The sequence below is a fragment of the Gavia stellata genome, chromosome 21, assembly GCF_030936135.1.
Source record: "Gavia stellata isolate bGavSte3 chromosome 21, bGavSte3.hap2, whole genome shotgun sequence".
Classification (NCBI taxonomy): Eukaryota; Metazoa; Chordata; class Aves; order Gaviiformes; family Gaviidae; genus Gavia; species Gavia stellata.
Genome location: NC_082614.1, coordinates 4,811,088 through 4,881,279, shown reverse-complemented (window position 1 = coordinate 4,881,279; position 70,192 = coordinate 4,811,088). Strand labels below are relative to the sequence as shown.

The 70,192-nt window shown below is 44.2% G+C and overlaps 3 protein-coding genes across 5 annotated transcripts; 2 read left to right on the top strand and 1 right to left on the bottom strand.

Annotated features, from left to right (window-relative positions):
• The first annotated feature begins 5,939 nt into the window (after positions 1–5,939).
• On the top strand, positions 5,940–23,904 carry PATZ1 (POZ/BTB and AT hook containing zinc finger 1). Of its 3 annotated transcripts, XM_059827819.1 has the most exons (6): positions 5,940–7,231; positions 9,648–9,711; positions 13,025–13,096; positions 15,475–15,646; positions 21,442–21,579; positions 23,472–23,904. In XM_059827819.1, the coding sequence occupies exons 1-6, from the start codon at positions 5,940–5,942 to the stop codon at positions 23,888–23,890; spliced, it is 2,157 nt and encodes a 718-aa protein (XP_059683802.1). In that variant the 3' UTR covers positions 23,891–23,904. The 3 variants fall into 3 exon arrangements, with proteins under 3 accessions (XP_059683802.1, XP_009819514.2, XP_059683803.1); XM_009821212.2 differs by lacking the exon at positions 13,025–13,096; XM_059827820.1 differs by lacking the exons at positions 13,025–13,096; positions 21,442–21,579.
• A 13,256-nt stretch (positions 23,905–37,160) lies between these two features.
• PIK3IP1 (phosphoinositide-3-kinase interacting protein 1) lies at positions 37,161–43,922 on the top strand. Its single transcript, XM_059827743.1, has 6 exons — positions 37,161–37,248; positions 37,454–37,570; positions 37,700–37,819; positions 39,845–40,030; positions 40,165–40,243; positions 42,299–43,922. Exons 1-6 carry the CDS (start codon positions 37,161–37,163, stop codon positions 42,504–42,506), a joined length of 798 nt encoding a protein of 265 aa, XP_059683726.1. The 3' UTR covers positions 42,507–43,922.
• Positions 43,923–44,782: 860 nt separating this feature from the next.
• On the bottom strand, positions 44,783–65,524 carry LIMK2 (LIM domain kinase 2). The gene is made up of 15 exons (XM_009822165.2): positions 65,472–65,524; positions 60,261–60,396; positions 58,858–58,967; positions 58,419–58,607; positions 57,854–57,959; positions 56,760–56,956; positions 55,856–56,042; positions 53,313–53,399; positions 52,438–52,569; positions 52,110–52,166; positions 51,856–51,921; positions 50,865–51,039; positions 49,433–49,488; positions 47,329–47,486; positions 44,783–46,771 (listed from the first exon to the last, which is right to left on the bottom strand). Exons 1-15 carry the CDS (start codon positions 65,522–65,524, stop codon positions 46,615–46,617), a joined length of 1,866 nt encoding a protein of 621 aa, XP_009820467.2. The 3' UTR covers positions 44,783–46,614.
• Positions 65,525–70,192: the final 4,668 nt, after the last annotated feature.

Genomic DNA, 70,192 nt, shown 5'->3' with positions numbered 1-70,192 from the left:
CACATAAAGACCCTTCTTAAAAATAAGCAGTGCATGCTTGCTTAGTTAAGTATTTTTTTATTCTTTTTTTATTTTCCTCCTTTTTATTCTACCAAATAACTTCAAGGGCAAAATACTTGTGGATATCAAGTCTATTCACAGCACACTGAGAAGGTCATTTTAGCTTAAGAGCCACTCTGGTAGTACACCACTTGTGGTTTTGGTAATTCACCTTATGACAGAAGCTGTACCATATACTGGCAAACAGCTACATGTAGCTAATGCTACATGTGTGTTTGTGGACTTGCTAGGGACTACGTTTCTAGCTTAGTGGTGGGGATTTCTGCAGGATTTGAAAACATGGGACGGAGGTGACAGGGAGGAAATTACATCATTATTGCAGGTGAAACAAGGCTCTTGAAATTTCATATCCTCTTAGAAATTATCACCAGCCCAGTGAAAAATAATCTGTATCAAATTATAACCTCGACCTGAGTACTTATGATTTGAAGAATTATGGGTATGGGACTGTAACCAACCTGCCAGAGTTCCCTCATGAAAAAAGAGTAACTGCAAGTGAAGGCATATAGAGAATCTGTTCATTTTAAGGTGATTTTTCTGGGGTTTTTTTCTTTTGCAATTTTTACAGTTTTGCAAATTTACCTTTTTTTTTCCCATGAATTGTACTTTGATTTAAGAACTGCCTGCTAATTAATCCTTTTGTTGTACTTCAGGGAAGAACTGGTCATGCTGAAGAGGAGACAAACCTTTTTAAGGCAGTTATAATGAGCTGACTAAGGGCCAGCCTGATACCCGTTTGGAGTAAAGAGATTTTGAGAACCCGCTATCAAAAGGTAAGATTTTTGAGGTATGTAGTACTGAGTCTTCAATGGAACCATAATACTGATCTCCTGAGGTGAAACGACTCTGGAAGTTGATGCAATTCACATCTTAATTGACTTTTGAGGCAATAGACAGAAAGTTGTGTGTCTTTTGAATGTTGTAAGAAATACAGATGTATCCATTCTTGGTTGTCTGCCTGGATTAACTTTTTTATGCTAGTTCACTTGGTATTTATGGAGAAGTTGTCCTTCTCAGGACAGCACAGTAGTTTAGCTATTAATCTGTAAATACCAAACATTCACTACTTGCATTGCATATTTAGGATTGTATTGTAATGTATGTTTTACATGAGAAAGTTGTCTGTCAGGTTTGCTTAGCTAGGCATGGATGCCTAATTCATGGGGAGTCGATTAGATGGAATCCTAGGTTGTATTTCCATTTTGACCAGATCTTTAATGTGGCAATCTTGTTTTGAATGGCTCAGGTTGCTTTGGTTCCAGGCAGTCTAGAATAAGTTAAACTGGGCAGAGCGAAGAAATGAGGGGAACAAAAGGGAGATTAAGTATTGAAGGTTGGCTTCCAAGGCTGTGTTAAATTAGTTTAAAAACAAAAAGTTCTGTAGTTCAGCATCAGCTCCCCAGACTTTGTTGTGGACTGCCACGCAACAGATGGACTACACAGCATGTGAGTGCAGTGAGGAGAGTGATCAAAAAGAATAAAAGCAAACAGTGCGGTTTTCCCTTTTTAAAATAACTCTTTCTGCATACTTTTCATAGCATGACATACCTCCCTATTAGCAGTTGCCATTGTTTTTGTGAGAATGTTAGGTGTTTTTAAACAAGAGAGTTGTTTGTCTGTTTCTAGAGGAGAAAGCTGACAAATCACTAACCCACGTCTGGATTACAGAGGAAACTGCTATCTCCAAGTCTGAGAATCCTTGCTGCTAGGGTTAGCATTCTCAGGGGATGATTCCCAATAAAAAATGGAGCAAGCTTTGAAAACTAAATTTAAGTAATAATCAACCTAACAAGTAATGAATGCTGAATTAATTGCTTGTTAGATTGGTTGCAGTTAATTAAAATTCCAGTGAAAGCTCAGAAAAACTGACAGCTACTCACTGAAATGGCAAGTGTGCCATGAAATGCGCAATGTTATATATTTCTGTGGAACATACATAAAAAGGAAATGGTTCATATGACTGAATTAGCTTGCACAAGTGCTATGCAGAAATGTCTCTGCTAATATTATAATCCATGTGAAATAGTGACTAACTAACCTTCTTAAAGAGCATAATAATGGAGACTATGCTGAAAAATTTTGGTAGCCTGAAGACCTACACAGATGAATGTTCAACAAATAGGTATGACTCAAGTCTAATTAACATATACCCAAATGTATTTGAATAGATGCGACTGTAACACAGTCTTTTGTTACCTCCTATCATTTGCAGACCAATTTAAGGTCAGCATTTCTGAGTAAGGCCAGTAGCAATTGATCTGCAGCGAAGTGAACAATGTACAGTGCACAGTCCCAAATGGTACACACATGTTCAGAGCAAAAGAGGATTTTTGATACTATTGAAATACCAATCAAAGTGCTTCAGCAGGGACCAGACAGCTGCAAAACATTTAGGGACAGCTCAGGAATTCCCATGAGCAGAAGTGAGACAGGAAATCATGAGAAGCTGAATAAAGTAGCTGAGGAAAATGCCTTTATTTAACAGAGAGGTGGATTCAAAAGAAGTTCAGCAGATCCCAGAGCAGAAGATGTCAGAGAAGATAGATTAGGAATCATCTGAAAAGGGGAGGAAATTCTGTATACTGAAATGTAAATTTTTAAATTCAGATTTAAAACTCTCTCACATCATCTTGAACTTTGTTTTAAAGACAGTAACTAGCTAGTTGTGATGATAAATAAGTTCAAAGGTAGTCATACCTGTAGACTTACATAGTTAAGTATGATGAGGCAATGGCATTTAGTCATCAAGTTAAATTTAGGGAACTTCATCTTCCAAGTCTGGTTATACTGATGAGCCAAATTTTGTCTCAGTATGGCACAAACTGCTTGTTTACCAATAGAAGAAATTTAGCTACACTGTAACAAATGCTAGTTGAATGACTACTTTGATAGTCTCATATTCTGAGACAGGGTAAGTTTGGGACCAGAAAAAGTTGTAAGAAGTGGTATTTTAGGTGTGTTGGTGAAGCCATAAGGTGGGGGAGGCCAGTATAGTAAGAGTGGAAGTACTAAAAGGAGAGATCCAGCCTTTACCATGTCGGAGTGCTGAGGAGCTAAGGCAAATGGCTATATTGGTCTCCTTGTGGTTTCCTTGGGAATGCAACGTGCTGGTGGTCATCTTTAACAAGCATCCAGCAACGTACTTGGAATACGAGCTCCCAGCATGCTGCTCTGGCGTCCTCACGGCAAGTGTGAATGGGTCACTTGCCAAGGAACAGCCATGCTTTAGGGTAAATACTTAGCTTTTGCCTAAAGAAGCAGGCAGGGTGTGTTGGATGGTGCCTTTTAAACGGGAGGGCTGGAAGCTGAAACCAGAACATTCCATGGCAACTGGAGAAAGTTCTGAGGAAAGTGCAGTGAGAGCAGCGGGACCCCCCTCCCCCTGCCTAGAGGGGAGACAAAGAACAGGCAAGGAGGGAACTGAAATAGGAAGCAGGAACCATGTCAGGAGGCTGGGGACTAAAAGAAAGCAAATTAATAAACCACTGGGGGGAAAGGCGCACAACTGACCAAAGCCACTAGGAAAGATAAGCAAATTCCAGATTCTTTAACTGCTCTGTGTGTGTGTGCATGCAGCCTGGCTAGTATGTTTAAATATAATCATTTTCCTCACTGTAGCAAGTACAACTCTTTTGCCTGTGGCACACAGGCAGACTTGCAGAATGTGAGCACTGTGTTATCTATATAATACGGTGTATTTTGAGCTGGGTTTGTCAGCATTGCTACCACTCAAACAACCTCAAATTTCTAAAAATATATGTTCATATCGGGGTGTGTGCATACGTAATGCAGTAATAAAAAGCTACTGGTAATATCCTGCCTGCAGTATAGACAAACAGTTCCTATCAAAAGCAGGAGAAATCTGGCGTACAGGCTGAAGGCACTGTGTGGCCTTAAGTGTTAATGTAATACTGCATTTTGGAAGTTGGAAGCTTGGTGTGCTCATTTGCACATCAGTACCCAGAATGCTTTTTCAGTTCCACCACTGTTTAATTCAAGTGCTGGGTTCGAGCTCTTGGAAGGCTCTGTAGTTTGCGATGCCCTCGCATGTGCTAAGTTCAGTTATTTTCCACAGAATAGTTTAAGTGATGATACTGGATCGTGAATAGGTCATCCAAGGATCCTTAATTAGGCTTGATGTTACAAATGCAAAAAAGTGCCCTTGAACACATTTAAAAAATGTTGTCTTTAACAAAACAAAGAATTCTGTTTTGGGAGTGTTGTGTGTGGTGGTGGTGGGGGGTATTTCTTCGAAAGTAGAGAAAAATTCTTCCCTGAGACAGAAAGTAAATTTCAGCTGAAAATGAGTAATGATGATGATGTTGAAATAGAAGCTCTTCACAGAGAGACCTTGAGCACACGGGGAAGATTCAGCACTAGGACAGTCCGAGCACCACCCGCCAGGCAATTGCAGCAGTGCGTTTGGGAGCGTTTAACCTGGGCCTGGGGAAGGCGAACTTCAGGGCGCGGGAGCCTGGCAGCGTTGGGTCCTGGGGTGTGCTGGGTGCCGAGGGAAGCCCCGGGCAGCACGAGGCTCAGCGGGGCGGCAGAGTTTCCCCAACATGGAGGCAGGCACTCGGGGTTGTGGAATTGCCCGTGCCTCCCGCAGCCCCCCGCCCGCGGGTACCGTTTCTGCCAACTGCTCCCGAAGGGAGGGCATTTTTGCACTGTACGAATTCCCGCCGTACCCCTTCCCTCCCCCACAATGCCGGCGCCTCGCTCTTGTAGTCAGGCTGAGAGTTGATCCTAGTACGGGGGGTGGGGGTGCGAAATGCAATGAAAGAGCGGGGGGGGGCCGGTCTGCTCTGCAGCCCCTGGCCCCTCCGGGATCGGCTCTCCTCAGCCGAGGCGAGGAGGTGGGGGCCGCTCTGCGCCTCTGCAGCTCCGGGAAGGTTTGCATTGGACGCTTTGCGCCTGGGGAGGGGGGGGAAGGTTGCCTGCAGCCCCCCCACCCGCCGGCCCCTCCTCCTCTCTCCGACGGGAGGGGGGCCTGGGGGGCGCGCGGCAGCCCGGATATCTGGGGGAGGGGGCGAGCACAGCCCCGCCGCCCCCGTGTGCCGCGGGCGGGGGCCTCGCTGCCGGCTCGGCATTGGAGGATCGGTGCTGGGGAAGGGGGAGACTGCAGCCCCCAGCCCCCGCGGGCGGGCGGGGTGGGGGCCGGCCTGCTGGCTCTGGCTGCTCTTGCATTGGCGGATGCGGGGAGGGAGGGGGGCAGGAAGCGGGGGGGCAGGGGGGAGCCCGAGTGGCTGGAGGGGGGGTCTTTATGAATAGGGTGGGGGTCTTCTCGGCCAAAGAAGAGAGGAAAGTTTGCGGTGCCGGTGGTGCGGGTGCGGCGAAGCGGGCGGGGCCCGGACCGGAGCCGGCGGCGGCGGCGCTTGGTCGGGGAGCAGCAGCCGGGGGGCCCCCGCTGGATTTTTGTAGGGGGGGTGGTATCGCCCCCTCCTTCTCCTCCCCCCAGGGGTGAAAGTGCAAGAGGAAGTGCAGCCGCTGCCATCTTTCCTCCGCTCCAAACACACAGGGACGGACGGAGCCGGCAGCCCGGAGCCGCAGCCGCCGGAGCCCCCTCCCTCCCGGCTCGCTGCAGCCGCGCCGCGCACGCCCCTTCCCGCGGCGGCCTCCGCGGCCGCAGCGCCTCGTGGCGGCCGGGCCCGGGCGGAGCTCGCGCGCCGGCGGCCGCGGCGGCCCCGCGCGGCGCGCGCCCCTCCGCCGCCCGAGCCTTTTGTCTCGCCCCCCCTGCAATCCCCTCGCGCTGTGCAGGGAGCGCAGCGCGCGCCGCCGCCGTCGGCCCGGACAGGGGCGGGGAGGAGGAGGCGGCGCGCGCCGCCGGGCGGCCTGAGAGCGCGCGCCCCCTGCGGGCGCCAGCGGGGCGGCGCAGCCCCATGGAGCGGGTGAGCGAGGCCGCCGCCTGCGGCCCCTCGTCGGGCTGCTACACGTACCAGGTGAGCCGGCACAGCGCCGACATGCTGCACAGCCTCAACCAGCAGCGCAAGAACGGCGGCCGCTTCTGCGACGTGCTCCTGCGCGTGGGCGACGAGAGCTTCCCGGCGCACCGGGCGGTGCTGGCCGCTTGCAGCGAGTACTTCGAGTCGGTGTTCAGCGCGCAGCTGGGCGACGGGGCAGGTGGCGGCGGTGGCGGCGGCGCAGAAGGCGGTGCAACGGAGGCGGCAGCGGCCGGCGGGGCTGCAGCGGCGGCCAGCGGGGCCCCCGGGGGTGGGCGGGAGCTGGAGATGCACACCATCAGCTCCAAAGTGTTTGGAGACATCCTGGACTTTGCCTACACGTCGCGCATCGTGGTGCGGCTGGAGAGCTTCCCGGAGCTCATGACGGCCGCCAAGTTCCTGCTGATGCGCTCTGTGATTGACATCTGCCAGGAGGTCATCAAGCAGTCCAATGTGCAGATCCTCGTGCCCCCTGCACGCCCCGACATTATGCTCTTCCGTCCGGGGGCTGCTGACCTCGGCTTCCCTCTTGACATGACCAACGGTGCCACTTTGGCACCCAATGGCAACGGCATTGCTGGTATGCCTGAAGACGAGGCCACGCGGGCTGCGCTTACTGCTGCCCAGTCCTCCCTGCCTGTTTTGCAGGGTGTGGACCGCCTGCCCATGGTGGCAGGACCTCTGTCCCCACCACTGCTGGCCTCACCCTTCCAGAATGTTGCTGCTAGTGCCCCCACTTTAAGCACCAAGAGGGGCAGAGGGCGTCCCCGTAAAGCCAATCTCTTGGACTCCATGATGTTTGGTACCCCAGGGGGCCTGCGAGAGGCTGGTATCCTGCCTTGTGGCCTCTGTGGGAAAGTATTTACGGATGCTAATCGTCTTCGTCAGCATGAGGCTCAACATGGGGTGACAAGCTTACAGCTGGGCTACATAGACATCCCACCCCCAAGACTGGGTGAAAATGGTGTCCCTGGTCAGGATGACCCTGATGCACCCCGAAAAAGAAGCAGGACGAGGAAACAGGTGGCCTGTGAGATCTGTGGCAAGATTTTTCGGGACGTGTACCACCTGAATCGGCACAAGCTGTCACACTCTGGCGAGAAGCCTTACTCTTGTCCAGTGTGTGGCTTACGGTTCAAGCGGAAAGACAGGATGTCCTATCACGTTCGATCTCACGATGGCTCTGTGGGAAAGCCCTACATCTGCCAGAGCTGTGGAAAAGGCTTTTCCAGGTAAGAGAGTACTGATAAGGACCATAGACACAAATGGAGACCTAGGAAGTTGTCTTTCCTATCCCTTGGGAAACAAGAACAATTTGTACTTAGGATAGTTTGACTGTTCCATTTTAAAATGTCTCGAGAAATGAGACTTCGATCATTTCCGCTGGGACGCTATTCTACAGTCTCTGGAAAGGGTTTAAAAGTAATTAAGACATAGAACTGGGAGTCAGCTGGCTTCGGGGTAACATTCCCAGCTTTGTCCCAGGCTTGGTGTATGCGTGTCCTTGGGCAAATCAGTTAGTCTCTCCCTCAAATGACTCTTCCGTGAAAGGGTATTGAAATAATTACCTACCTCACAGAAGTGTCTTGAGACTGCTGGTTTGCAGGTAGTTTGAAGGTGCTGTTGAAGTGCAAAATATTAATACATCTCAAGATTATTATTTTTCTCGTATCCATTTTAAATTTTCTTTTTCTTAACTTCCCTTCATTTCTCTTAGTTCGTAATGTTTTTTATCACCCAAATGTGAAGGAAGAGGTGAGATTTCAAAGGCTGCAGCATCAAGTATCTTTTAATACATGATCTTTGTGTCCTTTGGGTTTACATCCTTCTGAAGGGGATCCTGTTTCTGCCCTGCAACATACGTAAGATCTGTGCATTTAATGTTGCTGATTTTTTGTTGTCGCTGTTTGTGGGAGTTAATTTAATAAGTAGTTCGATACACGTAGTCGTGTTAGCGGTATCTTATAGTCTGAGTTAATGAATTTGAAACTTTTTTGGAAGTTTGATGCTCACTTTGAGTCTAGAAGTAGTGGGGGGAGGGGGATGCGTACGCTCTGTGTCACTTCTGTAGCAGCAGTTGGTTTTCTACAGCAGTCGATTTGCTCTAACAGGAGGGAAGGAATCGAGATACGAAAACAAATCAAAAGGCTACTAGGGCTAGAATTGCCCCACCTATTTAAATGTAGGAATTGTGCCCCTGCTAGCTCTCTTTTTGATAGAGGCACTTTTTGTTACTGAAATGAATTAAGAAAATGTAGCCTTTTTTTGTTGTTGTTAAATCAGCAATAATTGGAGTGCATCTTTATAAGGACTGCAAATTTAGTGATGGAAAGTCATAAAATGAAGATTTCATCTGTAGCTAGAAGTGGAAGTATTTTTCTTATTATAGTGCCACCTGGGATCATCTACCAATTTTTATTATTTTTATTCACACTTCGAGATTTCTGCTGTTGCTGTATGAAAGGTTTTTGTCAACAAAGGAAAGTGAAAGATACATGCTGAGTTCTCATTTTTCCCAGTAAGTTAATGTGAACAGGCAGGAATGCTGTTATAAAAGTAAACAACAACAATGTCTACACATCTTTGTAAAATCAAAATAGGAATGAAAAGTAGAGACTCTTTCTTTAAATTTCAGTATTCAGGCGTAGGAGCAGCCAAAGGAAGTTGGAAGCATGATGTCTAATTTGAGTATCCTTTCCTTCATTCAGTAGTGCAGCACGGGAGGTTGCTAGGCTTGAGGTACCTAGAAGGATCCCCAACCAGTCTTTCCGGTTACACCACTCCAGCCCACTTGCTGGAGCATCAGGTTTAAAAGCCTGACTGCAAAGTTCAGTCTATTTTCTGTCTGCAGTGCGTGAAGTGAATTCCATCCCGAGCCCTCTCATTGGCGCAGCTGGAAAGTTGGGGGAGGAGAGGGTGGAGAACTTGTTTCCAAGCAGTTTTGACCTCGTACAATGAAAAGCTTTCTTCCCACTAGGAGAAACTCCCACCAGGAAAATCTGCAGCTATTCAGTCCTCTCTTCTTCAAAGTAGGCTTTCCTGATTGTGAAGAATGGTCTAACTTTTTTTCGGTAATAATTTGCTCTTCCATTGCACCTTCTAGTTGGGACCTTCAGAGCACTTTATTTGAATTAATGCAGTCTCCCCACCAAGTTGTGAGTTAGGATGGTATTTTTTCATCTTGCTGGTGGAAAACATGTCACAGCAACAGAGTTTAGAGTCAGTCTTTTTGCACAGAGGTGCTTAAAGTTGGCTTCTTACATCCGTATTTGGGACATTAACCAAAAGGGTCTGATTTTCAAATATCCAGCAACTGTAAATCAAAGTGCCCTGATTGTCAAGATCTAAATAGGATTTTGGAAGGGAATATGCAGGCTTGAAAATTGTAGCTTATATTTCCTGTTTTCTCTGATCATTCAGTCATAATTTCTTCCTGAGAAAATGCTGCCTTTTTAGCAAGTTGGAGAGGGTACTTATCAAGGTAGAGTCCCAGTTGTTGGTGATCTGGTTCTTGGAAGGTTAAATATCACTTCATTTGTAATAGATCCACCACTGGGATCTTACACCTTTTTTTTTTTTTATTAGTTAAAATTGTAAGTTTATTTTTAGTGTTTGTTTTAAGTGTGCTTATGTGTATTTTCTTTTAAGGCCAGACCACTTGAATGGACACATCAAACAGGTGCATACCTCAGAGAGACCTCACAAGTGTCAGGTAGGAGCCCGGGGGTTTAGACTGATGTATGGGTAATCTTTGGCATTGCGCTTATGTGTGCAGACAATTATAAAGTATCAGTAAAAATACCATGTATGAGTCAATTGGGATAAATGTTTGTAAATAACAGTGTTCAACAGTGACAGCTGCTTTATATCCCTCCCGTCCCCCAGCCCCTTGTGTCATCTACGGCTTTGGTCCTCCTGCCTCCCCTTCTACCAGATGTTCTTCCCTACTGCTCTATCCCATCTCACCCTGGATCTTTTACCGAGCCTCCTTGTCCCTGGGCTTAGAGTCAATGTCACAGATGATTCCCTCTGTGCCCCCCTGCCTTTTTTTTTTATTGCAGTTGTTGCCAACAGGAGGCTCCAATGCCGACTTCTTTTTTTTTTAGAAAAAATTAAAATAAAATTGGTAAATTATCATAACTTGCCAAGATACTCTTTTTTTTTTTTATCACATAGCCTTCAGAACATTGCACTGAGCAAAATTGGAAGCTTTTTTTTATCCCAGGGAGAATATAAATAACAGCATCACAGTATCCTTTGTAATACAATGTCATAATGTTGTATATAGTTTTTTACAGTTAATAAATCATTCATTAGGGTTTGAAAGATCAAATCAAGAAAGATATTTTGTAATTCATTTGTAGAGAGATTTAAAAGGTGCCTGGAAGTATTAATGAAAACCGAAGTTGGGAATCAGCTTCCACTATCACCCTCTGCCTTCACATAGTTGTTGGGCAAACTTCTAAAACATTTGTTGGGCTAACGGTCTCCATGCTTAGTCTCTGAAGAAAGATTTAATTAATTATTTATTTAAAGAAAGTTGCAGCAAAATAATTTTCATTTTCTTTGAAGACAGTGGAGGTTAGAGGATTTTTTTTCTTCTAAAAATTTTAACCACATTTTCTGAACCTAGTCAGTCCTACATGACTGCTGCCTCCTGATCTGCGTTTTTTTTTCCCATCTCTTGACACACCTCTCCTACGTTTCCTCCAAAGTGTGAGAGTTTTGAAACATTTTGCAACTTTAATAATCCAGTGAAGATTTTTTTCAGACATATAGAGCTATCTAAAGGTTTCTGTTGACCTCCATCTGATCTGTGGAAACCCTGCATCTTTGTAAAATCAGGCCATAGAGTCTTCACGTTTATTTAACTGCATATCCTATATAAAGCCCTAGACTGGTTTAAGCTTCTTAAGATGATTTAGGGGTTATAGATTTAAATAAATTGGAAAATTCCACTCATAAAAAGCCTTCACAATTTGGGGGTAGCAAGGGGTCTGGGTGGATGAACTGAAGAGGACTACAAATTTTTTCCATAAGCATGTATTTGAGTGCAAGTACAAAAATTAATGTTTAGATCCCAACGTAAACAGAAACTGATCAGTCTTTTGCCAGTTGATATCAAGGTTACTGAATGAACACAGATTATGAATAATGTTGACAGACATGAATTGTCCTTTGCCAGCTGATACCTGATTTTTTTTTATAGTTTTCTGATTCATTTAAGAATATTAAATATAAACTCTGTAAGTGTGACTCAGAGGATACACTAAAAGTTAGAAAGTAAAGAAATATGGAAGCTAAGATTGTACAGCCGAGCTCAACTCTGTCTCCTTGAACACAGGTATTTTGTGATAGCAATTTCTAAGAACAGTCTTTCTCATTGTGTGTTGTTTAAAGTGTCATAATACTGTATGCACTGTTCATTTCAGTTAAAAAGTATAGGCTATAGGTTACAAACATCAGGACAAAGTTGAAGTTGTCATTCAGGCTTTGTTTGTTCTTGATTTTTGACTGCTTAACCTTGCAGAGTTAATTTTTCATGAATCTTAAGGTGTAGAAAATTTGTTAAAAAGCTGTTGTGTGTCTTTGCAAAAAATACTTCATAATATCCTGTCAGATTTAGAAAGTCTTCTTAAATATGCACAGATCTGACATACATGGTACAAACCACAGAAGGGATGCTGTCACACTGAAAACTTGTTTCAAATCTGAAAGCTGACGTATAAATCGATAAAGTTCTCCTTGTGATTATCTCATAACCAGTAACACTTCTGTTCCATGACGTGTACCTAAACACAGAATCTGAATCAGAAGGGAAATAGCTTAATATTGGCATGTTGTTTCCCCATTTTCCCTTCTCATTTTCCATCGATTTTGTTTGGCAAATTAACTCCCCATGAGAGTAGCCTGAACAGCATTGAGCATCCTTTTTGAATCTGTTGAAAATTCCTGTTATTGGCATGCTGTGTTTATGTTTACTGCAAAAAAGAAGTACTCTGTCAGTAAACAGAAAAGCTTTCCAGAATCCTGGTCATAATGGCATTCTTGGAAGTGGTGCTCTGTTATGATTTAAACAAAATCCACTGACCATTTACCTGAGCCCTCATGTATCTTTGCAAACCAGTGGATATCTAACGTTTTGTTGATGTGGCATCATGGTACGTTTTGGACTATCAAAACAAAAGTGTGAAGGTGTCAACCCAACTTCAGAATAAATAAAATAAAACTATGAGAGGCAGGACAATTGTAAGCTGAACATCACTGCAACAGCTATAGTTTTCAGTGGTCAGCATGTAATCCTGCACTCATCCCCCTAAAGTAATGGTTGTGCTTCACAGATCTTTGAGAAACTATCCTAAGTCCCAGAACCTGTAATACCTGATGCCAAACAAAGACATGATTCCAGCTTTTTCATTACTGTTAAAATAGACTCAGAACAGGGAAGGCCTCCACATAGCCAAGGCAGCTGAGAAATCAGATCCAAGAAGTTGCTTTGGTGTCCAGACAAGACACCAAATGGCACTCTGGATCTTTTCCCCTTGATTGTTGCATTGGTGATTTTTTTTTTTTTTTTTTTTTTTTTAATTTTGATTTGACAGTTGAGTTCTGGATGTAGGAGAAGGGGTAAGTCAGTTTTCTGGCCATAATGGGATAGCTCAGTTTGCTGACTCGTCATGGGAAGGAGTGAAGCTGGGTTGTTGGCTTTTGAGTGTGAATGGTATGAAAGTTAGGCTCCAGTTTGGGAGGAAATGGTCATCTGAAAATCTGTGGTCGCGAAAGAACAAGGGGAGAAAACAGATGTTTGCTCCTTCTCAGAGACAAGAGGCAGGTTGTTCTTCTGGCAATTTAAATAAAAAAGAGAAAAATGCAGGTTAAGTTAAAGCACAACTTTTGACAAAGAAAAAGATGTAGTTATTTAAGTAAAAATAAAATTGGCATCCCAAGTCCAGTGCGTTTCCCATTGATTTCAATGCAGAATGAGTTTCTTCCTGTCCTAATTTCTCTTACTTCCTGCCTATTAGCAGGAAAATGGCAGCCACCATGGAATAAGCTCAGAGACATCCACATCCATAGAAAAGTTGAAACTTCAAGAGGTATTTCTTAAACAATGTTTTTTAAACTTTATATATATTCTTTTTGATCTATTTATATACCTGTGCAATGTTTGGTAGGAAAGCACTGGAGTTTTCTTCTGTGATTAACAATTAATGATAAATACTTAGCACTCATTTAGCACTTCACATCTTTTGTAAAATAAAACTTTTTTTTTTTTTTTTGCTCTATACCTTTTATAAATATTAACTATTTGAACATTAACTTTGGGGTTTTCTTTAAACCTAGTCCTGTCTCCCATTGTTATGATTCAGCTAAACTGATTCTTGCTTTCTCCACTGGACTTAATTTTTTTTTTTTAAGCTTCATTGCAGATATATTTACTATATAGATTATCCAAAGGTGAACTTTGCACAAATCAGCAGCAAGAGTGAGAAATCAAACACAGAAATTATTATCTTGCCTTTCCCTAAGCTTTCAACTTGATATGTTCGATATGGGAGAGATACGGTTTTACTTCTGGCATACCTGTATTTATGTGGTTTGTCTCTGGTCTGCTTCATCAACTAATGCACTCCCAAGGCTTTTGTATGGGCGCTTACTGTGGCTCAATATTTTTAGACTTATTGATGGTGGATCTCTTGGCTGTCATCTTTGATTGTCTAATTATATAGCTTTAGTTGATATCCAACAGATTGATTAGTATCAGTGCTGGAATCCTGCCTTAAATGAGTATTTACCTCTAAGATCATTTTAGTAAGTGAAAGCTGCACCTGTTTTGCTCAGTGCTGTGTACTGAGATTTCAAATAAAGAGAAATCTTTCACGTTCAAGAATTTGCCTCTTAATCTTCACTACTCGTAATTTATGAATCTTTGTCTGGTGAGCTTAGTTAAACTGTGTGTATTGCAGAAATCCAGATAAATTTACTGTTGACTTTTGAAGTTCATTAAGTCCTGATCCTCTGAGGTGCTAAGTCTTGTGCTTGCCTCAGCTCTATGGAAGTTTACCACACTTAAGCATCTCATAGGATCGATCAAACAAGTGTAAAGCCTGTTGAAATTGATAGGTACTTTTCAGCTGCCTTCAATGTTTTTTGGATTAAGCTCTTGAATAACTAAATTATATAAAATTATATGGGTTATCCTCTTCTGTATTATCAGTTTCACTTATTTGAAGTTACAATTTTGTAATTTTACTAGGATTGTTGCTTTAACAAGTCTATCTCTGCTGAAACAGTTGTTTAATTACACATTGATACATGAAAAGACAGAATATATCTAGTTCCCAAGTCACTTAAGAGTCTCATATTATCTCTTAGGGGATTCTGGTTATACATCTTAAAACTGTGTTATTTTATATAAAGGTGGTATAAACAAAACACTGTACACTCTTGAATGTCACTGTTGCCCACTTGGTCTGGTCATTCTAGTGTATGTTTGCTTTTGTTTTTCTTCTTGCACTTGTGAGGAATGGTTTCAGACTATATCTTTAATAACTTGTACAGTGTATTGCTGGTGATTTTTTTTTTCCCTTCGCATATTAGAGATAGAACAAACCTTTCAGAACTGGCAGGCTGTTGTAGTAGGCTAGATACATGCATGCCTGCCAATTGCTATGGTTATAAAAATGGGAGAGGGAGCCTTCACTCATCGTATGGATTATGTCTGGGAAGTGGGCGAGTAGAATCAACATTATCTTATGCCAAATCAAGCTTGTTTCATGGTAGTAAGTGGAATATGATACCTTGATCAGGGGTAAGTTATAAACAGATTACAGTGTCATGCAGTTATTTTGATACCTGCTCAGTTCTGAGGCTTCACTTCTACAATTTGCCTGCACTGCTGCTGTGGATACCAGGATGGCTCTTTTACTGTCTTTTGTCATATTCTCATCCCAGCCAGTTCCCTGATGCTTTGTTTGTATGTCTTCATACTCCAAAGGGATTCTGTGTACTGAAGTTAAATTGATCAGATCAAGAAGTAAAATTTAGGAAGATGACAGAGAGGACATTTTGAGTGGTCTAAAGTGATTGTAATGGCTCAGTGAAATCGCAGAATTTACTGTAAATGGAATGAAGTGGTTTGTGCTATTTCTTTTGTTAAATATTACTTCAAGTTTTAGTATCTTCATCCTCAGAGAGGAGCTAAGGCCTTACAACTCTATCTTGATTTAAGTTTTACTGTCTCTAGTATGTTAGAGCTGTTTTCTTGCTTTCTCAATTCTTTCGAGTAGTAACATCACATCTTGTGTAGTATGTTCGTGATCTGAATTTTTTATTTGTGGGAAAATGGCTTGTGCATCATGTCATTTGTGTGTTTGCACAGGGTCTAAGGTATTTAAAGAATACTAAATATATTCTACAATATCAGTGCTTTTAGCAGAGTTGATGAGTCACATGGTTCTCATTATACCTGCAGACTTGTAATGCTTCCTTTGCCACTCGTGACCGACTGCGCTCACACCTAGCATGTCATGAAGACAAAGTTCCATGCCAGGTGTGTGGGAAGTACTTGCGAGCCGCATATATGGCAGATCACTTGAAGAAACATAGTGAAGGACCAAGCAATTTCTGCACTATCTGTAACCGAGGTAATGAAGAAGCTGTTTTATTATTTCAATGGGATGGGACAACCCTTGAGGGAAGCTGTAAGGCTATGTGACTCTGTCTGCAACAGGAGGAGGTTATATCATATGTGTACATATTCTTTGTTTTTCTTATTGAATGCTTAACCTTGAAACTGATGGAGCTATAGGTCTGGCCTTTTTACATGGCTGACAGTTCCTGAAGAAATGCAGTTTAAATCTGAAGCAAATTGTTTCTAGACAGTTTTAAGAATTTTATTTGCTAAATAGCCAGATCCCTATAAAATAACTATGATATGTTGCCTTGCTGCTATTCACTGTAGACCTCTTTTTCTACACCTGGTTAGACTTGAGTCCTTGCATGCAGTTTGGAAGAAGAATCTTTGAAATACACACCAAGTTGAAAATTATATGCGGTACATTAAAAAAAAAAAATTACATTATATTATCAGTCTTGCTTAACCTCCTGGTGCAGCAGTACAGTCAAGCTGCTTGTCCCTCTTAACCCAAGAGATTGCTTTGTATTAACATACATTTCTAAAACAAATTTTGTAAAGAGCACTAGAAATGTGCTTTTCCTTTATTGGTACAAATACAGCTTTTCATAGAATCATCTAATATCCCGAGTTGGAAGGGACCTATAAAGATCATCGAGTCCAACTCCCTGCTCTTCGCAGGACTACCTAAAACTAAACCATATGACTAAGGGCTTTTGAAGCTTTTCCATCTGTTTGTGGTACTTTTCAATGGGAGAGAGTTGTAAATTTAGGCTTTGTGGGATGTAAGGCAAGCTGGAAAAATAATTTTGACTTATTGGTGTCTTTTTTTTGAATGATTAATACACAACTTCAAAATATATTGTTGGCTCACACAGGCATACATACCTAGTCAATGTAGGAAGAGCTTGCTGCTGTGTTTTGGTATCTTGTTTTTTTCTGATGAGGCAGAATTTTCTAATTTAAGAGAGGTTAAATCTTTTGAGAGAATAAAGCTGTTCTGTAGTTAATGTGAGGACTGCACAGGGAGTTTTTGGATGACTAGGAGTTTATGAGTAATGAGAGATACTAAATTGCAAGGGGGACGTATTTGCAGTAGGTTAACCTTCTGTTAGGTCCTGAAATTGATGTTAACATTTTGAGTGGAAAAAGCATCTGGGTTGAAAAATCTTCAGATTCTGAAGCTCCAGGTAGATGGTACGAAATGAAGCTTGGCCTCCTTTTCAGCTGAAGGCCTGTCTTCTGAAAAAACTGCTTAAGCTTATCCTGATTCTTTTTGTGGTAACAACGTGGAAGACGCTATCTAAGATCCAGGTGCTATCCTGCTCTCCTTCAGTTGAACATGGTGCCAAACAGAAACTCTCATGGGTTGGGAGGAATTGTCTTGTTTCCATGATTTGTAAGCTTGAGTTTAAGCTTAACTACCACTGGATGTCACTGCAGCTCTGTCGAAATTCTGCCAGCACGACAAAGGCACATCTGGCATTCAAACAATGACTAAATTTTTTACTCACATTTTACAGGTTTAAGTGTACAGTGGAAATTTAAATAAAACATACACTTCTCTGTAGAAGGATAGGGAACCTGTTGTACAGCAAACTTTAAGCAACTACTTTCTTCTTACAGTTTGTGAATTTCATATGTGTTGCCAGAATTTAGTCTGCTGTGAATTCCAGTTTACATCTGCACATAGACAATGTGATTAATCTGGTGAATTATTGTTAACTATCTACCCCATGTTAAAATTCATAGGAAAGGGAAGTTATGGACTGGATTTGTCAAACAACTGTGTTAGGAAATCATTGTTATATGCTGTGAATTTTTATTATAGATTTATGACAGCAGAATTTTTATTCCAAAGTGTTCTAGAATCAAATTATAATGTTTATTGTTTTAAATAGATATCTTCTAAATTGTAGAGCCTGGCAAGATGAAGTATAGTGGAAAATTTCTGGATTAGAAACATCTATTCCATAGGCACGGGTGCAGTCAGAAGCTATGCGCCATCCCTCCGACTGCAATTGTGCCGTGGCTATGGTGCTTGTGCAATCGGATTTTGTTTTATTCTTTCCTCAGCTAATGTGCTGATATATTTTTGAATTGGAACTTAGCTGGTGCTGGATATAGCAATTGTCAAACAAGAATGCTCAAGCTGCTTGTAGAGAGAATTTTGGATGTTGGCCCACCAAAAAAAAAGTGGATGAAAAGGTGACTTACACAGCTGAACATATCCTAGTGTTAAAGACAGAGCTTAGAATCCCTCCATTTATCCCATCAGACTGAGGGCTTTTCTGTGGAACTTAATCAGGTGTCTCATGTTCTTTTAAAGGTTTAATGGACTTAGGAGGTGGGGAACTCAGTACCTGACTGAAAGCAGTAGCCACTGGTTTGCCATGTCATGCGTGTACCCACTTGCTGATTTTATTTATTTATTTATTTAGTTTACAAAATGGCAGTGTAATGTCCAAAAATTACCATCTGTGGTTTGATGATTTTTCCAGGTTATTTTCTTACTTAGGGCCTTTATGCTTAGAATAATTGTGGAAGCAATTAAATCTTGTTAAATCAGGGAAGCTGTGCAATGGTTTTTTTCCTGGGATTTTCTGTTTGTTTGGTTTTGGGGTTTTTTCTGGTTTGGTGTTTTTTTTTGTTTGTTTGTTTTTAAAGAATTAATCTAAAATATGCTTATGAAAACAAATCCTCACTTTTTAAGATAAATTCTCTTTAATCAGTTTAAATAAGAAAGACCTGCTCCTACTTTGCTGTTACATAATCTTCTATTACCATCTTTAGGAATTTTATTTGCTTGTGTGGGCTTTTTCAAAGAACTTAAGAGATTAATGACTTTGGCAAGTCTAGAGCTGGTACTTTGTAATAACGTGCAACTCAGAAGATTAATTTTCTGTTTCAGATACATACGCATTGTTTGTTTCACAGAAATCAAATTAGTTAGGAGAAGGGTAACTATTCCAATCACAAGTTGGATGGAATTTTTTTTTGTTTACAATAAGATGAATTCTTGTATATTTCATGGTGGATACAGAGTTGATTAAAGCAAGGCACATTCTCCGGATGTTCCAGCTAAATCCAAATTAGATTTTTTGAAAAAGGAGCATCCTGCAATTATCTATAGTCTGTCTCCTTAGAGATGTTACCTAAGAGATCAAGGGATAGATCCCATTTATATAAAGCAGATCATTTCCCCTCTATGCATGTTTTTAATGTTGGTTCCTCTGGTATGAAGAAATAATCTGCTCTGCAAAGCTGAGAGATGTGTATGGGTAAAGCAATAAATACCTTCCTTCTTTGAATAATACAATACTGCCACTTTATCCTCTGCATTAGCCTGACTTTGTTTTTAAAGATATTTTTAAAAGTAAAGGATTATTGTCTATGAATCCCTCATCTTTCTAGGACAGGCATTCATAATTAAGGTCTGGTGGAACAAAAGAAAGGCCGGTGCTAAGTGCTTCAGAAAAAAAATCAGGATAAAACCAAAACAAAACAAAATCTCACTTTAAACAGTTTCCTATGAAGCAGTTGGCATTCTCACTGCTTTGATGGAAGTTGATGACTCGCATGTTCATCTGCCAAGTGCATAAAGGGGAGCTAACACACTTTGCAGGCAGTTTTCATTATATAAAACAATGTACTCTACAAATAGAATTGCAGAGTTCAGAAAAAATATTGTATAGCAGAAATTACAACTTCAGATTTTCCTGTGTCAGTTGTAGTATAGAAAAACACTGAATACCTGTATGTAGTCCTTTTTTATTGGTTGGCAGTGAGATTTTAATGCACTGCTACATAAAGAGGCTCATCTCAGCATGCATGTGGTTATTAGACAAATGTATGAAATAAGGGAAGTACCTTGTAGTTGGAAGTACCACCATTCTATCTGTACATTGTGTCCTTTTCTCTGCCAGTCAAACACTGGTTCTTTCCATGTCTACAGTGAATTTTTGGTATTTGGAAAAATATATTCTCTTGTGGTCCAGTGAGATATTCAGTACAGTATTTTATGTCTAAGGGTAGGTCTTGCACTATTTCAGAGGATAATATCCTTACATTAATTCCCTGGATGACTTGGTGATTCTGCTCCGTTGTATTTTGAGAGTCGTATGTTCTTGGTTTCTTCAGTTGTGATGTATCTACTTTTCTGTACTTTTATCTTCAACTCAGGGGTCTACAGTAACTATCTCTTGTTCATTCTCAGCAACCTGCCCTTTTTCCCCTTCAGCAGGTTGCTGTGGAGTTCTGTCTTGCTCGGCAGGTCCTGTATATATAATTCTTAACCCCTGAATACTCTTCGATCCTGGCTTTGAAGAAGAGTCTGGGTAGACGGATGTTCTGTTGGGTAGGCACAGGGAATTCTAGTGTAAAGCCACATTTGTTAGTAAATTCAGCACCTGAAACTAACAGCTGCTGTCAAAAAATCCACCCCAGAGAGGTTTGCCAGTATTGGGTTTGCATCCTTCCTAATAGCTATATAATATATTTCTAATATATTATATATCATCAAATGTAAATGCAGTTATATCACTATAAAAAAGGCTTTACAGTAGTATATCTATTCATATTTAAAGTGAAGCACTGTTATGAAAGTTCTCTTGCAAGGGCTTGTGCTATAAATACTGTATTGGTTTAAAAAAATCTAGGTCTTGGGTTTTCTTTATCCAGAAAGGGAACATGGAACTCTGTGTCTGTGATGGTGAAACTTGTATTGTGTTCTCAGTTGTTAAAGGACGATGTTTCTAACATGAAAGTGACATAATATTCTGTTCAAAATGTAATAGAAAATTAAGATGGTTGTTGATAGGCTTACCTTTGTAGGAAGTCTTTAAAACTCTGTCCTCCTTGTGCCTTTTATATGGTCCAAATGTACTAGTACTAATTGCGATTCTTATTAAAATCTGAATTTAAAAACATTCCAAATTATATGTGAGATAATTTATTGCATTAAAGGAAAAGGCCATATTTGTGAGACTTCAAAAACAATTTAACTAAGCACATGCACAAATGTAAAAAACTGTTTTGTTTGGAAATCAGTTGTTTGAAATATGTTTTTAATTTCAGTGGTTTGGGCTTACAGGTCAGAACTAATAGAAATGTTGAAATTCCATTTTAATTTTTTTTTGTTAACTGCAGACAAAATACGAGTTTTAGTATATTTTTTTAAAACTCAGGATGAGCTGAATGGAGGAAGTAATTTTCAAAAATTGATATAGAACAAAATTGTATACCTTAAAACCTCAGTAGTTTTAGCTTTCTGCTTTCTAGGAGTGAGTATAAATGCTAGAAACCTAAGGGGAAAGCACACTAAATACCAAAGATGGGTGTTACTAAATGGCATTCCTTCAAATCTTAACAGCGTAAAATAAACTAATTTGAACTATCTTCCAAAGTATTATCAGATGATGAAGGCATTTTTAATTAAAACAGCACAAAAATGGCGAAGAGACATGGGTGCCTTCCTGTATCATGTTTCTTCTGCCTTTTTTGCCAGAAAGTTTCATGTCATCTGCTAGGTTTGCTTATGTAGGATTTGTTTCTCAAGGAGGCTGTTCTTTCATCATGACTTCCAAAAAGCAAATGAAGTCTAATGAAAGGTATGCATTGCATTCATTGCCTGATGATGTCTAGGAATCAGTCCTACTTAAGCATGTTGTAGGTAACCAGAAATCGAGCTAGTATAACGGCAACTTTGTAATAGGGAGTAGGAGCAAGAGAAAGATTAGAAGAACAGGGAAGGCAGATGTGTGTCTTTGCTGGTGGCAGGATCTCATCTCCTTTTATCTTGTTTAGGTTTCTCCTCTGCCTCCTACTTAAAGGTCCATGTTAAAACCCACCACGGTGTTCCCCTTCCCCAGGTCTCCAGGCACCAGGAGTCCATCCCGAATGGGGGAGCAGCGTTCCACTGCGTCAGGACCTATGGCATCAAAGGCAAGAGACTCGCTGCTCTGCACCTTGCTGCTCTGTGCAGAGCTTTGTGTTGTGGGATGTTGGGCTGGGCATATGAGAAAGGGGAGGGAGGAAGGACAGGGAAAATACTGGAAAGAAGCTTAGGGAGATGCAGAGAAATTACATAACTTCACATAGCATGTAGGATCTGTCCTTGGATAGCCGATTTAACAAGTCTCGGGGAAGGAGATGGACCCGTAAGGGTACGTGAATTTTTGGCAGCTTCTTTGATTTTAGAGATTGAAAAAGCCGGTTAGTTCATCTTGAGCGTCTTCCTAGGACCAGTCAGTATTTGAATTTTGCCTGAGGGGTGCAGATCCTTGATGGTTCCTTAGTTCCACTGTACTCGAATCTCGCGTCAGTCAAACCATGTTTCTGATTTCCGGTGAAGGAAGGGGGAGCCACAGAATGCAGTTCATAAAGATTCTTGAGCGGTGAAAGCAATGGTCATCCTCAAGTTGATGAGGAGCCAGGCAACTATCTGTAGTTAAACTTATACTTTTTAATGCTGTTGTTGGGGAGGAGAGGTAGGGGGTGATAACAGTACTGTTACTTTTTTGTTTTGTAACCTGCATTTAACTTCCTGAAAAAAAAGAAAAAAGATACTGTAAGAATAGCTAAAGAGTATTTAACTTCTGAATACGTAAAGCTGTGTGTTAATCTATGTAGAATAGCTTGCTTTTTGCTTCTTGGCTTAAGCTGTCAGTATTCCTGGTGAAGCTGAAACATCAGAAAATTCTTCAAAACCATGGTTGTCCCAAAAAGTTAGGTTTTTCCTTGCCCAGGAGGACACAGCAGGCTGGGTTAAACAAAGTCTGTGCCAGCGGCAAGATACAGTTGTGTAATTTTTCTCTGTTGAAGTCCTGATAGAGTTACTACAGAAGCCCTTTGGTTCTGGGTGGTGTGCTGACTTAACAAGAGATTTAGTCCAGCTCAGTGGTGTATTGATTTCATGCATATCCTGTTTGGTTTGTAATGCCGAGTCCAGAGCAAATCTGTCTTTTGGGTTGTGCCAAGTGGTTCTTTGGTCTTTTAGAGTTAATAGTAGATACAGCTTATTTGTATTCAGAGACTTGTTTAGGGAGTGCGTCTGGGTTTCCCACGCTCATTCATATGCGCTGAGCAAAAAGTGTGGACAAACTTCTTGGCATACTGCCAGAGGAGAATGGGGAACACTCCAAACATACCAATGGCTTTGCCAGGATATGTATCCAAATGACTTAAAATAGTGTCCCTAACCTCTCTCCTGTTTCACACTACAGTATTTAAAGATGGAACAATTTTAGATTACAAGGTTCGCTTCTAACAGTGTTGCACTTAACTTGTAAAAAAGACTTCCTCAAGACTAAATGGAATTGCACTTCTTAAATTGCAGTAGCTCACTGCTGTTTTGCTGAGTATTTCCAGGTTTCTTCATATGTTGCTGCAGCCTGTTATACTTTAATAGCTTTCTAGGCTCTCCTCCAAAGTATCAACGATATTTCAGAAGTGTGGGAGTGACTTGTACAGTTAAAAACTCATCATTAGGTCCATACATTTATAGTGCCTGTGATATAAATGTTGTTGAGACATCTTTGGGATTCAAAAAAGTATTATGTACACCAGAGACCCATTATGGATGCATTCAGTATCATGACAAATCCATAACAAAACCCTGGATGTTGCTCTAATAGCAGCCCAGTGGTTTGTGGAGAGAACCTATGGTCAAGGGCTATAGAATATGAGGGATTGCGATGTTAAGTGTGTATCATTCTGTCGTGACAGGCATTAATGAAATCAGGTGGTAACCAATATCATCTATTTGGATGCATGTTAAATAACTTTTTGGGGAGATAAGATTCTGAAAGCTTCTCTCTTTTTTCTTTTTCCCATAGAAGGCCAGAAATGTTCACATTCGGACCCGATTGAGAGTTCTGATTCATATGGAGACCTCTCTGACACCAGTGACCTCAAGACTCCTGAGAAACAGAGCACCAATGGGTCCTTCTCGTGTGACATGGCAGTCAGCAAAAACAAAATGGAGACGGAAGGAGAGAAGAAGTACCCTTGCCCTGAATGTGGCAGCTTTTTCAGATCAAAGTCTTATCTGAACAAACACATACAGAAAGTTCACGTCAGGGCCCTTGGTGGCCCATTGGGGGACCTCGGTCCTGCTCTAGGATCCCCCTTTTCACCCCAACAGAACATGTCTCTCCTGGAGTCATTTGGGTTTCAGATCGTCCAGTCAGCATTTGCGTCATCCCTAGTGGATCCAGAGGTCGACCAGCAACCAATGGGGCCAGAGGGGAAATGAGATCAGTTTGATCTTAACAAAGCAAAGCAGCAGTCTGGCTATAATGATAAGATGCTGTGAATGAAAGAGGAAATAATGAAATTTGGTTCTATAGCTGAGAATTTTTTATTCATTTTAGCTTCCCTCTTTGTCTCATGCCCTACCCCACCTTTAAACTTTCACTGAGGAGAGGGAGAAAGTGCTTCTTAGCTGATAAATTACAGAAGATGGTGACCTTGAATGGGAGACGTGACCTAAAACACCAAATGGAGCTTTAGAGGCTGCTGCTTGTGTTCCGTCATGATCTTCTAGAATAAACAAAAGTTGCCAGCACTGATCTGAGAATTAGACAGTCCTAGTGACCGAGGCACCTGGGGAGCTACAGCTACAGGGAGCTATGCTTTTGTTCTCTCTCTGTTCCCCACCTTCCCTAACCTACCCCAGAAAAACAGTAAGTTTTAAAAACAGACCCATTATTGAATATAACATTAAGTAAAATGCCCCGTGGTACCTAGCAGGTTACAATGCAGTTGTCCGTTTAAAAGCAGAAAAATTTAAAGAAGGTGAGAGAATTTGAACCCCTTCTGCCATTTGTGAGGCTGTGAGTGCTGCAGCAGGACTGAACTGCTGAGAAAAATCACCATTCAGAACACGTTTTTGTTACTTTTAACCATTAAACTTGCTGTCAGGTTTTTAATTCTCTATTATTATTATTTTAGGACCTGTTGTAGTGAATTGCTACTGAAAAGCCAGTCTAAGGCGATACACAGAGCACTCTTAAAGCAGCAGTCACATTAGGGTTAGTATTAATTTTTTTTTTTTTAGATGTACCATAATTAATACCTTGGCTAGTTGGTTGTTTTAAGTCTATGAAAGAAATAGTTTTATGAAAAAAAAAAAAGAAAAAAAAGGAAAAAAAAGGAAGGAAAAATACATTGCAGTCTGGTTGACTGGTGCTCATTTTTTCACATGGGGACCTAGGGTATAAACACAATCAGCTATCGGGTAAACACTATGTACCACTGACTTGTTTAGTGTGAATAAACCCAGGGGTTCACAGAGTGATTTTGGTTTAATTGGACTGGACTCTATTAAAGAAGTTAGTATGTTACTTTGCATCCCCTCGTTTTGTCTGGTTTTTGAGCAATTTAGCCACCTGTCCAAAAGGTGTGCAAATGAGAACCAGTAAATAAGACATTAATCCCTCTCTACACTGTACTGTATTCTCAGTGACCTGGGCCTTTTGGCTACAGTCGTGCTCTCCTGATCTGCCTCTAGTCAGGTTTGCAAAAGCCAGTCTTACTCCTTTCTCTTCCAAAGAAGAAGGTTTCTACTATAAGAGATGGGAATTGCAAACAGCATATCTCTGAAAAAGAATTGATTAGAAAATGCAAAGAAGCTGGGCTCTAGGCTGCTGGAGGTTCCATTTAATCTGAAAATACCACTTTTGCAGAAATAATGTCCTTTCTTGGCCCTCCCTCTCCTCCCATTTAACTTGTCAAGGTCATTATGCACCAAATCCAGGTATAAATGTTGTTTAATTAACACAGGGTTAGGAGTTAGGAATACTCTGAGTTATAATTATGGTTCTGCTGTTGATGCTCAAGGTCACATAGGACAGTTCACTGAATTTATTCCTTAATTTCCCATCTGTGTAAAGTTTTCTTACAATTGTGAGGGTTAATGAGCAAAGGTTTAAGCAGTGATTTGGTAAATTAAGTTGCTATGTGTACTGAATGTTTCTTGAAAGGCCACTCTGAAGAGCCCAAGTTCCACACCAAACTTGCATTCTATGAAACAATAACTGTCTCCATCATTAATACAGTGCTGGAGCAGGATAGACCACCTCAGACTAACCCTGCATCTAATGTATAACTGAAGTAAGACACATTCCTGTTTTGGTTTTATGTTAGAAGTATAGGGCCTTTGTAAGTATGTGGATTTTGGAATGACGTTTTAAATTCTACAGACTTAGAAGCCCCAGCTTCTCTCTTGTAAGAAGCTATTTTTTTGTACTCGGTCTGGAGTATTATAAACCAAGGATGAGTAATCAATGGCTTTCTCTTTATAGCACCAGCACTTTCTAAACTGAGAGCACGTTGCAGTAGACTTGATGTTTTGCTATTAATCTGTGTTGGGAGACTGAAGGACATGTTCTTCTCCATTCATCTTCCCCAGAATCCCTGGAATAGGTATGAGTCTCATTTAGAAGAGGGGAAAAAAAAACCCAAAGCAAGCCAACCCACCTTCAAACTAAAGCTTCATGGAATTGCTATTGCCGTACTGGTAAGCTTAGTTGACAAGCAGAAACAGGACATTTTGGAAAGGTAACAAAACATTTTAAAATACCTTAGAAATCTAGACCATGATGAGACAACCTTGTAAGTTGCCAAGCAAGTCAAGATAGAGCAAGCTTTCCAGTCAGCATAACGATTCACTGGGATCAGCAAATGCAACTGGAGTCACTCTGATTTACTAATAGCTCATATCTAAGCTACCAGGAAAATTTCTGTCAAATTGAGGCTGTATTCTGGAAGATACAAGAAGTTTGTGTACCTGATGTTCCTACATGCACTCAGAGAGGGTGCACTAGTCATAAAATTCAACTCCAAAAGCCAAGTCCAGAGTATAGGATATTTTCATCCTACATTTAGCTCCACGGACTTTAGTGTTACTAGTGGGTTGAATTTTGGCCATATGTATCAGAATTTAATTTCAAACACTACAGAATTTGACCTGATGAAACAAATGAAAAGCCTTGAACTAAAAAGGACGCCTTTTAAAACACTAACTGGGCATTTTGCTTGTCAAAGAAAATGCTTACTATGTTGTCATGAATACAATGAATGAAAGCTACTTACTTCTCAGTCTAGTGGACAGGGAAACAATTAGGCAGGAAGTTAACAATCCTGAAATGACAGTTCCAGATGATCCTAGTGCAAATGGGAGAGATTTGCACCAGCACAAGAGACTGGTGCAGACTAGTGCCAGCAATAGGTTGGGCAGATATTTAGCAGTGGTGTGTTTTCAGAGCTTTTTTGCTTCTTTGGGTGCATATTCTGTTTTGGATAGTAATTTAATCTACATGCAAATTCTTTATATTCTGTACTTTGGGAAGTGTCTGCTTCTCACAGAACAGAAGACAGATCCAAACAGAAAACTCAGCCTCCTAAGTTCAGAGTTCAAAGGGAAATACTTAACATGCCCTGAGCTGCAATCTCACTTAACTTGTTTCTGTTACATTTTTAATTGGCGTATCAGTGTATACATGATAGTTCTCATTTTGGACCAGCCCTCCTTTCCTTGTCATCTTTGGTGGGACTGCAATCCAATGTTTGAGCCAGTGCACTTCTCTGCCAAGAAGGGAGTTTCAGTTCATACAAATTTTGATAATCAGAGTTGTAGTATTTCTTTGTATTGTAGGGAGTCCTTAAACCCCTCAACTGAGGCTCAGAGCCTTGTGTATTAGGCATGATGAAAACATCTTCAACATTTATAATCTAAATGTTAAAGATAGACAAGAAAGGAACAGATGCTTATTGGCAAACGAGTGAAAAAAAGATGAAGGACTAAAAACCGCTAGCATGCATGCTTAAGTGTTGTGTTGAATGTAGGGGCACAGACTTAACATCAGGCTTCTTTTGTTGCCTGAAGTAATTTATCTTTATGTACTGTTAATCCACAACAAATACAAGGTAAAGCAATTTAATGTGAATTTATTCCATACTGAGTTAAATTAAGTGACATTACCTTGCATTTGTCATGTGCTAGATGTGTGCAAACAGACCTATCAGTGTGGCTCACCTGATGTGTGGTAATGTGGTGTGCGTGAGCTCTCAATCTTAAGTGATTTGCCCATGATGATGTGGGAAATTGATAGCAGAACCAGAAATTGAACACAGATTTTCCTTCTCTCAATCCAGTGCCTTAACTGTAGTAGGGCAAAGTGTTACATGTTGGGGGTGGGGTGATTGTTTTGTTTGTTTTTTAAAGCCTAGAACTATAAGATGGTGTGGAGTTGGTCTTCCTACCAATCTTTTGAATAATTGCAGATGCCCAGTCACAATTTTAGACCTGTTTGAGTGCCAGTGACTTAGGGAATATTTGTTATTTCCCATGTATTCCCTGAAATTATTGTTCCTCCCTCAACTGCTGTCAGCAGTAAGGAATGACTTGAATAGAAGAGCTGTGTAACTGAATGTCTATCTAACTCAACTAATTGAATTGATAGTATGAAAGCTAACCTAGATTTTGTAGGCTCTGTTGTAACTTTAGTGTCTTGTTTTTCCACTAAATCTTTGTTCCTAGAAATCAATATCCGAACTTCTGTCTTGAGTCTGGAGTGGGGTACCACTTTCAGCTTTAATTTTTTTTTAAGGTGCTTGCTTGAGGAAGTAGATGCCAAAGTGTAAACTTCAAAGGAACTCCAGACTTCAGTGTTGGAAGAATGAATGGAGGGCAAGAGCTCTCTTTGGGTTTCATGAGAGATAAATGGACAAAGTAAAAAACAGCTGCCAAAATTTTAAGTAATTAAATGGGAAAGGCTTTTCTCTATCACCCACAAAAATAATCAGATATTTTTAATTGTTCAGCATGGCAGAAACTCTGAGAGCAAGTGCCAAACAAAACCATGGAATGCGTTGGCTTTTTCAGCATTATGAATATACCTTAACAGCATTATGAATATTTTAATGTAAATTAAGCCAGCTTTGTACCGTTCACCTTTTTGCCTGGGCACAGTACCTGAGTTTTAGTTGAATAGAACATAAGTTCACAGTGAATCTCTGAGCTTATGCTCTCAGTTCCACCCCAAGAGACAAAACAAATGAGCAAAGAGGGGAAAAAAAAATAGGAAAACTTAAAAGGGAAAACAGATTCTGGAAGATTCCCCTGTCTCCTGAGAGAGTCCAGTTTTTTATCCTGAACATCCTTTTCAAAACAAGATCCTTCAGCTGTTGTGAGTGAGCCTTTGGGAACAGATCTGGCTTTCAGCCCGATCTGCTGCTCTGTGTCCCTGTATGAAAGGCTGTGTGTTGTGGAGCACTGCGCCTGGTACCCGGAGGGAGGCGGTGCTCCTGGGCTGCAGCCTGAGGCCACATTACTGTTGCAGTCAGCCGCAACAATATTGGCATAGTCTTTCTGCCTGCTCCCTTGACACCTTCACCCTCCACACATTCCTACGCCAGTGTGGTACCTGCTCAGATGTGTACAGCTCTGCAAATAACTGTGTTAGCTATAAAACAAACCAGAGAACTATTTGGCTAAAAAGAAGAAGAAAAAAAAACCCAACCCTTAAAAATAGTTATGTAACATAACTGCAAAGCAGTGCAAAACAGGAACAGGAACCCTGGCTGTAAGGGGTTGCGGTGATGGCTGGAATGCTTAAAGCACGTTAGTGAAAAACCACAGTTGTTTGCTCTGTGGTAGTGGATAATGACTGGCTGTTTGTAAAGAACTAACACCTTGTGTCATCTCTAGCCTCTTCCTGTGTTTTGTTCCCATCTGTAAAATGAGATGATAACCCTTGGGTAAGAATGTTTGAAGATTTGATTGACGTGCCAAATTGTGCTGCACAATTGTGCTGCTGAACTCTGCTACAAACGTTTGGCCTCACCGACTTCAGGGGTAATGCAAAGTTAAATATTTGGCCACATTTTTCCTGAAAGGTGAAATATTTAAAATAATTTAAAGACTGCCTGGCACTATAGATCTGCTCTCAGGGTTTATGTGAATGAAGCTTTTCCTGGGTGGCCTCTCTACTTGTGCTGCAGTTTTGGAGACCTGGAAGTGCTCTGAGCTGAGATGTGAAGGGAGGAGGTAACTGGTGTCTCACTGATGTTCCAGTGACTCCCTCCCAGCTCCTGGGTTCCACGTGGACCATGGGGTCACTTCATACAGCCACTGGCAGCCACAAATGCTCTTGAGCTTCCTGCAGTCACATAGTGAGCTTGGGTAAGTGCTTTTATAACAAACCAGTCTCATGCTTGCTATAGCTTTTTGGCTGCTGTGTCTACAAACTGGTGCCTTCTCCAGGCAATTTTTACATGCCCTCTGCAAAGTTGTCAGACTGACTGCTGGCTGTTAAATAATCAACCAAGCCTTGCTCTTGGGCTCAGAATTTCTCTTCCGTACTGTTGTAATCTGAAAGTTTGCTGCAATTAGTGCAAATACACAGTTTAAGAGAGAAAATAAAAGGCTGTTCTCAGATGTCCTGTAGAGTGAACAACTGAAACATGAGTGTGGGATGAGCCAGGAAAACTGGCATTTTTCCCTGGCCGCACGCTGTATGGAAGAGACAGTGCCTTGGAAGGGAAGGAGCAGAAAAGTTTGCCATTGGCTCTGATGAATCCCAATCCTGCTTCTACTGAAGTTGTTGGGAATCCTCCCATTGTCTTCAGTGTGAGCAAGAAAGGATCTTAGGTGAGGATGGATGACTCTTTCCCTACTTGAATGAAGTCTCTTGCCTATTTATGGGCCTGCTTCTATTGAAACCGAGCCTGTTTTAGCCTTTTTGGGTTCTTAGGGACCTGTTTGTATAAAGCAACTTACCTACCTATCTTTTTTTTTTTTTCTATTGTGTGTATTTTTTGTATGTTCTGTTGGAAGGTGAAGCCTCTGTAGAAGGGGATACAAAACCTGATTTTTAAATAGTAATAAACCAAAAGAGAATTAAACTCTGCAGGCTGCATGCATTCATTTCCTGGAGACGGAGAGTAGAGACCACGAGTGCACAGAGAGACAGCCTGTATTTCTCGTATCTCAAAATGCTGCTCTTTTCAGAGACGGTTCCTGCCTTTGCCCATCTCCACAGCTCTATATGAAAACCCATAGTGTCATGGGCAGGTTGCAACATTGTGTATCAGGATGGCCTTACTTTGTCTAGAAAATCCTTTCTCTGGTGCTGTGCAATGAGATTTCTTACATTCTTTTAGCATAAGTGGATGGAGTAACAAGTACCTACGTGAAATTTGGTATTGTCCTCATTGAATACCTGGAAGGCAATGAAAATAAGAATGAGACAGGATATATAAACATATTTTTGCAATGCTTCTGGCCTGCCTACCTCAGATGCTAGGTCATTAGTCAAATGCACTATGTTCTAGCTCAACACCATTATATTCTAAAGAAGTAAGTGGAGTATGAGGTGAAACTTTTACTAAGTCTTTGTTCCTTCCTGGTCTTTTTCTCTCCTTGTGGTGCTATCAGTTTGAGCCCTAACTTTCTAAAAGAATGGCAAACTCAAGACTAAAGTAACAACAGAGGTTTGCCCTATTCTGTAAACATGCATAAGGAACAGAGTCTTTGCTTTTGTAAATAGATGTAAAAAAGTCTACATGCATATATGAGAGTAATGAAAAAGGCTATCTCTGCATGCCTATGGCATGTGTGCAACCCAAAGAGAAAATAGAGGTTTGCCTTTCTACACAGGAAAGAAAGGGCAACTTCCCAAAATAAACAACTCCTCCCGCAGCCTCAGGCAAACACCTGTGGAGCGAGGTCTTTCACAGTACCTATATGCCAATGGTTTTATCTGCTTTCAGGTCAGCTAAGAAAATAAAATCCAGAGGTGAGCGCTCTGCATTGTAAATGTCTGCGAATCCTGCGCTTTTATGAGGGAACACTAGTAGCTCTACTGAAAGGTTTGGTCTCTGCTTCTCTGCTCACATGTTGAATTACAACAGACCCATTACAAAAATGGGTCTCTGCTCTTTTGTTAATGACTCCAGTCCTAGTCCCAAACCCCTAGATAGATAAGAAAATATATGTTTGGGGTTTTTTTATGTGTACAAGTTTATAACCTTATTGTCTTTCTGTTGGCATGGAATATGGGTCCCTTGCTTATAACGAGTTGTTCTTTATTTAGATGTGGTGTATTTTCTGCAGGAACTGGAAGTTTTGCATATTTAAGTGCAACTCCGTAACCTCATGCTTTCCACAATGGAATCTAACTCTTACTTTGATAATATTCCATGATTATTGAAGTTTAAACAGGAGAGTTTTGGGCTATCACTTCTGTTTGACTGTGAAATCAGCTTCCATGGTGAGTGAAAGATTGGTAGAAGGATATTTAACAGTCCTGTCCAATTCATTGGAAGTTAATTTGAACAGATATCAGAACAGAAATCTTTATTCCCTTTGACTCAAATCTTCAGATGTTTTGGTGCTGCCTTTTTCATGTTTCTCACGTGTAGATAAACCATTATTTTTAGATTGACATTTTCTAACAAGAACAAATGTTGATTTATCTGACTGCTTAGCTTTGCTAGTTACTGCTGTGCACAACAGTGAATTAAGAAACAAGAAGTCTACAAAGATACTTTTATACCTTAAAAAAACCAAACACAACACATTCTGTTTTTCTTCCTGCATTAATGCTTATATGTGCTTTTCATGTAAGTCAGCACTACCTATGTAGAACTTGAGAACATCTTAAGACCTTCCATGCATATCCCACTTCATGATTCCTTCCCCTTGAATACCATTTCATAAGGTATGTATCGCATGTCTGAAGCTATCAAAGCACTTTGCAGACATGAAATCCTTTCTGCCTCTGTGACATAAATAGTATTAACATGGGAAACTGAGGCAGAAGCTCAAACAACAAATCGGTAAAAGAATTCAGAGTAAGGCTCCTGTTCTTGACTCAAAGACCTATGTATTCTCTGAGTAGATCACAGTATCTTTCAAAATAACTTCCCTTTCTCCACCCTTAAAAATGCATGCTCTGTTTTTTGTCAATAGCAGCCTGCGTCTGTAGAAAAACAACAGTGCAAATGGGGGCTGAAACATCTTTTGGCAGCTGTACCTTATTCCTAACAATATTGCTACAGTTTTATGGTATCTTGCTAGGAGACACAGCCATTGGATAGCAGGTAAAAGCAGTGTCCGTGGTCCAGATACCCAATTCCAGAATGCTCCAGCAGGGCAAAGAGATAAGAGCCATGATCCAAGCCACAGTGGACCAGTGTGAACACAGATGTCTGTGGGCAGTTGGGCACATCAAAACCCCTGAGGGAATTGTGGAAAGGCAGTGGGCAATCTGTGACTAAAAGGACAAACAAGTGTTGCTGTTAGAGAGGACTCAGGGTGTGAAATTTCTTAAGTCAGTGATTGCTGAGAGTATTTAGTGCTAATCTCTTAATGCTAGAGAAGTGTAGCTGCAGTGCTTCTCCCCCAGTAAACAATAGGACCCAGATTGCCCTCCTGAGGCCTCTATCCTTTCATTACAGCCCACACAGAAAGCTCATCTGAGAAGGCAGTTTGAGTGAGTAGAGCAAACTCTCTGAACCAGTCTGAACCAGTTCAAATATCACACATGGTTGTTTTGCTTCTGCAGACTTCCTTGTTAGTCCTTGGAGGCTGTGGCTGGCATTTACTTAGCAATAGCTCATGCTGTCAGATTGAAGGGGGAGGGGAAGCCTCTCCTTGAACATGTCAGCAGGGGGATGCAACAGTGCAATCAGATACTTCTCTCTATCGCTGCACACTGACTCCTTTGTAGTGGCTGTCTCTGTCTTGATTTTTGGTTATGCTGGGCTCAGTTTCATAAACTCAACATCTGATCCTTTTGTTGCAGCCGTGATGTTTTTTTCTTTTATTCAGATTGTTTCTAGGTTAGGAATAAAACATACTTGTTTCTGACTCCTACATCGTTGCTTACAGAAGGCTTTTTACAGGTGAGACCCACAGTTATTTTCATAATCCAGACAGAGCCAGCAAAGGAGTAAAAAAAACCTGCTTTTGTTGGAGTTGCAAGTACTTAATAGTGTTTAGTAGCATTTGATGCTTACAGGTTTTTAAGCTTTAAGCACAAATTGCTCTAATACTCTGTTCATGGTGGATGAGGCCTCAGAGCGTACTGTCTTCATTCTCGGGCATCGCAATTTACGAAGGAAGCAGAAAAACAGGAGAAGTGGTGAACTGGAATGAAAAAAGATGTAGAAAAACTAGTTTTGAGGAAAAATGGGAAGAATAATTTTGGTTTGCCTAGAAAGAAGAAAGGGGAAGTTATGGGAACGTGACATATGCCCTGTTACAAGGAGGGCAATGGTCAGCTTTTTCCATTTTAAGCAATCCATGTTAATTTGGCTAGGAAAGAATACTTAGAAAATTGATTTCGCTTACTCTCCCCGGTATCTTATTTAGTAAGATTAAGTAATAAAGCGTGTTAGTTCTTTCATAGGAGGTTAGATGAACTTTTGCCTTGGGAAGATCTGAACAAACTTGGCAGTGGCCAGACAAGGAGGGTGGGTTTGATGACTTCTTGTGGAGTCCTTCCAGAGCTATACATCTGTGGTTGCCTCCCTTTGCACAGCATGCTGTGCTATATGTTAGCTTCCTTGTATTATTCTTCTTTAAGAAAACTCTCCATACACTTTGAATTTTTCCACAGATGAAAAAGTAGAGCAAACAAACAAGAAAAAGCAGTTGACAGACAGGAGAGAGAAAAAGCAGACGTTCATTCTGGAACCTGTATAAAGTAAACAGCAGAAAGGTACCCACTCACAGCTGAAACTGGTTCACACTGAGTTTAGGAAGGATGCTTAATGTCCCTCATTCCTAAAAATAGCATATGTATTCTCCTTTGAAGTGTTTGTGGATGTGTGGATGTGTTGTGGTACGTGTATGCGTATATACCTACAGACTTACACATGTAAACTATGTGAGGGTGTAGTTGCAGAGCTGTTAACTTAGGTATAGTTTGGGTAGTTACTTTGAAATCAAGTCCTAGGAAGTAATGTCAGGTTTAATCTCGAAAAGTGTAGCAAGAAGAGCAAACCCATTCCCAAACGGCAGAAAGAGCAATTGAGTCTGCCTTTGACAGCTGCCACCTGGCATCCTATTAAACTTAACTCTGTGAAACTGCCAGGCATAAATCTTCCTTCATCCTGGAGAAAGCTAGAGATGAAAGAGAAAAAATTATGCTTAGAAGTCAGTCGTGGAAAAGACTTTGATCTTTACCATTAATATGAAAGTTTTTGCATTTCTCTCAGATTCCCCATTGTCCTTCTGCGGACTAGAAACTCAAATTGTTTGCTGGAACTTGGCTGGGTGTACTGAGAAGTGCACATTTATCTTGTTACATAACAGAGGAGAGAGCTGGGAAGGTCTGAAATTTGTTTCCACAGAGATTACTGCCCAGCCTGCAGTTCTTGGATCAGTATGTACAGGAGGAGGTGCTTTCTGTGCAAGGTGGCATGGAAGCATTAGTCTCCTGAAATGAGCTAAAAGAAATTAATTGTACAGGTTGGCAGCCCTCTGCAAACTCATTTGGACAAACTGTGCCTCTGGATGCATGTGTGGCCCTGCAGTTTCTGACTGAATGGAATTTGTTCCATAAAATCTCTTATGAAGAGCTATTACAAACAGAAGGCCTGATTGAATAGCCCTTATTAAAAATTCTTGCTTACTCCAGTTAGCTTTGCTTTCACAGAGAGTAACTGGAGAGCATAAGGAATGCAGTAACTGAGTGTCTGTGAAGACAATGAGTATGATGCCATAAAGCAGACATCTTAGCTGGTGATGTTGGTCAGGACCCACACAGTTGGGGGTGGTTTTTTTGTTGTTTTTTTGTTTGTTTGTTTTTTACAACCTGGGTGCAGTTTTTTCAATCTGACATTATTAAACTAAATTTACTGTAGTGTTAAATCATGTTGTTAAAGCATGAATTACACACAAGTGCTAAGGCTTATGGTTTCATGTTCAGTGGTAGTGCTGGTTAATTGACCTGTTTTCCTCATTACCCCTCTCTCATGCTGGTACATCTGGTTTTTTGTGGCTCTATTGTGGACTGGATGCAGCAGGCGACCTGGCTGTAAAGGTTTAAAGTGTGTGTGACCTGGTACAAAAAGGCCAAAAGTTGGGTTGGATCAGCACCTTGAGCCTGCTTGTCACTCAAGTACCTGTAGCAGCCTGACAGAGAGCACTGCCAGGGTGGAAACGTCTGGGAGTGGAAGGGAAGGACAGCTGCTCCAGCCAGCACTGCCCCAAAAAGTGATTCACCAAACACGGAATTCAACATGCAGCTTCCTGGCATAGAAATACTTTTTATGTGTTCAATGTTTTCCATGTGATTTCAAAGCACTTTAAAAGAAGGGAACTTCCCTGTCCTCTGTGAGAAGGGAGGTTTGATTGTACCTCATGGAACAGAAAGGAAGGGAAAGAGCAAAGAAGTAAAGCAGACAGAGCGGCCAAGGTCAGAAGGAACTCTGTGGGAAAGCCAGAAATAGCACCTTGTGCTGCAGGCCTGTGCTTTGGCTACAAACCCATCAGCTGGCCCAGGCCACCTCTGGGAGCTCGTTGTTGAACAGGACCAAGTATTCAGCTGCTTGTTTTTCACTGGTGTAAAATAGAAACATTGCTGATGACTCCAGATGCTTGTGTACAGTCACTGGGCGTTGCAGTATCTGAATACCTCTGCCTGTTTGGAAACAGAAGTGTCTATTGTAACCCATTTGAAATGTCTGCAGAGAGGCTTTATCACGGTGGCTGGATGCCTGCAGTATAATTACTCTAAAGCATTTTCGGGCTGTTTACCTCATGTTTCTATAAGCAGGCACAGCTCTTAGAGTATGTGGAGTCAAAGGAAAGTAGTCGATTAGCAGAGGCGAGAATGTAAACCTTTAACGTGGGGGTGCACAGCTTCCGTAGTAGTGTGTACCCCCCACACGTGATCTCTCTCTCTCTCTAGACCTAAGGGAACCCAAAGGGAGAGAATGAGGGCAGGGGAATGTAGTCCTTCGTGGTAGTTCTCTAAGGGGAGATAGTAATTTTAGGTCCCCGAAGACAAACACTTTCCCTGCCACAGTCCAGCGGTTCAAACCCAGTTCCATGGCAGGAATCTCCTCTTCTGGCCCAAGAATTTCCTGCAGCTGTAGGGGACAGGCCCGGGGACGCGGAGCTGCGCTTCGGGAGCGTTTCCCCGTGTTTCTCCCGAGCCAAACAGCCCCCGCGGTACCGACCACCCATCGCTGCGCCCGGTCCCGTTGCTCCGGGGCGGGGGACCCTCTGGGACGCGGGAGAGCAGCGGCAGGTTCCCGGCTGCCCCGAGCCCTGCCCCGCGGCAGCCGCCCCATCCCCTCCCGGGGCTGCCCGACGGGGCCGGGAGCCGCCCGGGGGCGGGCGGCGGCAGCGTTAGGACCCGGCAGCGGCTGCGGGGCGGGGGGGGGGAAGCGCAGCCCGGCGGTTGTTTACCGCGGAGGGGAGAGCCGGGGCAGGTCTCGCCGCGGCGCCGAGCGGAGCCGAGCTGCGCGGCCGGGCTGGCGGCGGCTCCTCGCCCTCCGCGCCGAGGATGCTGCGCGGGGGCCCGCGGCGGGCAGCGGCGCTGGGCGCCGTGCTGCTGGGCTCGCTGCTGCTGGCGGCTGCCCGGGGTGCGGAGGGTGAGTGCTGGCCCGCCCGCCGCGGGGGGCCCGGCCCGGCTTTGTTGTGGGGGACAAAGCCCGGTCTCGGGGGGGGGGGGGGGGCGACCCCCTGGGCAGGGCGGGGGGGGCCGGCCCCGCATCCGCGGGGGACGGGCTGGGGAGCGGCCCGGGGCGGCGGGGGCTGCCCGGCCCGTCCGCATGGCCTGGCCTCGTCTCTCCGCAGAGTGCCTCCGCGGCAACGGCGCGTCCTACCGCGGAAGCCGGCGAGTGGCCTCCGGCGGCGCCCCGTGCCTCAACTGGCTGGCGGTGCGGAGCGGCCCCGGCGCCGCGCTCCCGGCAGGTGGGTCCGGGGGTCGGGCAGGGAGCGGGGAAGGCTGGGGGAGCCGGCGGTGGTGGATATCGGGGGAACGGGGTGCTGGGGGCGCCAGGGCCGCGGCGGTCCCCGCGCTGACGGCCCGGTACTCTCCAGCCGTCGCCGAGGACCACAACAGCTGCAGAAACCCGGACGGCGACGCCGCGCCCTGGTGCTACATCCGAGGCGCCGACGGAGTCCCCGAGCGGAGACCCTGCGACATCGCCCAATGCTCAGGTAGGAGCTGCCCCAGCCGGCCCTGCTTCTCCTCCTGCCCTCCTCGGGGCATTGCCCTCCCCGGCCTGCCTCCTGCCGCTGGGGGTTGGGTTTGCCACCAGGGTGGGGTTCGCCCTGCGCACCAACAAGCCCGGGCTATGGCAGCACGTACTGCCCTCACCCAGGAACCCAGGGCTCCCCTCCGGCCCTCCCCTGTGTGTGCTCTTCTGCCTCCCCGCTGTGCTTTGCTCCACCCCTAGAGCTTTTCCATTAGTGCCAGAAAAGGCCTGTGCAAAGCCCTGGCCCCCCTCCTCATTTCACTAGTCACTATAGAGCTCTTTAGCTGTGTTGGAAAAGGCTGAAGTCTGGGCATCTAGGAACTGCAGAGATGTTGGTAGACCATTACTGTGGGACATGTTACTGCTGTCTAAACAAGTGTCCTGCTGCTGAATGAGTGCCAGGGTGAATTTGGGTACAGGCTGGGGGAAAGAACTTGGGAGAAAATGAGAACTGAAGGGAGGACAGAAATGGAAACCCCCAAACACTGGATTTCTCCTGGATAGTCAGGGTAGGAAACAGTTTGCCAAGAGAAGAACTGGAGCGGAAGCCTGTTTTAGGGAGAGGAGGTGTTAGTATTGACTGAGGCCAAAGTAACGACTTGGTTTTTTTGAACTGTTTACTTATTTCTGAGCCCCTCAAGATTTACGCACTCCACTGTCCCTTGGGATTGCTATCCTTGCATGTAAACACTTTGCCACATGCACCCTCCCCTTTTCTTCACTTTGCTGGTTTTTTTGCCTGCTTTTCCCTGAAGATGAAGGAAAACAAATGCTCTGTTGCCAAGACCCTTTCTCAAAACAGTCCTGCAGCTTTGGGATCAGGAGAGTTACCTGACCTTTCAGCCAATACACCATTTACATGCTTAAGGGGTTGGGCTATTTTTGTGTCTCAGACTGGGCACCTTTTTATTGTAGTTGTATCCTGCAGCTCCCCTTAGTTCACCTTCTCTGGCTGACCCTACATAAAGTCACTGTGCAGCGCAGGAGACCCTGATTTCCTGTCTCTAACTCCCCCTTATGTACTTCCATTTCACATTCCACTGAGGACTCAAAATGGCTGCAAATAGAAAATCCACATGGAGTTACTGCCAGCTGTGGGGTGAGAGCCAGGTGGAGAGAGTTTTCAGGTGTGGATGCATTTCCAAAAAGTGGGGTTTTTTTGTTCAGGGACAGGTAATAGATACCTACTTTCCACTGTCATAGCTTTTACTGTGGTACAGCTTCCATTTTAACTGTGTCATAAAAGAAGGAGCTACCTTGAAAATCGTTCAATGCCGTTGATAAAAAATCCACAGGGCTGGGAAGGAGCCTGTGCTATGAGCATCCATCCTTATGCACCTTTGTTTGGGCTCTGGCTGAGGAGAAGCTTGCTGTACTTAACACTAGTCAGTGGCTGTGCTACCTGAAGTGGTGCTCTGACTTAGCCTGTCCATCATGCTAAAGGACTTCACTACATGGCTGCAAAAAGGGGCTGGGTAAGAAGAGCGTCCCCAGGTTGTTTTCACATCAGCTGGAGTCTCCTTCAGTCAAACCTTCCTCTGTCAGGAAGACTGAGGCAGAAGATAGATAAATCGGCTCCTGGGAGATTCGGGATGGAGATTCTCATCACCTTTTTTATGTCTGTTCAGCATGATGGAAGCTGCAGCCTGTATATCGATCTGTACACTAAATGAAGTCATTGTGCATCCCCTGGACTCATGCCCTGAACCTGGGTTTCGTTTTACTGTCTGACTTCTGTCTCATCTGTGGTGGTGCCTTGCACTCTTAAAATAGGTTCATGTCAAAGGAAAGTGAGGGGAAGAGTACATTTCTTGTCTGCCGTGGTAGGATTTCTGGCAACAACTTAAGATGGAACAAGTGTTTGTCAGTGTACTTTGAAGGCAGTTCAGTGATACCAGTCTAGATCTGTCCCACTCACAAGGCATGTGTTGTTTTGAAGTACTCATCAATGCTTTGTATTTTTTTTGTCTCTTTTTCCTCTCAACAGATGCTACAGCTGCCACAGCCCCAGTCCCTACAGCAGAAGTTGGTACTTCTCAGGAGGTCAACCAGGTGTTTGAACCGGCTGATACCTTGCCCTCCCGGAGCGAGGCAGCCGCTGTGCAGCCTGTCATTGGGATCAGTCAGAGAGTGCAGATGAACTCCAAAGAAAAGAAGGACTTAGGGACACTAGGTACAAACGCAGGATCATGTGATGGCTCCATTCCTGTAATTCTGGCAGGATGGATTTGTTTTGAGGCTCTGAAAGCAATGCTATGGCTGGATCTACTGCCTCTAATTTTGCCTCTTTTCTTTCTTTCTTCACAGGATATGTGCTGGGGCTGATCATGATGGTGATAATCATTGCCATCGGAGCTGGCATTGTCCTGGGATACATCTATAAGAGGTCAGTGCCTATTCTCCTTTGTCCAAAAGCTGGTGTAGGCATGAAGCAAGATATATAGAGCAGGAATGTCTGAGCACCTGCAGACCCAACCAGATCCTAATGAAAAGGCAGATAGAAGCATATGTTTTGATATGGCACATTCTGCGAGGGTTTCACTTGTCATGTTGAGGAAGGAACTATTTAAGAGTTAATCCCATTCTCCTCCATTTCACCCATCAATGTGGTATGCTGTCCTAAAGTTTCAAACTGCTCTCTTTATTTTGGGGGTTTTTTTGTGTTGTGTGCGCGCACACATGCTTTGATGTGGCTTTCTCAGATGCATCCAGGGGAGCTGAATTTTGCATAAGAGCTGGAGAGAGCAGATCCCAGGTGCCCTCACAGGAAGTTTCTTCTGTGATCAGAAAGAGAACAATCCCTCTAGCAGGCCACCTGTTCCCTTGCCTTCTCTAGTCTAGCTAGCTTTAGAAGAAAAACAATTGGCAAATTCTTTGCCACTCATGCATTATATCCTATGAAGCTGAATATCAAGCAGCACTTCTTTTTTTGTCAAACAAAGTTCATTTTACCAAAGCTCCTGTATACTTTAGGGTCAGTTTTTACTCACACTTAAGTTACGATTTGTTCAGCCACTTCACTGTGTTGGGCAGAAATGTTTCTGTAGCTCAGCAGCGTTTGAGGTAAGCGGTAATAGCAAGCAGCTTAGTTGTAAGAGACAGGGCAGGATTAACAAATAGCAGTGAATGTCGCTGCAGCAAGTGAAGGCCCAGGCTCCCTCCTCTGGGAGGGTTTGTTCTGTATTTTGGCTGTTTGACAGCAGTCTGACACAACCAAGCAGAAGGAGCCTTTTCCCAAGCTGGGACGTGTCCTTATGTAAGTGTTTATAATAAATGCCAACAGAAAAAAAAAACAGAGGGAGGAGTGTTACATAAGGGGCGAAACACAGAGCGCCGCTTGTCGAGGAATCTGATTTGAGGTGTCACTTCAGAGAATGCTGTCTAGTGTGCTGGCAGGAACGGCAGCCACTGCTGCATGCTTGTAGGCAGCTTTGAAAAGCAGCCAAAATGCTTATGTGCTGACAGGAAACCCCAGCAGCTCTGTCTAGTTGGGATCACGAGCCCCAGGAGGAGTGAGTGGTGCCTGTCCCATCTTTGGCAGGAAGAAGAAGTAGACCAATGTTGAGCTTTGTCCAAATGCAGCTTTGCTTCTTCAATCCCAGAGAGCTCACAGCAGGGCTGCAGTGCAGGTTTACTGTCTCTTTTCTTGCCTTGCTCTCAAATTTGCATGTGCAAGCTGGCAGGTTTAGGTAGGTGTGGTGAGAAACCTTTAACGGGTTTAGTAGCTTTTGGTATACAGAGCTTTTCTGGAGACAACATGTTATTAATGCCATCCATTTTTAAAGCAAGGCAGTTTTTCCTCAGTACAAATTACAGAGGTGTCGCGTCCCTTAGCAACAGGCTGAAGAGTGAGGTAGGTTAGAGGAGCTGGTTGTGGTATTAAGCTGTTCGCTTCAGCAGCACAAGGCAGGGTCAGCTCTGAAGTAAGTACTTTGAGGCGTGGCTTAATTTGCTACAGAGCTTCATTTGCCACAACAAAAGGCAGAATCTGTCACCGCCTCCAAGTATTTGTTTCTATCAGATGAAGCATGTTACGGAAGCTCTTTTTCACAGCAGTGGGCTCTGCGGTGTCTCTCTGCTCCCCTTGGCGTGCACCAGGCAGTGCTGTGGGACTATAAGGTATAAGGAAACATTTGTCAGCTCCATGGTTTGAAGGAGAAGCCTGGCCTTACAGTCATGATTTAGCTGTAGCAATGTCAGTGATTAAGCCAGTATATGAGGGAGGGACAGACTTCACGTGGCTTCTTGTTTTTTAAAGATGCTCGCGTGGGGTCCTCTGCTTACAGTAAGGAATGTTTCTGGCCCTTTGTACGTAGCTGAACCATGTTTCTTAAAGAGCAGAGTTCCCTCTTTTCTACTGTATCACCTTTACTGAGACTGCCTCTACGCAGTGGCACTCACCCCATGCACATACATGTTTTGTCTTTTTTTTTTAATCCAGGGGGAAAGACCTGAAGGAAAAGCATGAACAGAAAGTTTATGAGCGTGAAATGCAGCGCATCACTCTGCCACTCTCAGCGTTCACCAATCCTGCCTGTGAGCTTGTAGATGAGAACACAATCGTGGTGCACACCAACCAGACGCCTGTGGAGGACACACACGATGGCAGTGGCCCGCTCATGGGGCAGGCAGGTACTCCTGGTGCCTGAGCAGCTTGGGCAGGAGCGATACAGGCTGAGCAAAGCCTCCAGCTTCCCACTGTGAGTGCGGGGGTTGCGTGTGTTCATTTCTATTTTGTTTTCTTTTTGATGAAAGCCAGATGAAGGTGATGCAGAGGGACGGAGCAATGGGCTGTTCATCACGATCTGTTTGAGGGACACCATTCAGTGCATGACCAACTGGGGACTGGTGTGGTGGACCCTGCTGCTTCCTCCCACCTATCTCCATGGCATGCCAAGGAGCTGGGGGGGATGATGGGCCAGGCTCACACCTGGCCACAGATCCCATAGCCTGGAGTGTGGTCTTGGCTTCCTCTTTTTCTGTTCCTTTCCTATTGAACAGTGTGCACTGTTACTTAAGTTTCAGCCTGGAACCCCAGGAGGGAGCAGTACTGCAGGGACTGAGGAGAGCTTCACGTCAGACTTAGCTAGATAATTACACTCTGATTATAGTTCCTGTCTTTTTGCTTTAGTAGCTGAGAGCTGGAGACACTGTCCAGAATCCTGCTACTGGATCAGGTTTTTTTCCAAGGAAGAGTTTATTTGAGGGATGGCTTTGGCCAGGAGCGGTATGTTTAGCCCCAGTGTCAATTTGGAAAAACTCTTCTCAAGTTCTTGACAAATCCAGGTCTTCCAGGGCTGAGGCCACATCTCCCTTCCCCTGTGGTGCTATGTGCACAGCCACAGTTGTAGGTGTCCGGGTGGTCTGTGTCTCCTGCTCACTTACACAGATGAGGAGACCAAAGGCCAGCAGTAGATGGTTGTGGAGTGAAGAAAACAAACTGCCCTTTAGTTACCTAGAGCAGGTTGAGCACTGAGGATAGGTAACATCCTCTTCCGCATTCCCTTGGCTTTCTACAGAGCCAGCTCTGGACAGAGTGGCCAAGCCAGCTGTGGAGGTCACCCTGGCGATGATGCAGCAGCTCTTGCTCTAAGGGTAGGACAGGGCAGCTGCTCTTGCAAGATCCCAAAGTTACAGCATGGCTCCTGGCCCAGCCTCCTTCACACACACTCAGCTTGTGCAGCAAGACTACTTGCTTACAGAGCCTGGCCCTTTTAGAGAGGTTTTGTAACAACTTTTATTAGCATTTCGGGGGGTTTGGAAAGGATGGTTGCTGCAGTGTCTCCCAAATGGCACCAAGGCAAGGCCAGTTCAGGGAAACATCCATTCCCGCCTCAGGGGATTCAAGCCATTCAAGTTTTCTAGCCATCTGCTTTATAGCTGTGGGCCTAACAGGGAGCAGCAATTGGCAGCAGGGGTTTTAGTGTTAATGTTTGATTCAAAAAAAGGGAAACATTTTATTTTTAAATGCCTTTGAATACCATTTCTTTGTAAAATGTTTTAAATACCTCATTCTGAGAAGGTGCAGATTGTGCTACCTTGTATTAAAGCTTAAAAGAAACGCTCTGTAGACCTGTGTGGACTATGGCTCATCTGTACATTCCTCCTGCCAGAGCAGCAACCTTTTGCTTGTTGCAGACTTCAAATTGAGGAGACGGGAAGATGCCACTTCACTTCCCAGGCCCAAAGGTAAATCCCTACAAGCAGTGCCTCCACTCACCAGCACTGACAAGGGGCATGGAGCTTGCCTCCTTGCTGCCAGCAGCTAGTCTTGGACTGGGACACTGTTCCTGAAAAGCAGCTGTGGGTGTGTGAGCTGTGCTGACTAAGCAGGCTGGCCCGTGGGAAGATGCTCTCAGTTACAGCCCCTTCCTGCGCTGACGCAGGTCAGTTCTGCTTTGGTGCTGCTCAGCAGCAGCTCTGTCCCCCAGGGCCTTGCATTGGAAAGCATGATGGAGACAGAGCACAGCAGGTTACAGGAGGCACTGGCATAGCTAGCATTTTCAGTCAGTTGTTGCCTTAACAAATGGCCCCTTGAACTACATCTTTCAGAGTAAGAGGTTTCCAAGAACAGGCTGTATTTTTATCCCTGGATCAGAAAAGGAAAATGGAGAGAGGCTCCATGTTCTGCTGACTCCTGCCCACCCTTAAAAAAGCCCAGCAACCACCAACCAAAAGAACTTGACAACTTCTTCCCTTTCCATCACTCCAGGTAAATAGTACTATAGAGCACTTGCACTGCGTCTCTGTAGTTCTGTAAATGTGGCAGAGCCCTTTGGCTCAAGAAAGGGCGCTCTAGATGATACCTGATCCGTGCAGTTTTGATGTTGCCGTTTTGTGACAACAGTAGAAACCCCAGAAAGTTACAGCTTCCTGCAACACAGAGACAACACGATGTTGTTTTCATAGCATACATTTACTGCTTTTTAATTTAGTTAGAACATGGAGCTGTGCAAATCACAGTTCATAAACCCCCACCCACACATCACCCAGGACTCTCCCCTTCAGGGGTCCCCTCACAAACCAGCCTGGGAGGGGGAAAGAAAGGGCAAATCTATTAACAACCCTGAATCCACTGGACCCAGGTTAGAGAGGCTCCTCCACTGACTCACAGCACAGGGAGTCCCCAGTATTTCTAAAACACCACTACACAGACTAAAAACACCCCCACACCCACACCTTTTGTCAGGTGATGGCTGGTCCCATGTTATTTTACATAATATTTTAAACTCATGGGTAGGGGGAGGAAATGAAAGTAACCAATGACTAACACCCATTCCCCACCATTCAATACCGAAGGGAGGGAGGGGAGAAAGGAGCACGCTAAAAATCCAGTTAAACCAAGATGTTTGTGAAACTTAAGAGCAGGACTTGAGCCACCTTTTTCTTCAGTTCTGCCAACCACATGAGCTATTGCAGCAGCTTGCTTCCTTCTCCCACCAAGGGAGGAAGAGAAGTGCTGGAAGAAAATGCACCCCACCCACCTCCCAATGATTCCAAGCCCTTTTTTCTCCCCAAAAGCAGGGAATGACCCTGAGGAAAGTTTCTGCTTGAAGAATCAGCTCAGGTGCTGCAGCAGCAGCTGCAAGAAGGACCTTCAAAGGGAGCCAACTTGCACAGCCTGCAGGAAAGGATGAGGTAATGGCAACTGAATTACTAGTTCTCCAGCTGCCACTCCTGGGAGGATGGGACATTCCTCAGCACTTTCTGTTCATGACAAGTCCATCCTTTAAGTAACCTTGGGCATGTCCCCCTTTGCCATCGTCCATGCACAAAGTCCAAGCCACTTCAGACCTTTGGCTTTCTGAAGAGCACCTTCTGCCACCCTTTCTGTCACCTCACGTCCACAGGCCGAGAGCTCAAGCAGCTTCAGCATTCCAGGGATGTCCACAGCCAGTGCCTAGTGCAGTTCTACACATTCAGGTTCAAATACTTTCACCTAGGTTAAGGTTCTTGGGCAGGCAAACTCACTGTGCAGGCTCAGGGCCTGAAGATGCTCAAGTAGCTCATTTGCTGCCTGCCTTGTTCACCATCAGGAGGGGCAAGCAGAGCTCAGTTGTAGTGTTTCTAGGCAGGCTTTTGGAGGTATTCAGAGACAGGAGGAAGAAACTCGCAAAACCAAACCAAAACAAAAATTGATACATGCTTCCCCACAGACAAGGTATTTCGTAAGAGCTGCCCAGTTCCTGGGGCTTTTCACTCCCTCCCCGATGCACATTGGAGGCCAAAATCTCCGTGGCTTGTTCTGGAAAAGACATGCACAAACATACACGCACATGCTGTCCTGGTGAGGCCTTTTGCCTGATGTCCAATTTCCCCAGCTTTCTGAGCAGGGTAGTCAGTGGGAGAAGCAGTTCCAGAAGTGCTGGCCCTTGCCCAGGAGAGTCTCCTATTGCAATTCCCTCCCTGGCAGACAGGCCAGGGTGGCTTCACAGCTTGCAGCCAAGTTCTAAGGCACCACAGTAAAGAAGCCTGAAAAGGCCAGAGAAACATTTCTCAAGCCAGAAAAAATAGTGTTGAGCAGCTTTCCTAGGTGCAGTTGGCAGGAAACAGCCCTTTTTGCTTCTGAAACATGCCAGAAGTCCACAGTGAATCAGGATGTCCAAAAGGAGGGGTGTTGGGTGGGGAGAGAGAGGCAATGCAGCGAACGCACAGCATGGTGCCCCATTAATGCCCTGGAAGTGGCTGAAGTGCATCTCCCTCCCTGTCGCTCATCTCGACTCCAATGGAAGTGGTGCAGGCAGCAGGTCGAGATGACTAGGTTGTGTTTTCAGGTAGCTTGTCACGGTTCAGTCCATACTGCACACTCACATTGTGGTCCAGCTCCTCCAGCTCAGATGGGAGGGGGATGGCAAGTTCTCCCAGGTACAGAGAGAGAGCTTCAAAGGAATCTTCCAGCTTGGAAAAAGGGGGCCTAGAAGCAGCAGTGAGGAAATGTGAGTGGGAAAGAGGAAGCAGAACAGCACCTGGAAAGGCTGAGCCAGTTGTCCATCCAGGCTACTGTCCCGTGCACAGAGGTGTGAGCAGGGACACGATCCCTCCCCATTCATCTTCTGAGACTGCAAAGATCCCATCTGTCTGGGCTACCTGTTTTTACAGCTGATGACCAGGGAGGTCCAGCTCTTTTGGAACCTACTTGGCATTAACACTGTTCTGAAGCTACAAGTATTCACATTTTAGAGCTGCTGCCAAGGTCTGCCCCTACTTTTTGTACATCAGAAAACCTGAACAATCACTCCTCCTTTACCCTCTGTCTTGGAAATTGTTTCAGAGGCCTTGACCATACACAGCAGTCTCTCTCCCAAGCTGGTAAGTCTTTAGTCTCTCCTCCTGCAGAAGCCTTTGAGGATTCCCACAGAAGGTTGGAATACACGCCTCTTCCACCCTCTGTGCAGAGTAATCCTTCCACTAAGGGGATACAGACACATCCTCCAGGCTTAGAAACAGGAGTCCTCCAGATCCCAAACCTACCTGCTCTCTGGTTCCAGTCTGCAGCAAATGGCAGCCAGAGGGAAAAAGGCTGGAGGACAGTCAGCAGGAACAAACTTCTCCCAGAACAGCTTGACATTAAGGCCAAAATCCAGTGTGCGTGGGAGACAGTCTGGGTCAGCATAAACCTGGCCTATGATCTAGGGAAAAATGAGAGGAGCACTTAAGTACAGGAACAGTTCCAGAGTGTTAACAAACACGGAACTTCAGCATCGGGCAGAGGTGCTTTCAAAGTATTAGGGTGCAAGAGAAAGAGCAGAAACACTGTTCCTCTTTGCTAATGGGGCTAGTTGTACAGGGGAATGAGCAAGGCACTGCATACAGACAAACTTCACATGAAACTTTTTCAAGACCTGGCGATGTGGACGCTGTCATGAAGGCCCAGACGCCTTCTCTTTCTCCCCAGGGTTTCTGTGCTAAAAGACACAGGATGATGTGCACCTCCCAGAGAGCCTGACAGTGTCTCGCTGCTGGATCAGCTACTGTGCTGTATGCTGCTGGGGAAGATGCAGCCCCTCCTGATAGCAGGTAATCAACACAACCTGCATCACCATCCCATCCCTCCCCTCTCACACAATCTTACCACACCACCAGCAAAGCTCCTCAGGTCTACGGAGCCTGTCCTAAACAATGCTGTGAAGTCAACAGCACCACAAATTCTGAGTTGCTCTGTTACTGGCAGATTCAGCCCCACCCACAGCCAGAGGGTAGGGGCGGAGAGAAGAGCAACCATAACCAATGCCCAGGAGGTTGCAGGACAGAGCTGGTAGAGGACAGGGCTGGGCAAAACAGAGAGAAGCCCTGCCCCAGCACTTCAAAGTCCCAGTGCTCACCACCTCCCCCGCTGAGGTACACTCACCACCTCCAGCACTAGGGGACTCAAAACTGTAGTAAGAAGGAGGGAACCCACAGCAGAGAGCTGTGGGGTGATCTGGACTCAGCCAAGGTCAATGTCAATACAAACTCTCACTGGGGAAGAGTATCAGGTTTAAAGCCTCATCAGGTATCACAAAAAGGGTGTTATATATAACCACCCGGGCTTTTCTGTGCCAATAACTCAGCAGGACAACCACATCCTGTAACTAGACAGTGGAACACCCATCGTATTTTGACAGGTTATTTCCTTATCTGTTTGAGTGTGTAACTTCTTTTTTTAGCATCTTTATTTTGGTGTCAAGGAAAATGTTCATATGCTACTACCCCTTTATTTGTCTTTTTTCTAGATGAAACAATTGTTTTAATCCCGCATACAGATTTTTCAGGTTCTTAAATCAATCACTCACAACGACAAAATTCTCTGAGAGGAGGGCCCAGTGTGAACAGAGCTCCAGATGAGGCCACAAAGATTTATGCACAGATATTTTCTTTGTCCCCTTCATCCAAACACTGAAGATGAAACTGTGCTGGTCTCCCCTGGTGTTCCTGTAACTGCTGTGTTATCTGTACACATAACACCCCACCTTTCATCTGTATTTCCACTGTCTCACCTTTTAAACTGAAAATACGTTGCAGCTTTTGAGTGCTGCTCTTTGCTCTGCAGACAGAAAAGCCTGATACAAGAGAAAGACTGTGCACTGGCTCAGAGATAAACTAAGCCAATAGAGTTCAGGGTGCAAGCTTCTTTAATCAACCTGCAAAGAGGTTTCAGTTTCCCCTTCTTTGAAGGGCCATCCACAGTGGAGGCCCTGAATTTGCTGAGACTATAGTGCTGATTGTTCTTTTAATGAGGCAGTAGAAAAAGAAAAAAGTATCACAGTTTTAGGGAATATGTCTACTTTCAAAGGGATACCAGGGCTTAATCAGAACTTTATGGACATTTTTACAGCTTCTCTCAGTCCAAGAGAAACTTCTGTATTTCTTTCAGTCCAGGAAGAAACTCTCTCTGGGACCAGAAAGTTACAAGACAGTTACCTTCCTTGAGGGAACAGGGGCAGGGTAAACTTGTACTCCCAGCCTAATTCACTGTACTGTTAGGTCACCGACTGCACACTCGGACATAGAGAACTGGCTGATACAATGTGTGCAAGGAGATGGCAGTGGGGAAGGTGAAGTCCATTAAACATGCCATGTAATGTCCTGGTCTTACCTCACAGAGAACAATCCCAAATGAAAAGATGTCCACTGTCTCATCGTAGCTCTGTCCTGCAGGAAACATAAGACATTCAGCTCTGAGAGACAGTTCCCCATCCAGCTATTCCAGGAGCTCCCAGTCCAAAGCTTAACTAAGCCTAATCCCTGCAGGGCCCTAAAACAGGAGACAAAGGCTTAAATCCCCAAGGTATGTATACCATCTGCATCTTCCTATACACTGCCATCACATATTTTAACTCTGCTTCTTTCTTCTACTAGGGAATTACAGGATGACAACAGGGAAGCCTTGTGTATCAGAGCTCTGAGCAAATGCTAAGGATAACTATGGAAGGCTTCTGCCCATCTCTATTGATTGCTGTTCTAGTGCATCTCTACAGTGCACTGCGTCAGTGTTCAGCTTCCCCAGCAGCCAGCGAGTCCCCAGTCCCTGCTGCAGTGACTGCAGAGATAATAAATTACACACTAATAGCACTTTGAATCTGGGAAAGCAGACTGGCTCCAGCATGCCATTCTCTGCTTACAGACACTCCCCTCCCAAGCCAGTATCTGGTAAACAGCCTTGCTTTGAAAGGTAATGTCAGACTATGCTCTTGCTGTTCTCTTGACAAATGCCAGGTCTACAAGAGGATCTGAGATGCAGCCTCAGACTCCAGTAGGGCCTGTAAGCCTTGAGAGAAGGAAAACAGAGCAGCACACAAGAAAGCAATATGGAGAAGAGTTGAGTTGGAAGAGAGGATCCCAGTCCTCCATTTCATGGTGGACTATGTTGGACAATACTGATATCACAGCCAGCCAAACTGCCCAGCCTGGTCAGGCCAATCAGTAGGAGGAAACTGTATCCACTGTATTTCATCCTTACCTTAACTCCTGCAGGGGCAGTTTTTCCCCTAAGGGATATAGCTCATCCTTAGTGCAATTGAGGACCGCATGCCAAAAACCAGATTTCCCCGCACTTGGACAACTCCCACCCCTGGCAAACCTGGCAGCAGATGACTTTTCCCTGGATCTATGCAACAGCATGCGTAAGCCTCATCCTGGAGTTTAATGATTCCCTGTCTCAAGGGGCAGTTCCAAAGCATGAGGCTATAACAGAAATTGATCTCAGATTCAGTCTTACTTCAGGCCTCTTTAGTCTTCCCTGGTATCTGGACCATAGCAAGTTTAGGTCTGTTGCCTTCCTGAAGAATCCTGCTGTCAAGCCAGAAACATTACCTCGCCTGGTACAAAGGCTTACCAGGTCAGGTACTGTAAGAGAAGTGCAGCTATGGTACCTGTGTGTATAAATAAGCTTGTGTATTAACAGGTCTAAAACCATAGGCTCTAATAGGTTTGATTGTTACTAGGGGCCACAAGCTTTCACTATCCTATCATCCCTATACCTCATCACAGGCTGTCTCCTCACCTGAACCCTGCTATCAGTATCTTACCATTTAGCATCTCTGGGGCCATCCAGTATGGGTTGCCAACCACTGTGTAGCGCTTCTTCCTGTCACTCTTGCGTAGGGTTCGTTTCTTGACAGATGGCTTCTCCAAAGTGGGCTTTTTTCTTTCCTCCACAATCAGCCGAGACAGACCGAAGTCAGCCACCACCACTGTCTTATCCTACACAAGGGATTTAGTACAAGCCACTGATTCCTCTCAGCTCCTCTGAGGAGCAAAGAGGCTGCAACTCCTGTTCACTATCAACTACACTGTAAGGGCAACTAGCAAGGTCTCCTGCAGCCAGATGAGTGTAGCAAGCTGTCCAGACAGGTGTAAGACACCCAATTCATGATCCCAACTCATCATTTCCTCTCTTTATTGTCTTATTTCCTGTGTGGTCGCTAACACTAACCCCATCAATTTGGCTACACTTGCCAGGGCAAACCTGGACTTTTCCTTTCAGACCTTCCTATTCTACCTGGCCGTGAATTAAGACTTTCATCCTGGGTTGTTTGAAGCCTACATGCTAATCTCACATTCCAGCCAAGTGAACAAGGGCAAAGCTTGAGGGAATAAAGCTACACAAAAATCTTGTGACCTAGCATTTCAAAAAGAGAGATCACACACCCATGCACTTGTCTGAATCCTGAGTGCCAATAAAATAAGTCATCAAGTGGTTAAAAGAACAGAAGTAGCTGTAGAGAATATTTCATAGTTGAGATAAGGAATAGAGCTGTACTAACTTTCATAACGTGACTGTTAATAGGAGATGCTACCACAGGAAAGGGGTTAAGAGAACAGAATGAAGAAACAGTGAGAGCTAGATCCGTCTGGAAAATCCTATGAGAAGATGAAGCTCTCTTGTTTAGGGCACTAAAAGCCTCTCTGAAATCAGTTCCACCCTGACAAAAGAGGGAACATCATGTGGAGAAAACCTAGGGAAGAAGATGACAAGGAGGGGAGCAGCATGCTGTGGGGAAGAGAGGTGTAGCTCACCAACTTGATTAGGCAATTGTGTGAATTCAGGTCTCTGTGAATGATGCACATGGAGTGCAAGTAAGCCTGGAAACAGAGGGAGAAAACTTGGTGTTAGGGGTTCCCAGGCACGTATGTCCCTTCACGTTTACAGACCTCAACAAGCAGTTGCTAGTAGTCAGGGAGCATCCACAAACCCTCACACACCACCCTGCTGAAGCAGCTAACCGTGACCCTGGAGATATGCTCTGTGACGAAGGGATAGTCCAACTCACCATTCCAGAGGCAATTCCTTTGGCAAAGCTGACCTTCTGCTGCCAGGGAAACGGGTCCTGAAAGACAAGTCCTCAATGGTCAGGGACTATCTTACCAGCCACCTGGTGACAGCAATTCCTCTGCAAAAGGGACTCTTGCAGCAGTCAGAGAAAGATGCTACAGCCCCAGGAAGAAGGCGCTTCCTGCCTCAGGCCACCCACAGCTAAGCAGCAGCTTTTCCACACTGCTCCAAAGGAAAAGACTAACAATAAGCATCATAAGGCTGGTACAACCAAGAATACACTGTCAACCTCACTGAGCAGAGGTCTACCAGGCTTCCATACTCACCGCATTGCGGAGGAAGTCCTTCAGCGTGCCCCCCTCAATGTACTCGGTGAGGAGATTCAGCTTCTTGTCCTTGTACAGTACACCGATGAACTTCAGCACATTGGGGTGATCCAGGCTGCGCATCACTTTCACCTGAGAAGCAGAGACATCCCACCCCAAAGAGGAGAATGGAGCAAGTCCTGACAGATTCGCTCTATGCTGACAAGCACTCCAATGCTGGCAGTCCCCTCCAGGGATCACAGAGTACACTCAAACCCCAACCTTAAGGCAGTCAATTAACTGTGCCTCTTCATTTTCACGCTGTGCAATTAACCTGATCTTAGTCTTTAAGGAGAGCACCCTTGAGTTTGGCTAACTTTTAAGAGAGAGGAGCTCTCCAGGGCAGCTATCTGGTCTGTACTGCATGTGTCAGGGCTGGAAGAGCAGCGTCAGGTGTTTAGGGAGCTGCCTTTAAGCTAAATCTGACTTTGAAAAACATGGTAGGCAGCCACCAAGAAAACAGTCTAGCTTAAATGCAGCAGGAGTCTTAAATATCTTACAGATATTGGCCCTCACCATTTGTATTTATGCACAAGGCTCAAGGGATAAATTCTTTATGTATTGGACAGCTCAATTTGCCTCAGACTCAGGCTGCTTTTTATCATTGAAAAATTAATGAACTGAGAGCTGAAGCCATGTCTGTTGTTCAGTGTAAGTGAGTCACACTTCACCGCAGCAAACGTTCAGCTCCTATCAGTTTTTCCTTGCATGATGTCTCCCTCCTCAACGCCTTGATTCCTGCCAGGTTGCTGGCATGATCACTCTCCCTCTGGACAAGATGGAAGAGAGTTCCACCACACTACTGGCTCAGAAGTTTTTTGAAATCTTGCTCCTACCTCTGTCAAGAAAGTCTTCTGTGTTTCCTCATCACAGCGTATCAGCTCCTTCATCACCATCACCTTTCCTGTTGCTTTGTGAGTCACCTGGTGGAAACAGAAACCACAACTACAGGCAAGGTTCAAGAATACATAGCTCCAATGCTCTTGCAACTCTTCTGAAAGAGAGGGTAACATTCCCCTCCATCCGCAGAGGAATATAGATGGGAGAAAATTCAGAGCCCGGGGATCTGCAGAAAACTGCATAAAATTTCTCCTTTTAGAATTCAGCAAAGATTCTGTATGTGAAACAGAAACTACCTAAAGCTGACAGAGGATCATACCAAGAGATCAAGAGCATCCCAAGAACCAGAGCTGAAGTACCCATTTTAGGTAGCATAGGGCTGAGCATGCTTATAGGCTGTCAAAGCCTCTGAAGGCATCAGTTCCATACTTGTGCATGCCTCAAGTTCCCTTACAGAATGTACTTGCCCAGCATGATGCTCATATTTTGTACACAGATCCTAACAACAACATTCTGTATCAGCAAAGGAATCAACATTCACTCGCATCAGAAACCAAACCAAACAACCCAAAACTACATTACTATATGCTTTGGTTTTATGGGGACTTTGAAGCCTTATGGTTTTTGATGAGCTTAACAAACTTAGTTATGTGCAAGCGGAACTGGGATGTACAGGCTGTTCAGTTATGGCAGTAAGCAGTTATTTTACCATGCTCCTTGGGAACAGTGTATTGCTACCTGCAAGGAGTGTCCCAGAATGGTGACACAGAAACCCACCACAGACATCAGGTAATAAATTTCCTGGCTCTCGACATGGAAAGCATTTCCAGTTCATCAAGAGCTGTTTGCCTGTATCCAACTAGTTCCCGTAATTTTGCTGTGTTCCAGAGGTTTCTTTTAGCCAGCTCTGCCTTGCTTGCATCGGGTGCATGAGTGAGTAGAAAGGGTCCAAATTCTGATAAGCAGGTTTTCCTGGAAATCCTCTCCCCTTCACTTGCTTAACTTGGACAGCTCAGTCCCCCTAAGATCTCCAGGTAACTAAACAACCACCTTCTCTCTAGGAACAGAAGGGAACTATTCTGACCAGATACAGTACTTGCTGCATCAAAAACAGTCAATCTGAAGCTCAAGAAAGGTGTAACTTTTTTGCCTCATAAAATAAAAAGCCTTTCAGAAAACCTCCAGAACTGCAATCCAGAACACAAGACCCAGTTATAGTATTTAGGAAGCTTATGAACTCTTGCAAACACTGTGACACACTGGTTCTGTTTGGAACCACGGGACATAGCAAGGCTGATATAGATGGAATATGAATGCATGGAATAACACAACAGAAGCAAGAGTACAATATTCTTCTGCTCCCGTCTGAAATCAAGCATCCATATATAAGTAGCGAGCCAGGGAACACTACACATTTCAGCCAGGGACATGAAAGCCAGGGACATCTAATACCCAAAGATAAAGGGAAGTGAAGAGACAAAGACAAGACAAGGCTGAGTGGACTTCTTAAGCTGACATACCAGCAAAACTGAAACAAGTGTCATCATGAAACTCCAAGAGGGCAATTTTAACTCCCAGAGCATGCACCAGAACAGGATGGCTATTGGGTAATTTGAGCAGAAAAGAAACGCCTTTGTGCCATTAACTGTGGGGACGCAGATGACAAAAGCATGCGACAGAGGAAAGGTTCCACTTACCTGGACCTGTTATTTCTCTATGAGCAGAGAAGAAGAGAAATATGCTCATTAGTATGGATCAAAAGCATTGGGTTTGTAGTACTGGCTCACCACCTCCCATGGAAGCATGAGATGAATATGGTGGCTGGACATCTCAAGTTTATACAGGTGTAAGGAGAGAAGTCCCATAACATGGTGAATAGCAATCTGAGTACTGAGGAGCTCACAGCACCTTGCTAAGGCAGAGGAAGTTGCCCCCTGATGCTGTCAGGGGTACCAGGATAGAAGCTGCTGAAGCACCCCCAGCCAAGACCGGAGAGCTTAAATGTAAGAGAACTGCTATTAATGGAGATTTTAATTGTGAGAGTCATACAAGACCTGACCACTACCACCACCATTTAGGCTTTGCTGGGGGTTCAGAGATGGTCACTACATCAGCCTGGTAAACCCCCAAGCATGCCACACTGAGTGTGGGTGAGAAATGCTGTAGTGGGGAGTTGCATGCACCTCTTCATAAGAAAGATGCTCATAAGAGAAAGTGTAGCTTGTTCCCCATTCCCCCACCTCACCCAGGTGGTTGCTGTGACAAAGGCACTCTGGAGCTCTAAATCTAACTCAGGAGATGAGTATGTATGGCCAAGGCTGACATTCAAACGGGACAAAGTCAAAACCACCTGCAGCCAGAGACACTCATGGTCAGGGAATGAAACAGAGAAATGGATCTCACTGAGCAAACCAGGTGAGTTCCAACACCGATCACTATCAGCAGGGCAAAGGCCACTGAGACAGTGGCGAAGGATCCCAAGATACGCAGACATTGCTGTAAACAAAGTAAATGATGAATGTTTGGGGACCTCCCTCACCTTGATTGCTTGTCCAAAAAATCCTTTTCCTAGTACTTCACCATGAATCAGGTCACAGGGCCGGAAGATTTGCTGGGAGCAGCTAGAAGAGGAACGTAGGGATTCAGAACGACTGATGTCACGGCTCAGAAGGAGCGGTTCCTTTGGAGAACTGGGGCCAGGAGACTTAGAAATGCTGTTACTTCGCCTAGAAAACAAAGGAGACAGGAAGATCAGGGAAGCTGCTAAGAAACTTTTGGTCCAGCATCATTAGCTCCTAAGGGACCAGTTTCTAGATGTGCTTCAGTGCTCTTCATATCTCAAAAGCCAGATGCTCTCCCACCACCCTGGAAGCTCTTCACAAACCTAGAGCAACTTCCAACTCAGAGCTGCCTGACAACAACACATTTCCTGCCCTGTCAGTCAGAGGTGGAGCTCTGTGAACAGGAGGAGGAAGCTGTGAAGACACGGCATTTGCTATCTCTAAACAAAGACTAAAATACTGGTAAATGACTAAATGAGCAACTGAGTGCCCCAGTCTAAGAAGACAAGATTTTTCTCAAATCCCAGGTCTCAGCCATATTCCCTTTAAGGACACATTCTTCCCCAGCTGTTTAAGGCTGGTAAAAATCTGACCTTTACATTTTCTAACTGTAAAACAGTAGCTTTTCTATGTTAAAAGTAGAGCTCCTTATTTTTATTAAGGAAAGTTTGCTATCCTGAAAGGGAATGGAGAGAGTACATGTCAATAGCAGAATCTAAAGCTCTCCACTGTTTCGCCAATGATTTATACCAAGGTTTGTATCAGAGATGAATAACATCTCGGCAGTCATTTGCAATCGCAGGGCCTAGGCATAGAGCAGCCCAGCCAGGTAGCACAGGGCAAAGGCAAGCTAGGTCAGAGGCAGCGCTTCCAAGTCTTTACCTGAGGGAGCGCCGTCGGAGTGTTCCTTCCAGATTCTCCTTGATGTCCAGTGGAGAGAGGGAGCGTGGGGAAATGGGCGGCTTTATGTGGGTGGGAAGACGGGAGTCCAAACGAAGCCTGTCTAAACGCTGTGAGACAGGGTCATGCTCAATCAGCAGCTGAAGTGTCTGGCTTGTCTTGCGAATCAAGTCCTCCACCTGCAATCAAACCAGAGGACAGTATGATAGCAGTCAGGAGGAACACAAATGACAGGACATAGAGGAGACACAGAAGAACGCCCCTCAAGAATCAGAGTAGAGAGTTCAGTGAGATCACTCCATAGTTGTGGTTTGGTTGTGTGCACCACAGCTGTCTACCACACAAATCAAGCTAGCAACACAGAAGTTCCTTATGCTATGCAAATTCTCTTCTTTCTGGTCAGCTATAAGTGACCAAACACTTTTTTTTTTCTTTTCCTGAGAAGTGTTCAAAAACTAAACAAGCTTCCATCCTGAACACTGCTGCAAAAATCAGCTTTGCAAAAGCTACACGGAGATTTACCCGAGAGATGTCTATTGTGCTCCTACTGTTCTCTTCAGCACCAACTGTAAATAAAACCCTTGCATAGTGAAGGTAATGGTGGTCTCACTACACTCTTGCAGCATCACCTGGTATCTGTATAAAGCATTTACTTGTAAATACAGACATCAAATACTTTTTTTACAATGGAAAACTCATCCCTAGGATCAGATGAGCCTTTGTCTATTACCAGTTGCCTCTAAAAGGATCAGAATAGTGGACTTCACTAGCAATACATGAAAAGTCTTCACAGCCTCTCTGTCCTCTGAGATGTCACAGCCCTACACTTTTCTTATTACCTCCCTTCATGTTTGAATGCCACAAAATCAGAACTGCATCCTAATTGCATTTCCATCTCCTACATTTTCCTCTTCGGCTGGAAGGGGTAGCAAAGCTTGTCTTGATGCTTATTCCTACTGTCAGCATGAGTACTATGGGTGTGCACACACTATGTAGGGTGGGAGAATAGTGCCGAGAAAGAGAAAAGCTGTAGGAAGGCAGATGAAAAGGAGGCTTCAGAACAGAACTCTACCCACCTCCTCCACCTGTAATGTACGAATAGGAGCTCCATTAATCTCCAGGATACGATCTGCAGGGTGGATGGCATTTCGAACATCTGGGCTGATGTGCATCCTGTTAACTCTAAACACGGGAATTATAGTGTGTGTGGGAAGTCAGTTTAGCCAAAATTATAAAAAACATTTGATCTCTGATGCTTCCCTTCATATTGGTATTCCGAAATAAAACAATGCTAACCTACCAACACAGGGAGCTACCATTAGACCAAGTGCTTAGGTCTGAGCTGGTTTGGGGAGAGCTCTTCATTTGCCCAATGGCAAAAATTGTTAGTCCATTACAATTTGCCAGATGTTTTGTGTTCAGTGAAGGAGACAGCACTGAGAAATAAAGTTATCAATTAAGGTCATCACAAGAGCAAAATGGAGACCAAACACAAATGGCTATTAGGTAACATATGTCCCTGTTGTGCTGAGACAGATCCCCTCAGCAGTTAAGGCAGCTGGCAGGACAGCAGCACTGCAGAATTTTTATCAGCTCCCTCTGTACAGACATGTACCTTGCACACAACCTTGTCATACTCACTCTTTCACCTGGACACCAGTGGCATAGCTGGAGCAGCCACCTTCAACAGACACGGAGAACCCCCTCTTGCCATCAGTAGCTGCCGGCATGGAGATGAGGGTCAGCGTATAAGGCAGCTGCTCACGCAGAGACTCAGTGGAGTGTTTTTCTATCATTGGTGTCAGCACAATCTGGTTATGGCATTTTCCACTAAAAAGAGTGAAGAAAGTCATCATGGCAGCATCCTATCCCACCCTGCCAAACTCACACTTCTAAGTTCTCTCACTGACCATAAGCTATAGTTTTTAGTGCTTACTCCACTCCTTTCTCCCTCCCTCAAAAGGCAGCTTCCTGGCATTCCTTAGTGTAGCATTTGGCTGAACCACACTGAGCCAGCTAAACATGGCTTACACATACAGCAGGGAGCAACTCTGTGGCAAAGCATGCAGCTTCATCTTACCAATAGAGAGTGGAATGTTGCACGAGTGCGTAAGTGTCCCCATCTTCAATGATGACTTTGCAGCTCATACAGGCAAAGCACTCGGGGTGATACTTGTATTCGCCAGCCACCTACAGACAGAAAAGGGAGTAGCTTAGTAGGGCCAAAACCCATCAGCAGATGCAGCTACTGCTTTCCTCTCTCATTAACATGTTCATTCAGATCTCAAAGTCAAGTGGCAGTTTTTTACCGGAGAGTTATTCTGGAGAGCCCATTCTACCTTTCTTGAACCCCATCCTTGGCACCTTGTTTGCAAAACTTCTCCGAAATAAACATGTCAACATGCAAAGCAAAGCTTGCATCCCACGAACCTCTGCTATATTTGGCAGCTGCTCAACTATCAGAAATAGTTGATAGTCTGCTGCAGGCTAGTAAACAAGATATTAAACCTTCCTGTTCAGTTGCTCTTGGCAAGATAACTAACATTACGCCTGAATTAATAAAGCTGAAAGGGCTTTTTTATTTTGGCAGACAGGCAATGCACAAACTCAGATACTTCAACAGCCAGCTGACATAAAAAAAAAGTAAGCTGAGACTGAAACAACAAAATACCTTTAAAGAGTATTTTTATTCATTGATCTGTTTTTCTATTTTCCTTATGAGAACTTCCCTTATTGACAGTATTTTGCAAAGACTTCTGCAGGCAATGAGAAATTGTCTGCACTTTTCTCAGTACCTCCCTTTGAGGTAACAGTCATATTACTGAGCCCCATGCTGCTTTTATTTAGGCCCTAGAAAAAGAACAGTTATGTCTCATTCTTGACAGTTTTAAAGGTTAAATATTTGCAAGGTTGTGGCAAGGAGGGGAACGTTTAGGTGAGCCCCATATCGTGCAGGCAGAGTTCAATGTTTCAAAGCAACTGAGGCTAACACTACTTCAAGACGCCGTCAGCCAGAAAACCACTCTGGCCACAGTCCAGGTGGGACCTGGATGGCAACCTTCCCCAAAGCCAAAACCTGCTGCTTATCCTGAGCTGAGAGGTTTGACACTGCAGTGCAGTGGAAAATCACCCCATGGAGACACTGAGGCACTGTGCTACAGAAACCGAACAGGCGCCCCCTCCTTAATCACCTTTCTATTTCTCATGCCTATGCATTTCAGCACCTTATTTTCTTTGTTCATATGCTTCAGGTCCTCACAAGTCCCTCCTTTAAGAGTTACCCCTGTTCAAAATGAATCTCTATCTAGAAGATGCACACACAAGCCTCATTTATAATCTTCTGATTAGAGATTAGAGTAGCAAAGAGACTATTACCTTCAGTTTATTTGGTTATCTGAACAGCTGGGTCAACTCCCAACCAAGTTTGAGGAGTTGGAGACAGGCATGTCCTGCCTCCAGGCAGGAGTCCCTTACAGTCCTTACCATCACAGGTCCAGTCATCAGCAGAGAGCAGCCATGGCAGGATTCCCCAAACTTCCCCCAGTAGTCTTTGTGACAGTACAGCTTCCCATCTTTCTCGTAGTACCAGTTAGTGAGGGGATCCTGACATTCAGAGCACCTTGAAGGAAACAAAGGAATAAAGTTCCAGTTGGCAACAAGTCACAAATCAATGGAAAAGCTCCTCTCCTGCATGGAGAAAACAGATATTCAGCAGCAGCTCACCACCAGCTCGCTCTTCTAGCTATGGATGTACTAAACCCCTCATTTTCCAATGCTTTTTCAACTGAAAATGAGCAACAAAACCAAGGTTTGTAAGGAGAGGTGGTGTCAACCAACACAAAGGAAAAGACAAGCTTCCAAAGTTTAAAACAAATCCCATCCATTTATTCTATAAAATCTGCCCTATAAATTTTGCTCCTCTGCTTTCTCGCTCTTCCTGGATGCAAGCTTCCAGCTGCAGAGCTGCCCAACACACAGATAGCTCTGCTACATTTCTACTTAGTGTTTCCATAGCATCACACCACCTTGTGCTGAGCACCTGTCTCCTCAGCCAGTTTAGGAAGGGGGACAGAGAGGCAGGATCCAGTTCCCTATGCAACACAAAGCCAGTTTTACACCAAGCTTTGTGGAAAGCCTTTCTGTTCTTCTGGAAGTAGACCTCTCCCAAAAGATCAACTGCAGCACTATCCATTTGAGGGAGAGTTTTCAAAGCAGTTCGTCCTTTGAGCTCTACATACTTACTGCATCCACCAATTAACTGTGATGTAAGTCCTCTACCTCTCCCCACCGATTGTTCTCCCTTTCCTTCTGCTGATGACAGTGCATGAGAAAAAAACCCACAACCAACCAACCAAAAAAACCCCGAACAAAACTATTTGTCTAATTTCATGAAGGAAGTCTCAAAATCCTTCACATACCAGTGTCACCTCCCATTTCAACAAGCATCCATTACTAATCCTCTAAGTAACAAACAAAGAAACAAACAACTCCCCCCCAAAAAAAAACAAGGAAAAAGATGCAGCAATTCTATTGCAGATATCATTTTAGCAAATCACAGGCAGAACCCAGATCTTCAGGCTTCCTGAACACAAAATAATCCTGCCTCAGCAGGACGCACTGGGCAAGGGAGTTTAGCTTCTGCAGCATGGAGGTGTGACTTAATGGAGAGATAAGACACAGACAGAAGTTGCATCACTAAAGATTATTCCATTAGCCCTCGGCAGCATGTTCTCAGACTTTAAAAGGAAAATCAGTCTGGTATTGTCCATTTCTGAATGCAGAATCCAAGGCAGGTTAGTCACCAATAACTGGTTCAAAGAAACACCTCAATGATCAATGCCGTGGTCAGTATGATGCTTTCCCAAAGGTGGAAGGAAGAGCTGCTTCTGCCCCTTATCTCAACAATTGTCCCAGTTACTACATAGGAGGGGAACCCATTGCACCGGGGTGGGGGTTTAGGTGGGTGTGTGCCCTCCCGGACAGCAAGCCTCTCTACAGCACCAAATGCACTGAAGTCAGCTAGTGGCAGTGGAGGTGCCCTTTTTACATGCTCCCAGGTCTAAGACCAGACCTATGGCTGACTTCACCTTGCACAAGCTTCTTGAAAGCTTATTTGTGCCAAAGACATTCCTTGTAAACTCCACAGCTTGTAATGAGCGTGACGATATGTGAAGCTGGTCATGCTCCAACATGGAGAGAATTATTTGCTCCATCTCAAGAGACTGCAAAGCAACAGGGTGAAGCTGCCTGTAAGCAGCCTATGGTTTTAGGGGAAAAAAGACACCTCATGAGGTATTTAGTGCCGTACCCTACCCTCAGGAAAGTTGCTCCTTCTAATGTATTTGGCTTTTATAGTGTTTATTCTCCCAGCTGAGGAGCTCCAAATCCTGCCCGCCCCCACTCCTTCCTCAGTGATGGGAAAGGACTCCACCACGTGCATCAGGCCCTGCCAATTTTGTCTGAGGCAGGGGGAGCAGTAACTTATCATTGCTATACGTGGTACCTGCATCATTACAGCCTCAGCCTTGGGGCACTGTCATGGTTACACCCTGCTCACGGTATGCGAGAGACCTAGAGGGCATTGCAATGCATTCTGCCTTCAACCACTAGCCTTTGGCTTTCATTTGCAGTAAATACCCCATGCTAAATGATCAAGTAGGTGAGTGGGAGGGAGAAAAGAGCAAGTGGAGACTAACAGCAAAGATTTCTATCACTTTGTGGCAGGAACATCTGGCTCAGCATGGGCAAATGGGATACCTCAGACTTATCCAGCTTCTGCGTGCATGCCTGTGCCAGTGCATGCTCCAAGAGCGATTACATCTTCAAACAGGGAGCTGTGACCAGACCTGCACTTGGGATGCAGACAGCAATACTGGAGACTGCTCCACCAGGACTCCAAGACCTGGCTTTCTGTCTAAGTTCTCTCCAAGCAGGTGGGTTATTTATTTATTTGTTTTTAAGCACAACACCTTCCCTTCCTCACCCCTCTTCAATTTCACCTTCAACCACTCCTTTTTCTCCCTAAGAAAATCTAAAATTTCTGCAAGAGCAAGACAAATGCAATTCTGTTTAGATAGGCTCCAGAGGATCATGTACACTTGTCATCCCTTTACCTTTCCCCTACTTCTTCATGGTTTGATTCCTACCTTGCAGCACTTTGATTAGTTTGCTTCCATCCGGAAATAAGCACTGGTATCTAATTTGCAACACACCCATCGCAAAATGAAGGTGAGGGGGTGGAGCCAGCAAGCAGTCAGTTCTTTGCTATGCAATTAAACAAATCTGGGCAGGACAAGTTTGCAGCTTAAGGCTCAGAACCCCACCCAGGGCAATGAGGCAACAGGAACAAAGCAACCAGCCCCAGAGAGGCTGGATGCTGGCAATGGGTCTAACTGGCTACTTCGTTAATCGCTGCCAGCAAGAGGACATGGCTATGGCCCATATTGCCAAGCAGTGCCTTCTGTTATTTACCATGCATTCTGTAATGTAGAAAAGGCTTTAGATTCGTCATGTGTGGAGAACTGGCTGACAGCACACAGCTATAGTTTTAAGACTGTTCCAACTGTCTCAGTGCCTTCACCCAAATGATAAAGGCATCACATGATTGTTCCACATGACTCTCATTGACGAGATATGTCAGAATTTTATCACAGAAGATAGAAGAGTTACCACTCCTTCCTTTCCCTCCTCACTAGAGTGCGTGGCATTGCAGCACTGCTATTGCCAGGGCTCACATCAGCTGAGACAGGAATACAATTACTTCTAGAGGAATTAAGCAAGCAAATCTTTGCCAGTTGCTGCAACCAAAAGCAAGGAAGATTTCTTGCTCCTCTGTCTTGTATAGATTAGAAACTGCTAATCTCCTAGATGATTCGCTATTCTTATTACAGTTACAAAGCATGGTAATCAAGTTTCTTGGAGGACTGGTAACAGCCATACCTGACGTGTTTCCTCTTGCTGCCCCGCCACCATTTTCAGAGCTGCAGAGCCCTCCTCTGATTATACAGTCCCATACATTATGATTCTTCGCTTGCCAGCCTTGGTGATAAAGAATAAATTAATCTGTCTCCCACAGCCATCCTCCAGGAACCCCAGGCAGCATCTGGGTGCAGTGTTCAGACCCGATGCTCTGTAGCACAGCAAGTGCAGAAAGAGTTCACAAATCGCCACTTGATGGATACTTGGTTTTGTGGGGGTGGTAGGAGGATCAGGTCACAACAGGTAACCAGCCTGGTTTTCAGCGAGATGGGAGATTCAGTTGATGAATCTTTTACATCTAAATGAAAGCCAATACCGTCATGGAAGCAAAGACTTCCCTGGCACTGAAGAGACAGATCCCTTTGAGAAGGGCTCATTAATAAAATACACCCCCACACACACACTGTCAGGCCAGATCAGTTAACGCTAGACAGGCTCGAAAGAGCTGTGGTTCCAATTCTGCAGGCAGAGCCCAGGAGAGGACAGTCACGCAGACAGAAAGCTGCAGAATAAAACATAACCCCAGCCCGTAGCTAACCCAAAGGCTTCTCACCCGGACTTAGCAGGAGTGTGTGCACTGGCTACGTAAGAGACACTAGACAATGAAGAACAGATGCCAGAAAACAGACTAAGTACTAGAAGACAAGGGTGCTTAAGCTCTGACTGTCCAAAACCATTTCCACACACTTAGGAGAAGGTGTATCTATGGGTTAGCATGATGCTCTACACATATTACAAATAATGAACACCTGCTCACTTTCCTTCTGAACGTGGATGCTGTTTCAGAAAGTTGCCTAAAGCAGCTTAGCAATTGCACAGCAGTATTTACTCCTATCCTAGACTGTTTTAACAAAAGGCTTCATACTCCCAAATCACTACAACAGTGTGTTTGCAGGAACAGGATCAATAACGGGCAAATCCGAGTGGAGGGGAATGGGAGGGAGACAATGAAACTGCAAGCCTTGCCTTTCCCCATCCGTTCACCGTATCAGCACATCAACGTCAGTCACCATCCTGGCTATGTTCAGCCCCACTAAGAGTTTTCACTATAGAGATGTAATGCAATCAAAGCCTTATTCTGTAGCTATCACCTTTCTCAAGCCTCATTTGTTCGACTGGACCAAGAATGGTCGTTAATATAAACGAAAGTATCACAGGAGAAGAATCCTTTCCATGTAAGGGAAGTGTGCTGCTTGTCCCTAGTTACCTGCAAAGTACCCGATTTCTTTTCTCAAACAAGATTATTCACTGCCTCACTGCAGATTACATCACCTTCTTGAACTCACAACAGCACACCTCACCTCACCCTGCACTATGCCCAAGCACAAGTAGCTTTGGAAGAGACATAAGCAGCAGCAACCTTAGTAATCGCATTCCTTTGGCAGTGGAGCAAAGCACAGGGGCATGGGGTAGAGTGGCATACGTAGTGTTGCTCTGAAAAGGAGTCTGCTTGCCTGGGCTGTGCAGACACTGCCTCATGACACAGGTGCCGCTCCTTTGTACCAGAGAGCTGCGAAGAGGCCAGTGATAAGAATCTTCCCCATCTCCTTCTCAGCAAGACAGGATCCCACTTTGAGGTGGGCTGCTCCCTGCACACAAGCACTGGACCTCATTCTTCACGCCTCGCATACTAACTGCTTAGGATAGCATTACGGGGGGGGGGGGGGGGGGGAATGACACTTTGAAGATCCATTGCTAATCCTGTCCAAGACTTACCGAAAGGGATCCTTGGGAGCGAAGTAAGCTGGGGCAGACAAGTAACTTCCCATCTTCAACACTGGATAAACCGGCTCAGCCACAAACTTGTCCAACTGCCTCTGAACAGCTCTGTTCTGCCAACATGGCAGCAGCCAGTGCTCATTTAATCTTGCGCTGATTCAGATACTTCACCTCTCTTTGAAGCTGCCCAAGGAATGCCAGATCTCTCGGCTGCTCATTCCTTTTCAGATTTTTCCTGGCTCCCTTGGCTGTAACCATCTTCCCCTGCACTCAGCAGCAGCAGCAGCACCCTTGGGAAGGATAGAATAACTGCTAACCGGGCTAGCTGGACATGCTTCTGCAACAGTTCTTGCAAGCTCTGCTGCCTGCTAACTATTGTCAAGTTTTCCCTTCTCTGGTTCCACCCAAGGGTGGGAGGGGAGGAGGAGCCATTGCAGGAGGACAGCGTGTGGCTACAGGGACTGAATAAAGCTCTACTTCTTCACAAGGGGTGGAGTTTTGATCCAAAGAGGGGCTGCGTTAATAAGTGCTGAAAGATAGCAGCTTTTGCCAAAGAGCCAAGTGCATAAACGTGAAACTACTCTTTGGAGCAGTGGCACATTCTGATGGAGAAGTCAAGGAAAGCAGAGTCTGACAAAGACAGCTAGCCACATGTCTGAACACATCAAATTAATGTTTACGACCTACCTTCCCAAATCCCTCACAGTGAGAGGGGTTACACTACCCTCACAGTACCTACAATCTGTTCATCCTCTTGCAGGAGGTAACTCACAGTGTGCTCCATCCAGGGAAAAAAAACTTTCTTTCCAACACTGTTTTAACAGAGATCATTGCAATCATTTAACCTAATCTTCATCTCCTGAATGGAAGCTGAGAGGTATAAATCAGCACAGACAAGTACTCTCTCCTGCTTGCAGCACATGTAGTTATATCATTTTGCTTGCTCTGAAGCCAAGCATGATCTCTAGTGGCCTAATCAGCTAAAGCTGTTTGCAAGACACTCAGAAACACAGCAAACATATGCTGCTGCACCGAGCCCTCCCATTTTTGTACAGTCAGCAAAGCCTGGCAAGCCTGAACACAGCCTGAAAATCATGCTATGTTCCAGAGGCAAGAGTACGCAAATGTGCTTTTACTGGAGATGCTCGTCTCAGCTGGCATATTGTTCAAGGGACGCTTGAGGCTGGGACAAGGCAGTCTTGGCTGCAGATTTGACAGCTGCTGCTCGCTGTTGAAGCAAGCAGAAAGCCAGGCAGCCTTTTGTTTTTTTTTTTTTCTTGTTTCTTTTTTTTTTTTTTTTTTTACTTCTAATAAGCAGCCACCTTTCTGACAAAAAAAAAAAAAAAATCATCTTTTTCACCCATTCAGTGCAGTTTCTCAGCCTGGCTGTAGAAGTGCAGTGAAGCCTAGTGCTGCAGAGCCCAATGTGGTTGTCAATTCCAGCACGGGTCTAATTCCTTCTGACATTTCACACAGCTCTACTGGAAGCAGCAACACGGTGAGTCTGTGTCTAGGAATGCACTCTGGTCTCCCACATTCTCTATATGTTGCGTGCTGAAAATGGGCCAGCACTCACAATCCAACGCTTCCCTGGCTATCAGCACCACCCCACAACACACACATACCTCCAGTGCATCGCACAGCCCCTCCCCTGCCCAATATCACCTACAGACAAAAGCTTTTCCCCACAATTCTGCTGCCATGGGCTGAACTCCCTGCAAGGGGGATTCCACGTGACCTCATAAATCCCAACTCTTCAGACAAAACCTTTGAAGATTTGATCCACAGATGTGATAAGCAGCCAGCTAGTCTGTGAATGAAGCCAGCAGATAAAGCCTAACTTCAAAGTAATAAAAACCACCCAGACAGCTAAGCAACTGGGAAGGGATTTTGTTTGAGACTTCCTTAAAGCCAAAGGACACATAGTCAAATGTCTATTTAAACAGGAAACATCTTATCAAAATGATTTTACTTTTGCAGCAAGCCCCAGCAGCAGCCAGTAAGTTACTTTTTCCTACACAGAATTCTCTTGTTACTTCTTGCCTTTTTTATTGTCTCTCTGACCTATCTGAGAACACAATAGCTTTGATAAAGGTCTTTGGAAAAGGTGTTAATGTGTTCATACATTCTAGATCTGAATTCCTGCCAGAATGACTGTACTTCAAAAATGCTGATAAACAGGTGTGTGTGGGGGGGACACCTTTCCTATGTAATTTTACCGATACCATCTCTGAGGGCCAAAATACACCGAAGCAAATTTCTTTTTCACCAACTGAAGTCAGATACCACCATCTTCTCTCTTGCAAATGCTGACAGCATTTCCACTACAAACATGTAGCCATCACAGGGGGTTGCTTTCCTTACTATGGTTTAGAATTGTACAGTAATTTTTGCCAGAAAGAAGCCTGAAAAATATAACTAGCAAATAAAAAGGAACAAATGAAAAACCTCGACATTGACTTAACATGAAATTTATTGCAAATTGAGTTGCAGCCGTTACAATCTTATCCCCACAGAAATGCATCACATAGCTATTGTGATATTCAAGTAATTAATATCTTAAAACAGCTGGGGTTAGGCTGCACATCTAGACACCCTCTTTACCACATAGTTCATGCTGTCCAATAGCATGTCTACAGACAGATGTATTGCTCAGCATATCTACCAGCCCTAAGATACACAAATTTATCCTGGCACAGACAGGCACTTCGGTATGTGTGGGACTGGTGTAAGCTGGGGAAGAGACATCTGCTTGATGCCTGAAGAGTCTGCAGCAAGTATTTGTTTCAGCATGGGCGCAGTCTGGAGGCATTCCAAATACTTCAGTACAATCCCAACACCTCATTGTATTTCCAAGGCACTTACACATAACATGTGCTTTGCTTCTGTTGAAAGACAGAGTCAGCTCCTGACATCAGCTACTGAAACTAATACCATTTTGATATGCACGTACCTCTGGGTGAAAGCTCTTGCACACAGTCTTGAGTAAATTAAAACGAACAGTGAAGTGAAGCTCACTTCCATCACTGCATCTTACTTCTAAGCAGCAGCAGAACTTCAGACCAACACAGTGATGCCTTCTCAGTACCTAACATCACTAAGCACAACATTAAGATGGAGATATAATTTTTAACTCCACCATACTTCCCTAATGGCTGCAGACCTCCTGAATATGTGTAGGCTGAGAAGCAAACCAAATAAATTCAACCTATTGAAACTTCATAGATTATGTATGGTTTTGGAAGCAGTGGCTTCTGATCTGTGAATGCAGCACATATGGCCATCAGACTGGTCCTTATACCACTGCATCTTCACTCGCTTCCTAACTTGCTGCTTTTGTCTGTGCAGACTGCTAAACTCCTCAGGGAAGGATCCTGCCTCACTCATGTGGAAAGCCTACCACATACTGGGCTGTGTGAGTAATTCTAATTACCTTGATATAATAATGCTCTGATAACAATGCCCTAAAGGGCAAGCTGTGCAAGTCAGCAAGTCAACTAAAAAAAGTTGGGACTGGAATGCCCAACTCATCCTTAAATATAAAGGGTTGTCACTGATGTCCTGTAGCTGATCGATTCCCCTGAGGAACATGGCCACTTCCACCTGCAACGTGCTCCATTGTTCCTTTGGATTTTTAAACTCTTGAACAGTCACGGTGATCTGTGTACAAATAGGCACTTAGCAACTATTTCTCCCTAAATCTGATAGTGAGATGGTGAATTTCAGTGCTGATGGAGCCACCACCAAAGTGACATTCCCAGGAGTCTGCAGGATTAGTGGAGAAGAGCTCTCCCCTCTGAGACCCTATCGTTAGCTTTCTGTAACTGCCAGAAACTGGAGAAGGCTGGGAAGAAGAGGAGATTCTTGTCTTCCTGCTTCTACTATAATTCAACTACCTTCTGTTACTACTGATCTTTCCCCTGCTCTCAAATTCAGCTGCTGTGTGTATAAACCTGACTGTGTTCACAGCTGAAAAGCTAAAGAAAGATTCAAAGCATCAAACATCTCCACATTTCAAATTAATCTTAATACACACCTTTGCTTACATCTTTATTTGTCAACGTTTGTACATTTGACCTTCATATCCTGTCACTGTAGATCTATTTGTCCTGTTGTCTGTGGGGAGGAAGCAGCTTTTGGAAAATGAAGGCCTGTGCCAAACAGTTTGAACCAACAGAAGTGATCCAAAGTCTAGAAAATACAGTCTATGAGAAAAAGCTAGGTCCAGGGCTTCTTCAGTCTAGAAGAGACTGATGGGAGACACAACTGCTGCTTTCAAACAGGAAAAGCTTACCTAGAAACAGAAGGGGGAAAAAGCTTGTTTTCCATGCCCGTTGTGAACATGACTAGAAGAAATTGATTTAAATTGCAACAAGGGGGATTTCTGAAGATAGTAGACAGAAGCTTCGTAACACTAAGGATAATTAAGTGCTAGTAGACATAGTCTGGGAGACCGAAAACCTGCAGTGATGGCAGATTATTAGGTGACCAGTTCCTTGATCATTCCAAAGCCATAGAAATTACTTGCTTCGAACATGTTGAAATCTAGTAGATTTCCCAAGAACCACAGAAAACAGATTTGGAAAATACCCTCAGAAGTCATTTAGTTTATCCTGCAACCACCAAAACAGGTTTAACTCGTATATATATTCTTAATACAAGATCACCTGGTTTGCCTTCCCCTGCCCCCAAATGTAAAAAGAGTCAAGGTGATTCAC

Coding starts and splice junctions, on each gene's coding strand:
- PATZ1 (XM_059827819.1), top strand. CDS start 5,940: ATGGAGCGGGTGAGCGAGGCCGCCGCCTGCGGCCCCTCGTCGGGCTGC. Junction 13,097..15,474: donor AAAAGTTGAAACTTCAAGAG/GTATTTCTTAAA, acceptor TTATACCTGCAG/ACTTGTAATGCTTCCTTTGC. Junction 15,647..21,441: donor CTGCACTATCTGTAACCGAG/GTAATGAAGAAG, acceptor TATCTTGTTTAG/GTTTCTCCTCTGCCTCCTAC.
- PIK3IP1 (XM_059827743.1), top strand. CDS start 37,161: ATGCTGCGCGGGGGCCCGCGGCGGGCAGCGGCGCTGGGCGCCGTGCTG. Junction 37,820..39,844: donor CGACATCGCCCAATGCTCAG/GTAGGAGCTGCC, acceptor TCCTCTCAACAG/ATGCTACAGCTGCCACAGCC. Junction 40,244..42,298: donor CTGGGATACATCTATAAGAG/GTCAGTGCCTAT, acceptor TTTTTAATCCAG/GGGGAAAGACCTGAAGGAAA.
- LIMK2 (XM_009822165.2), bottom strand. CDS start 65,524: ATGGGAAGTTACTTGTCTGCCCCAGCTTACTTCGCTCCCAAGGATCCC. Junction 52,167..52,437: donor AGGACTTCCTCCGCAATGCG/GTGAGTATGGAA, acceptor CTTGTCTTTCAG/GACCCGTTTCCCTGGCAGCA. Junction 47,487..49,432: donor TTGGGATTGTTCTCTGTGAG/GTAAGACCAGGA, acceptor ATTTTTCCCTAG/ATCATAGGCCAGGTTTATGC.